The sequence below is a fragment of the Salmo trutta genome, chromosome 2, assembly GCF_901001165.1.
Source record: "Salmo trutta chromosome 2, fSalTru1.1, whole genome shotgun sequence".
NCBI lineage: Eukaryota > Metazoa > Chordata > Actinopteri > Salmoniformes > Salmonidae > Salmo > Salmo trutta.
The window spans coordinates 68,012,512-68,072,140 of NC_042958.1; the positions used below are offsets into that span (position 1 = coordinate 68,012,512).

Consider the following 59,629-nt stretch of genomic DNA (forward strand, 5'->3'; position numbering starts at 1 on the left):
GACCATGGTACTGTACATAGATGGAACATATAGTAACGGCATGCAGGGGCTCATACTGTATATGGCTCTTCCAAAGACATCCCCCGGGTGTGTGTGTGTTGGGGGTTGTATGCTTATTGAGAGCGTGGCATTTGTCCCAACGTGTGTCTATCAAAGAAACCACCTCACTCCTACACTGTCACACCCTCTCTATTTTTTATTCTTGATTTTGGGTTCTTTGATCATGCCACCCAACGAGCCAAACCCCAAACAAGAGGATGCTGCTCCAGCTCCTGCAACAGCCCCTGACTCAATTTCTGCTTCAGCTGCAGACCCAGCTCCAGTTGCAGACCCCACTCCAGCTGCAGACCCCGCTCCAGCTGCAGACCCAGCTCTAGTTGCAGACCCAGCTCTAGTTGCAGACCCCGCTCCAGTTGCAGACCCAGCTCCAGTTGCAGACCCAGCTCTAGTTGCAGACTCAGCTCTAGTTGCAGACCCCGCTCCAGCTGCAGACCCAGCTCTAGTTGCAGACCCCGCTCCAGTTGCAGACCCAGCTCTAGTTGCAGACCCCGCTCCAGTTGCAGACCCCGCTCCAGCTGCAGACCCAGCTCCAGCTGCAGACCCAGCTCTAGTTGCAGACCCCGCTCCAGTTGCAGACCCAGCTCTAGTTGCAGCTCCAGCTCCAGCTGCAGACCCAGCTCTAGTTGCATACCCAGCTCCAGCTGCAGATCCAGCTCTAGTTGCAGACCCCGCTCCAGTTGCAGACCCAGCTCTAGTTGCAGACCCAGCTCCAGTTGCAGACCCAGCTCTAGTTGCAGACCCCGCTCCAGTTGCAGACCCAGCTCTAGTTGCAGACCCCGCTCCAGTTGCAGACCCAGCTCTAGTTGCAGACTCAGCTCTAGTTGCAGACCCAGCTCTAGTTGCAGACCCAGCTCTAGTTGCAGACCCCGCTCCAGTTGCAGACCCAGCTCTAGTTGCAGACTCAGCTCTAGTTGCAGACCCAGCTCTAGTTGCAGACTCAGCTCTAGTTGCAGACCCAGCTCTAGTTGCAGACCCCGCTCCAGTTGCAGACCCAGCTCTAGTTGCAGACTCAGCTCTAGTTGCAGACCCCGCTCCAGTTGCAGACCCAGCTCTAGTTGCAGACCCCTCTCCAGTTGCAGACCCAGCTCTAGTTGCAGACCCGGCTCTAGTTGCAGACCCCGCTCCAGTTGCAGACCCAGCTCTAGTTGCAGACCCAGCTCTAGTTGCAGACCCCGCTCCAGCTGCAGACCCAGCTCTAGTTGCAGACCCAGCTCCAGTTGCAGACCCCGCTCCAGTTGCAGACCCCGCTCCAGTTGCAGACCCAGCTCTAGTTGCAGACCCAGCTCTAGTTGCAGACCCAGCTCTAGTTGCAGACCCAGCTCTAGTTGCAGACCCCGCTCCAGCTGCAGACCCAGCTCTAGTTGCAGACCCAGCTCCAGTTTCAGACCCCGCTCCAGTTGCAGACCCCGCTCCAGTTGCAGACCCAGCTCTAGTTGCAGACCCAGCTCCAGTTGCAGACCCAGCTCTAGTTGCAGACCCAGCTCTAGTTGCAGACCCCGCTCCAGCTGCAGACCCAGCTCTAGTTGCAGACCCAGCTCCAGTTGCAGACCCCGCTCCAGTTGCAGACCCCGCTCCAGTTGCAGACCCAGCTCCAGTTGCAGACCCCGCTCCAGTTGCAGACCCAGCTCTAGTTGCAGACCCAGCTCTAGTTGCAGACCCAGCTCCAGTTGCAGACCCTGCTCCAGTTGCAGACCCAGCTCTAGTTGCAGACCCCGCTCCAGTTGCAGACCCAGCTCTAGTTGCAGACCCAGCTCTAGTTTCAGACCCAGCTCCAGTTGCAGACCCAGCTCTAGTTGCAGACCCAGCTCCAGCTGCAGACCCAGCTCTAGTTGCAGACCCAGCTCTAGCTGCAGACCCAGCTCTAGTTGCAGACCCCGCTCCAGTTGCAGACCCAGCTCTAGTTGCAGACTCAGCTCTAGTTGCAGACCCAGCTATAGTTGCAGACCCAGCTCTAGTTGCAGACCCCGCTCCAGTTGCAGACCCAGCTCTAGTTGCAGACTCAGCTCTAGTTGCAGACCCAGCTCTAGTTGCAGACTCAGCTCTAGTTGCAGACCCAGCTCTAGTTGCAGACCCAGCTCTAGTTGCAGACCCCGCTCCAGTTGCAGACCCAGCTCTAGTTGCAGACTCAGCTCTAGTTGCAGACCCCGCTCCAGTTGCAGACCCAGCTCTAGTTGCAGACCCCTCTCCAGTTGCAGACCCAGCTCTAGTTGCAGACCCAGCTCTAGTTGCAGACCCCGCTCCAGCTGCAGACCCAGCTCTAGTTGCAGACCCAGCTCCAGTTGCAGACCCAGCTCTAGTTGCAGACCCCGCTCCAGTTGCAGACCCCGCTCCAGTTGCAGGCCCAGCTCTAGTTGCAGACCCCGCTCCAGTTGCAGACCCCGCTCCAGTTGCAGACCCAGCTCTAGTTGCAGACCCCGCTCCAGTTGCAGACCCAGCTCCAACCCCTGCTCCAAGTCCAGCCCTAGCCTGTGCTGCCGCTACAGCCCCTGTCCCACCTAAAGTCCCAGCCTCTACTAAAGGACTAGCAGCCTCTACTAAAGCCAAAGCCCCACCTAAAGCCCCAGACTCTACTAAAGGCCCAGCAGCCCCTACTAAAGCCAAAGGCCCAACTAAAGTCCCAGCCTTTACTAAAGGCCCAGCAGCCCCTACTAAAGCACCAGGTCCTACTAAAGCCCCTGCAAAAGCCCCAGCCCCTGCTACAGATCCAGCTCCTGCTCCAGCACCTGCTACTGATCCAGCCCTTGCCCCAGAGCCCAAGCCAACAACAGAGCCTAAAGTTGAGGGTCATTGTACAGGTATGTACTGTAATTCATTTGCGTTTAGATGATTATAAAAAAAATGACCCCCTTTTTCTCCCCAATTTCGTGATTTACGATCTTGTCTAATCGCTGAAACTCCCCAATAGGCTCGGGAGAGGCGAATGTCGAGTCATGCGTCCTCCCAAAAAACATGACCCGACAAACCGCACTTCTTAACACCCGCCCACTTAACCCGGAAGCCAGCCGCACCAATGTGCCGGAGGAAACACCGTTCAACTGACGACCGAAGTCAGCCTGCAGGCGTCTGGCCCGCCACAAGGAGTCGCTAGAGCGCGATGAGCCAAGTAAAGTCCCCCCTGACAAACCCTCCCCTAACCCGGACGACGCTGGGCCAATTGTGCCCCGCCCTATTGGACTCCCGGTCACAACCGGTTGTGACACAGCATGGGAACGAACCCAGGTCTGTAGTGACGCCTCAAGCAAATCAAATCAAATGTATTTATATAGCCCTTCTTACATCAGCTGATATCTCAAAGTGCTGTACAGAAACCCAGCCTAAAACCCCAAACAGCAAGCAATGCAGGTGTAGAAGCACGGTGGCTAGGAAAAACTCCCTAGAAAGGCTGGAACCTAGGAAGAAATCTAGAGAGGAACCAGGCTATGAGGGGTGGCCAGTCCTCTTCTGGCTGTGCCGGGTGGAGATTATAACAGAACATGGCCAAGATGTTGAAATGTTCATAAATGACCAGCATGGTCAAATAATAATAATCACAGTAAATCAAATCAAATGTATTTATATAGCCCTTCTTACATCAGCTGATATGTCAAAGTGCTGTACAGAAACCCAGCCTAAAACCCCAAACAGCAAGCAATGCAGGTGTAGAAGCACGGTGGCTAGGAAAAACTCCCTAGAAAGGCCAAAACCTAGGAAGAAACCTAGAGTGGAACCAGGCTATGAGGGGTGGCCAGTCCTTTTCTGGCTGTGCCGGGTGGAGATTATAACAGCACATGGCCAAGATGTTCAAATGTTCATAAATGACCAGCATGGTCAAATAATAATAATCATAGTAGTTGTCGAGGGTGCAACAAGTCAGTAACACAAGAGTAAGTGTCAGTTGGCTTTTTCATAGCCGATCTTTGAGAGTATCTCTACCGCTCCTGCTGTCTCTAGAGAGTTGAAAACAGCAGGTCTGGGACAGGTAGCACGTCCGGTGAATAGGTCAGGGTTCCAGCAGGTCTGGGACAGCAGGTCTGGGACAGGTAGCACGTCCGGTGAACAGGTCAGGGTTCCATAGCTGCAGGCAGAACAGTTGGAACTGGAGCAGCAGCACGGCCAGGTGAACTGGGGACAGCAAGGAGTCATCAAGCCAGGTAGTCCTGAGGAATGGTCCTAGGGCTCAGGTCCTCCGTGAGAGAGAAAGAAAGAAAGAAAGAAAGAGAAAGAGAGAATTAGAGAGAGCATATTTAAATTCACACAGGACACCTGGAAAAGACAAGAGAAATACTCCAGATGTGACCCTAGCCCCCCGACACATAAACTACTGCAGCATAAATACTGGAGCCTGAGACAGGAGGGGTCTTTACATGGACCATGCCTGGGCCAGAACCCAACAAATGCCGAGGTCATTAAAGTGCTGAGCAAGTCAAAACCAGAAGGTCAATTCTCAATGGCCTGGGCCCGTATTTAAAAAGCGTCTCAGAGTAGGATTGCTTATCCAAGATCAGTTTTACCTTTTTAGATCATAATGAATAAGATTGCATGGACAGGGGGACCTGATCCTAGATCAGTACTCCCACTCTTAGAGGCTTTGTGAATACGGGCCTGGTATCTAACCAGCAAATACAAATAAGCTATTTAGACACCTACTAATGTAGATACTAATTTAAAGTGCCATGCTTGATGAAGACTCTATCCAGACTGGTGTATTAAATTCCTGTGCCACTTCAAGCACTTTTGAATGTCACAATATCATGAGGGAATCAGGACACTGCTCATCAAGGCTTCATCAATTATTTCGAGCAAGGAGGATTAAAGAGGAATGTTCTGAATAGAGCGACATTGTAATATACTGTAAATTATGCACAATACTGTGAAATGGACTAATACGTGAACATGATTTGATATAATATCAATAAAGCACATACAACATGTCAGAATCATTGTACCTAATCATTTTTTTCAAGAATTTTCAGGATTAAAAATACATTAACATTAGATGTTTGGTTTGCCCTAATTTCCATGTCCAGACATGCTGCACTGTGTATTTCTTAACTGTAACAGTGCCACATAACCTTATGGAATGTAACTGGCACACCTCACAGTCCAAAGGGGCAGACAATGAAGCCATTACTAACCATATTGTCTCCATCCCCATAGACGACCAGCATTAACCAGTGTTGAATACAGTTTACAGCCTTTTCCATAAATTGGAAGAATCATTACAACAGGTCCCAATCAAATATCAAATCCAGTACCCAAAGATGTCTAGCTAAAGGTGAACCTCAACGGAAGACTAGTTAAAGACAGAAAGTCAATATGTTAAAAAGAGGCTATATATTTGTGTTGGCCTCTCAACAAGGCACAGTTTAATTGTCGAGCTAGAAAGTGGTAACAAATGGTTGAGCCAACTTCTGGCCACAATGGCAGGCTTTCTAAACAAAGCTTGACAGATGTATTGCACTGGACTACCTTGTAGTAGACATGACAAACAATACAGAACACAAATACATACGTCAGTATAAAAAACTAAAATAGCATGTCTTGCTAATGCTAATGACAGTGCATGTCAGAGCAAAAACCAAGCCATGAGGTCAAAAGAATTGTGCGTAGAGCTCCGAGAGAGGATTGTTTCGAGGCATATATCTGGGGAAGGATACCAAAACATTTCTGCAGCATTGAAGGTCCCCAAGAACACAGTGGCCTCCGTCATTCTTAAATGGAAAAAGATTGGAACCACCAAGACTCTTCCTAGAGCTGGCCGCCTGGCCAAACTGAGCAATCGGGGGAGAAGGGCCTTGGTTAGGGAGGTGACCAATAACTCGATGGTTACTCTGTGGAGATGGGAGAACCTTCCAGAAGGACAACCATCTCTGCAGCACTCCACCAATCAGGCCTGTATGATAGAGTGGCCAGACGGAAGCTACTCCTCGGTAAAAGGCACATGACAGCCAGCTTGGAGTTTGCCAAAAGGCACCTAAAGGACTCTCAGACCATGAGAAACAAGATTCTCTGGCCTGATGAAACCAAGATTGAACTCTTTGGCCTGAATGCCAAGTGTCACGTCTGGAGGAAACCTGGCACCATCCCTATGGTGAAGCATGGTGGTGGCAGCATCATGCTGTGGGGATGTTTGTCAGCGGCAGGGACCAGGAGACTAGTCAGGAATGAGGGAAAGATGAACGGAGTAAAGTACAGAAAGATTCTTGACGAAAACCTGCTCCAGAGCACTCAGGACCTCCGACTGGGGTACTTTTTGGAGCTCTGTTCAGTTGAGGAGCTAGAGCAAGCACATTTGTAGTTGTTTCGTTTGGAACGCAACCCTGCCTCCCCGGCATCACACAATTACTGTTGTTGTTTACGCAATCACAAAAAGCTCCATTATAAATCACAATTTGGGTCAGACGGGCATGATTTCACAGCTTGTTCTATTGTCAACATGACTAGCTAAATGATAAAATACGATCTTACAGTGTTAGGCTTCACAAGGAAATTCAGAGAAACACATGGTAATTCTGGTGCGCATAGAAAGAAGTCATGCGTACAGTCGTGGCCAAAAGTTTTGAGAATGACACAAATATACATTTTCACAAAGTCTGCTGCCTCAGTGTCTTTAGATATTTTTAGCAGATGTTACTATGGAATACTGAAGTATAATTACAAGCATTTCATAAGTGTCAAAGGCTTTTATTGACAATTACATGAAATTGATGCAAAGAGTCAATATTTGCAGTGTTGACCCTTCTGTTTCAAGACCTCTGCAATCCGCCCTGGCATGCTGTCAATTAACCTGTCTGGGCTAGGGGGCAGTATTTTCACGGCCGAATGAAAAACGTACCCAATTTAAACAGGTTACTATTCTGGCCCAGAAACTAGAATATGCATATTATTAGTAGATTTGGATAGAAAACACTCTGAAGTTTCTAAAACTGTTTGAATGGTGTCTATGAGTATAACAGAACTCATATGGCAGGCAAAAACCTGAGAAAAATCCAAGCAGGAAGTGGAAAGTCTGAGAATTGTAGTTCTTCTTATGATTCTCTATCAAAACTACAGTGTCTGTGGGGGACGTTGCACTTCCTAAGGCTTCCATTGGCTGTCAACAGCCTTCGGAAAGTGGTTTGAGCATTCTCCTTTCACTGGGCAGATAATAGGAGCTCAGTTTCTGAATGGACTGCCTGGCAACAAAGGGATTGGATATGCTCAGTCCCGCGAGCGCGCCCCTCCTTCTTTTTCTTCTTGAATGAATATGCTATTGTCCAGTTGGAATATTAGCGCAATTTTACGTTAAAAATACCATACAGATTGATTTTAACAGCGTTTGACATGCTTCTAAGTATGGTAATGGAACATTTTGACTTTTCGTCTCTGGTTCCACACTCGCGCGTTATGCCTTTGGATAAGTGATCTGTACGCACGAACAAAACGGAGGTATTTGTACATAAATATGGAGTATTTCGAACAAAAACAACATTTCTTGTGGAAGTAGCAGTCCTGGGAGTGCATTCTGACGAAGATCAGCAAAGGTAAGAGAATATTTCGAATACTAATTCTGAGTTTAGGTTGCCCCGAATAGCGGGTGTCTGAATAGCTCGCCATGATGGCTGAGCTATGTACTCAGAATATTGAAAAATGTGCTTTCTCCGTAAAGCTATTGTAAAATCTGACACAGCGGTTGCATCCAGGAGTAGTCCATCTATAATTCTTTAAATAATTGTTATATATTTTGTTAACGTTTATGATGAGTATTTTTGTCAATTGATGTGCACATTCACCGGCCGTTTTGGTGGGAATACATTTTCAGAACATCACGCGCCAATATAAAATGCTGTTTTTGGATATAAACATGAACTGTATCGAACAAAACATACATGTATTGTGTAACATAATGTCCTAGGAGTGTCATCTGATGAAGATCGTCAAAGGTTAGTGCTTCATTTAGCTGTGTTTTGGGTTTTATTGACACATGTCCTTGCTTGGAAAATGGCTGTGTGATTATTTTTATCTATGTACTCTCCTAACATAATCGAATGTTTTGCTTTCGCTGTAAAGCCTTTTTGAAATCGGACAATGTGGTTACATCAAGGAGAAGTGTATCTTTAAAATGGTGTAAAATAGTTGTATGTTTGAGAAAGTTGAATTATGACATTTTTGTTGTTTTTGAATTTGCCGCCCTGATATTTCACCAGCTTCCCACGTAGCCCATAGAAGTTAACTTCTGGGCAACATCCTGACTGATGGCAGCCCATTCTTGCATAATCAATGCTTGGAGTTTGTCAGAATTTGTGGGTTTTTGTTTGTCCACCCGCCTCTTGAGGATTGACCACAAGTTTTCAATGGGATTATGGTCTGGAGAGTTTCCTGGCAGTGGACCCAAAATATCGATGTTTTGTTCCCCGAGCCACTTAGTTATCACTTTTGCCTTATGGCAAGGTGCTCCATCATGCTGGAAAAGGCATTGTTCGTTACCAAACTGTTCCTGGATGGTTGGGAGAAGTTGCTCTCGGAGGATGTGTTGGTACCATTCTTTATTCATGGCTGTGTTCTTAGGCAGAATTGTGAGTGAGCCCACTCCCTTGGCTGAGAAGCAACCCCACACATGAATGGTCTCAGGATGCTTTACTGTTGGCATGACACAGGACTGATGGTAGCGCTCACCTTGTACTCTCCGGACAAGCTTTTTTCCGGATGCTCCAAATAATCGGAAAGGGGATACATCAGAGAAAATTACTTTACCCCAGTCCTCAGCAGTCCAATCCCTGTACCTTTTGCAGAATATCAGTCTGTCCCTGATGTTTTTCCTGGAGAGAAGTGGCTTCTTGGCTGCCCTTCTTGACACCAGGCCATCCTCCAAAAGTCTTCGCCTCACTGTGCGTGCAGATCCACTCACACCTGCCTGCAAGCTCTGTACTGGTGGTGCCCCTGAATTTACTTTAGGAGACGGTCCTGGCGCTTGCTTGACTTTCTTAAACTTTGACACAGTACATGTATATGACATGAGTTTTATGATTTGGAAATGTGAAGTACACATTTGGACTCACTGGTTTTTGGCTTGCTTGTATGACATTAAAGTGATATTTATTAAAATCCTCAATGTCTCATCTTTCAAAATACGTCAAGTAATCTTAATTTACAGCATTTCCCTCACTCAAACAACAAAACATGTGCACAAATTGCCCAATTACCAGGAGGGATGGGGGCAACTTCTTGTCGCGTGCGGTGCTGAAGTTCAGAACAGCTGTCAGTCAAAACCCATACAGCGCTGTGAAGCGCAGAGCCAGAGCTCATGTATAGCATGATACTGTACAGCCACTATATTCCAATTTAGGGGCTTATTAGTGCCCAAATCTGCCATTTTCAACCCATATATGAGTCAATTATGTATATAAACCCTGGATTGCTGATGCTATGTATTGAGAGGTATTTAGAGTCTTTGAAGCCACCAGTTGGCCATTTTGGCACTCCCCATTAGGAGCAATCCTGCATAGGAATGAATGGAATTCTACATTATTACAATTAAAGATGTACTATGCAGTTATCGCTCCGCCATTTCCTGGTTGCTAAAATTCTAATCGTTCGCCTAATTTCAGTTGTGACAAAATAATCAAGTATGGTGTAGAGAATCGCTGTGAAATATATTTTCCATAACCAAAAATATTGTATTTTCAACTGTTTGAAGGTGGTGTACTAAACCGAAAGGTACAAAAACTAAACTTAAAAACGGAAAGCATAGAAATAGCTCACATAGAACATATCTACCGCTGCTTTGATTTGCTTTCAATGTGAATTACTCATCTTTGACACACATTTCTATGTGAATTTGGTCGGGTTGCCCAAAAAGTTACATATTGCATTTTCAAATGTTTCAAGGTCAAAATGACATGTGTGTTTGGTCGGTCACAACTTGCAGACTTGTTTACGTGCTGCTGTGCATTTTGTTGCCAACCTTACTTTGCTACCTGACAACTTTACGGGTTTTACTTTTTAATTACCGTTTATATTTTTCGTTTTTCCCTCACTCAACTTTTTTTCATTCAACTTTTTCACTCCGGATGCTTTATCTGGACATGGTTCATCAGGACCTCCACCAGCCGAAGCTAAGTAGTAACATTAACATGATGCCTTCTAATTGCAGTCGCTGTACTCATAATATACAGGAGAACGATCGCCTAACGGCGAGGATAGCTGTGCTGCAAGCCCAGCTTCAGACGCAATCGTTAGGCAAGGGTCATTTCAGTGTAGGAAAGGATGAAACAGCGTCTGTGCCACCAGTAAGTACAGATAGTAGTATAAATCCCCTCGCACGGTCCCTGCAGCCGGACAACTTTCTCATGGCTTCTGGAGGGAAATGCTGTAGGAATGCTCAACCGGTGTCGCTCATTCAGCCGACAGAAACTTTCAACCGGTTCTCACCATTAAGCAGTGAGTCGGAGTCAGAGGCCGAGCCTTCTCTGGTCTCTACTCCTCCCGTTACGGGGTCTGAGACGCCGACGGCTCCCACCATTAGCTCTGACAAATTGAAAACCCTAGTCATTGGCGACTCCATTACCCGCAGTATTAGACTTAAAACGAATCATCCAGCAATCATACACTGTTTACCAGGGGGCAGGGCTACCGACGTTAAGGCTAATCTAAAGACGGTGCTGGCTAAAGCTAAAACTGGCGAGTGTAGAGAGTATAGAGATATTGGTATCCACGTCAGCACCAACGATGTTAGGATGAAACAGTCAGAGGTCACCAAGTGCAACATAGCTTCAGCATGTAAATCAGCTAGAAAGATGTGTCGGCATCGAGTAATTGTCTCTGGCCCCCTCCCAGTTAAGGGGAGTGATGAGCTCTACAGCAGAGTCTCACAACTCAATTGCTGGTTGGAAACTGTTTTCTGCCCCTCCCAAAAGATAGAATTTGTAGATAATTGGCCCTCTTTCTGGGACTCACCCACAAACAGGACCAAGCCTGGCCTGTTGAGGAGTGACGGACTCCATCCTAGCTGGAGGGGTGCTCTCATCTTATCTACGAACATAGATAGGGCTCCAACTCCCCTAGCTCAACAATTAAATAGGGTGCAGGCCAGGCAGCAGGCTGTTAGCCAGCCTGCCAGCTTAGTGGAGTCTGCCACTAGCTCAGTCAGTGTAGTCAGCTCAGCTATCTCCATTGAGACCGTGTCTGTGCCTCGACCTAGGTTGTGCAAAGCTAAACATGGCAATGTTCGCCTTAGCAATCTCACTAGAATAAAGACCACCTCCATTCCTGCCATTATTGAAAGACATCGGGATACAGTGAGGGAAAAAAGTATTTGATCCCCTGCAGATTTTGTATGTTTGCCCACTGACAAAGAAATGATCAGTCCATAATTTTAATGGTAGGTTTATTTGAACAGTGAGAGACTAACAACAAATAACAACAAAAAAATCCAGAAAAACGATTCTCAAAATGTTATAAATTGATTTGCATTTTAATGAGGGAAATAAGTATTTGACCCCTCTGCAAAACATGACTTAGTACTTGGTGGCAAAACCCTTGCTGGCAATCACAGAGGTCAGACGTTTCTTGTAGTGTATATATAGAAGGGCTATATAAATACATTTGATTTTAAAGTATTTTTGGGTTGTAGTCGGGACAGTAACATTAGTCATCTAAAACAATGATACTGTAAGGAAAATGTATTTATATATTTGTTCATGTTTTATTTTAATGTTCTGCTCAAATAATATCATTTCAAAGTATGCATTAAGGTGTCTGTAATAAAATAAATGTGGCTTCACCAAAATAAATTACACTGGTGGGGGAGTGCCAAGATGGAGGCACAGTGGCTTCAAGACAGCACCACCATCAGTCTCTAGTGTATATATAAATCATTGATACTTTATTTTTCCTGGTAAGCCATTGAGAACAATTGTCGCTTACAATAATAACCTAATTCCATGGGCCATAATGTTCCATTCTTCTCTAGTTGAAGTTGAACACCAAGCACATCAATGACATAATGCTCAGATTTTTTTATTTTACAGTGCTGCCCTGAAACAGGGCATTGTCAGCGCAGGCAATGTTTTTGATCTAGCCCAACACTAACAGTAGGATTCAACTAATCAAGGACTTGGATATGTGTTAATTAGTTGAAACCATGGGTTGAAACAGGTGTGTTGGTGCTGGGCTTGAACACAAAAGGGCACCCCTTGAGGATCACAGAAGAATGCATTGAAAACAATTATATACCTGATGCAGTATACCTGATGTAACACAGAAAATCTTATGTAGGTGAGATGACGGAGGGTGAAGTGGAAATGTTGCTTGCAGGGCAGGAGGATACCAATGGCTGCATCAACTATGAAGGTGGGAAGAGAAACAAAGCTGCAATGTCTCCACCTAGTGCTTCAGCGTACACACACACACACACACACACACACACACACACACACACACACACACACACACACACACACACACACACACACACACACACACACACACACACACACACACACAGGGTTCAGTTACATTTATTCCATTCCAGCAATTACAATGAGCCCGTCCTCGTATAGCTCATCCCACCAGCCTCATGTGATATACATTTATTTTTCAGCTTTTGTCAAACATATCACGTCTGGTGATCAGTCAGGTAAGTTGCACAAGGGCCATTGTCATTTAATTGTATTAAATAAACAAAATAGAAATTTCAAAAGTAATCAATTGACATGGTCTTTGTTCTCTTTCAGCGATTTGGGTTGTCCGAGACGTCTACCGTGAATCACCACACAAACAGGTCTACCAGAAGAACAACCACGAGGGAAACATGTCTATCCTGACCATTCCCTCTCATTCTATATCATGTCAAAGACACTATTCCCTCAAAAGTGTTTTAAATATCAATGTATTTACTGTAAACGCTCCTTTAATGTGTCATTATACGTTTCAAATCCTACTCTCAACTCAGTGCTACTGCTGTTCATCACTCCAAATGATGAACATATCCATCATTAGAGAAACTGTGATCTACTGAAAGTGCTCTCTTTAGCCGCGGAACAGTAAAAGTATTATTTTCTCAAGGGGAATGCCAAGACAGCTGCTGAAGGAGAGCTCCAGCACTGAATCTGCATCCACTGGGAATGTTATGAACTCTCACAGGACATCCATGCTGAATCCCTTTCCGCTGCTTTATGCTGGAATGCGTTGCAAAGTACTACAACAGCGAAAGTGTATAGTCAGTCTACTTAACACTATAGCTTCATATATATTTTTTGTTGCGTCTTATGTTTCTTGGTGAAAAGGCCTAATATAACTGAATATGTCAGTAACAATTTTAGGTCTGCTTATAACCCTTTAGTTTGTTAACCATTAGTTACATCATCATACAATTTGTGTTGAACAATTTCAAAGCAGCCACCGCGCCACTGTTTTAGAGGGACGGGGTTGAAGAAATGTAACTACTGGGTCGTTCTATATGAATTCGATCTCATTTTAGAACAAAACTTCCCATACATGTTTGCACATGGTAGAAATGATCAGAAAGTGACTTTTTGGATCTGAATGGCAAAACATTCAGGAGAGAGGTCCTCAAAGTTGTCCCATTTTGCATACCCCACCCTACCATGAGACATCCATGTCTTCATCACTGAAAAAGTTAAACGCTTGAGTTTGACATCAGTTGAAAGCTTACAAACAGGTATGTCAAACTATTTTAGAACTTCTTGGAAAAAAAGTTTCAGTAAAATGTCATTTTTTTCCCTTTAATGTCAATGATCCAAAAACGCATAGAGATTTTTTTTTCATATTCACATACAGTATGTTGTAACTTAGACCCTATTTTACATCATCTGTGGTGTTTGTGCTGTGCCTGCCAACAGTTGAGACGCATCTTACTCTTGAGTTTAAGCGTTTTTAGATAATTGACATCAAATATTTAAAAATGACAGTTTTTATTAAAAAAAAATATATATTGTAGACATTATACAACTGCTTGAAAATCTTGTTTGTAAGCATTCAAATATATCAAAATCAACCTTTTATCTTAATCAATGACCAAGATATGGATGTTTCATGGTTGCGCGGGGGTTCCTTTGTCTCCTGAACGGATGGTCATTCAGGTCCGATATGCAAATTTCTACCATGGGCAAACATGCTTCAACCAGAGCCAGTTTTCCATATGTACACACTGTATTTATGAAGGGTCCACTCAGTTATAGAATTATCATAGCTTCATGCATAGGCTGTTCAACATACATTTGAGGTATGTGAAACAGACTGTAAAGCATGAATGCCATGCCACCTATTGGTACACTACAATGTTACACCATTGAATCTGGATAGTCTCCAAGACAAGGACAATTAACTAAGTACACACACATAAACCAATTTATCACCAAACTTGTTGTGATGGTGTCTATAAACACGGTTTAGTCCGAAATAAGGCAAATGGTGTGAAAAAAATGTTTTGGGGGGGGGCACAAAAATAAGCTGAAGATTGAAAAGTAATCAGCATGTCTACATTAGTAAAAAAATATTTTGGAGAAAAGAAGATTTACAAAACAACTTATTAACTAATAATGAACTGTCTATAAACTACCAAAAAAAATAATATATATATATATATATATAAATCAAACACACCTTCCAAGTACCCTATTGTAAAGTGTTCATAGGAATGGGCAATTGCAGGAAGATATAGCCCGTATTATAGCCATATATTGTTGTCATGTGTGTTGTTCCTTTTGATGTCTTATTGCAAGGGCCCACTCTACTGTTGTCATGGCAGTGTTTCCTGAAGGCAGAGTGCCAGAGTGCTGACCCAGGATTAAGAGAATGGTCTGAGGTTCTTAGGGTTAGCCTGATGAGGACTTACAGAAGCACCTTGGCTGAGACAGTGAAGTCCCGCCCAGGACAAATCCAAATCATCTTTAGCTAGAAAACTAGTGGCAGATGTTGTTCTGGGCAGAATTCCAGAGAGATAGAAGAGAGAGGTTGGGAGAGAGGGGAATAGGAGGAGCGAGACAGAGAGAGTGTGAGAGGGGTTTGGGCAGAGGAAGAGAGGGAGAGCTGAGAAGGAGAAAAGAGGGAGGGGTGAAAGGGGGAGAGAGAGGGAGAGAGAGAAAGAGAGAGAAAGAGAGAGTGAGCGAGGCAGAGACACAGAGAGGGAAAAAGGTTTAGCATATTTCCAGAGAGAGGAGAAAGGATAAGGAGAGTGGGAAAGTGGGAGGAGAGAGAAGGAAAGATGGGTGTGGGGGAGAGGGGGACATTTTTTGTTGGCAAGCCAAGATATGGTTCAACATTTATATAGAGTTTCTGACTGTCTGTGAATAAATCCCCTGCTACTTTTTTAAAGTGCTGACTGGTTTGTCAAGTCAGTGTAAAAGTTGGCACTGGGTGTGGCAATAAATGCCATAGAGAGGGCAGAGAGGGCGATAGAACAGTACCACTCCGATTTTTGTAAACAGTCCCCTCTGTGTCTATTATGTACTTTCAGTAAATTGCCTGTCAAATCATTTAATGCCAAGTGTAATTGGGGTTATTATAGACCATAGACTATAATTGATAAATATGACTTTATGGTACGGAATAATTTGGCTGGTATACATACGACTGTTAATTCAATGGTCTGACAAAGACAGAGCCAGGCAGACAGACACTTCCGAGACACCATCACAAATCTGCTGCTCTCTGGCGACTGCCTCCCGTTATGGCATCTTGGTGAACTGCGTCTGACGACTGTGCCGTGAACAACTGTGCAGCTGTAGAAACAACCACACTGTCTGCACACAGGTAAGGAAACCTAGATAATTATATGATTCACTTGACCCAAATCCACTGTAATTACACCGTGTTTTTTCTTATTGCAATGCGGACTCGATTGCAATGCGCGTCAAATGAAACGTTTAAACAATCGCGTCGTAATTCTCAATCGGAATTGGTCTTGTCATTTATATTTTTCCTTGAGGTGGGAGAGGTTGGGCCAGAGTAGCACGTATACATATTCATATTAAAATGTAATATTGTAACAGTGTAGCCTAATATTGTGCCAAAAATCCAGTTTGCATAGACTTGTAGCCTATGCAAATGTATTGAATACAAATGCGCATTATTGTTACTGGTTTTAGTGTGTTCATCATGCAACAATACACAAACATGCTTTTGTATCTGCCATTATTTATCGTTGCACGCAATGTAAGACATGTCCTCACGATAGGCTATTCTTAAATCACAATTTCTCAGTGTCATCGGTTGCACGAAAGAACAAGAATTTGTTGTCGCCATATGATTAAAAAACATTTTAACAACGATAATCCATAAAATATTTATAATGTCATTATTATAAGGATAAAAGTGATTCGACATCATTTGATGCCATTTACACTCTTCAGGACAGCAAATTATTATTATTTTTCTGGTCTGCTTTTTGTAGTGACTATTTCTATACCACGGAACCGTCGGCTACCTATTTGTAGGTAAACAGTGCGTTTTTTCTGGATCTTTTGCATGTTCCTTACATCCGAGGCCCTACCAAAACATGGCATCGTTGTGAGTCAACAACGACAACCTTGCCCGGTTATTGTGCCTCAAATATCATGTTTTCTTTTCATCATTATATATTTGCATAATTAGGGTTTATCAAATTGTAAAATGTTTTTTTCATGAGCGACTGAACAAAAGTGGTGTGAATTTTCCATAGCCTGCACTCAACAGAAGAGCCATACCCATTTCTAGTTGATTAATATTGTACCAATGGTATGCAATTCCGCCCTTTCCTCCGTGTGCAGAGCAGTCAACCCTTTGAGAAGACATGCAGCCATTGCAGCAGTGTTGCTGGTCATCTGATTTTACACATATGGGTGATGAGTTTGTTTAGCGCAATAATCCGCTTGTGTTGGTCGAGGGGTCTAATCTATTGAAATGAGGCGTGCACAAAATCCATGAGCGCATTATATTCGCCTTGAGTAGAATCTAGACAATGACAAGCCTATTGTATGCCAGCCTCCCTCTTGGACGGAAAATACTTGAGGCAATCGATGACACGTGTCATCAATTGCTGCGGGTTTAATCAGCGGCTTGGTATGAAATGGTTAGAATGGATGTCAGTAGCAGCCAAATCTCCATTTCATTCCACGGACACGCCTTTCCTCTCTCCTCCTGTCTCGGGGAGCGGCGGCGATGCAATGATGGAACAGCCTGATCGGGGGAAACCAACCGTTTGCGCCAGTGCACATTGCCTATATGCAATATGACAATAATGAGAATGAAATGTCAATTTATAAAATCGAGAAAGCATTAAGAAAACATTTATAAAATGGATTGCATTCTGTAAAATGGATTGCATGGTCGGTAAATGAAATGAAATGCAACATCGACATGTAAACTCATAGGCAATAGTAGCCTATAGGCACGCTTGCAAAAATATGAAACATAGTGGACGAATTTACATGTTTTTGGTCATGTGTGGAGGTGTTGATACACCCAGCTGCAAGTTTCCACAGCAGTATTGATGCACTGGCACTAACGGAATGTAGCCTATTGGCAGTTCTGGTATTTGCGTTTATATTTGCAGTGGAACCTGTGTTCCAATCCTCCACAAAGCTGACAGACAAATCCTTGATAAATGTAATTGATGTGAACTTGAATACTTTAAGCTAATTACAGCAACCAATTAGAACGATTTATCGAAACAACTCTCACACCCAAATTGGGAGAGAGGCCAACCCAACAAATAACTCCCTGTTGAAGCAACCATCCAAAAGTTCTCCAAAGGTTTATAGGCTAAAGCAGAAAATCAGCCAATTCAGGATATGAATTTAAATACAATTCATTAATAAAATAAATTGTCACAGTTTCCGCCAGTCACCTTATGAATTTCAAATTAAACCATTTTCAGTATTGGATTACTCTTTATCCTATCCCAGGTATTCCTTAAAGAGGTGGGGTTTCAGGTGTCTCCGGAACCAAGACACTCCATTTAGTACGATATGTTACGTTTCGTATGGTATGTATTCGTTAGTGGATGTCCATCACCCATTTTGTATGATATGTTATGAATTACAATTTGTATTATATGTTAAGAATTAGCAAAAAAAAAGTAAGTAGTTTAAAATGAGCTAATTAGATAAAATCCTAAAGTTGTCCGTGATGTGATTCAAACTCGCAACCTTTCGGTATCTAGACGTTTGCGTTGTACGTCAACGCATCCACCCCGACCAACCACCCTACTTTCTTTTTAGCCTTATGTGCCATCTGTCTTATGTAAGCATACCAAATGTAACAGCATACTAATTTTATCATCAAGGATTTACATATATTATGTTACGTCTATTCTATGAGACCAGGTTGAAACCCAAATGGTGTAGGGGTGATCAGGATCAATTCAAGAGTTTCAGGTGGCGACAGACTGTCTAGAATAGCCTACAGTAGGCCTACTAATTAAAAATATTCCTTTCAACTCAGAGAGCATGGGCTCCTGAGTTCTGCAAAAATATAGAATTAGAGTTGGATAAATCTAGAAAAGACGGACAGAGACTCGCTAGCAACGTTAGCTAGCTTGCAGGGATTCTCTACAAGAAATCTGCCTCCCGAAAAAAGCTTCTCCCAAGTGGGTGTGACACCTACTCCCGTTGCCTGCTGCACTGCTGCTTGGATTCCACCTGGCGATCTGTTCACCGTCTACCCTGGCCTGTCTCCCTCTGTCTGGTATAGGTACCCCCCTCTCTCCCCAGCTTTCGCTCGTCCCCAGCACACATGCACTGTTGAGGCGAGTGACTCTGAACTTACAATGGCTAGCCCCAAGTTGTTATGTTTATCGCTTATGCTTTATGCTATTTGCCTCGTGACTCCTGCGTGCTTTGTTGACTATGAACTTGCTTGTTGACCCAACAGTGTGACAGTCTATGTTTGTTCCCACACTCGGGACTCTGACTCTCTATTGGTTACACGGACTCTTGTCCTCCCGTCCTATTCTAATCACCTCTCGCCGGCTTTGTATTCATGCCACCTGATGAAATTGCTGTACAAAATGATCTTGTTGCCATCTAATGTACATTCAAAGGTTATAAGTCAACACTGCAGAGCTCTACCTGTCCTCTGCCGTGCCTTGATTGTATTACTGCTGATTATATCTGGAAATGTGCATGTACACCCGGGCCCATCTACTGTTGCTAGCCCCAATTCTGATTTGTGCTCTGATATCTGCTTCACTGATATCTGCTCTCGTAAAACCCTGTTTTTTCTGCATGTTAACACTAGAAGCTTATTACCTAAAATGGATCAATTGAAAGTGTGGGTTCACAGCCCCAATCCAGATGTGTTGGTCGTTACTGAGACATGGTTATGAAAGAGTGTTTTGAACACTGATGTTGACCTTTCTGGTTATAACCTTTTTCGGCAAGACAGATCTTCCAAAGGTGGTGGAGTGGCAATCTTTACCAAGGAACACCTTCAGTGCTCGGTTGTCTCCACCGAGTCTGTCCCCAAAGAATTTGATTTGCTGGTTTTAAGCATTAAACTTTCAAATAGCTCTTTGTTGACTGTTGCTGGGTGCTATCGTCCTACATCAGCACCGGCCTGTACCCTACCTACCCTAAGCGCTCTCCTGGCCTCTTACACTAAGTCTGAATTTGTCCTCCTAGGTGACCTAATCTGGGACATGCTTAAACCACCTGACCAAGTCCTAAAGCAGTGGGACTCCCTAAATCTTTGTCCGATTATTACCAATCCCACAAGGTATTACTCCAAACACCCAGAAAAGGCTACTCTCCTTGATGTTATCCTTACAAATAATCCTGATAGCTATCAGTCTGGTGTTTTCTGTAATGACCTTAGTGATCACTGTTTCACAGCCTGTGTTCGTAATGGCTGCTAGCGACTTGAACGTGCTGCAAAAAGCACTCAAACTGGACCGTTTTATCTCCATCTCTTGGAGATAAAACTCAGTCATGGACACTCTTACTGACAGTTGTGGCTGTTTTGCGTGATGTATTGTTGTCTCTATCTTCTTGCCCTTGGTGCTGTTGGTTGTGCCCAATAATGTTTGTGCCATTTTTTGTGCTGCTACCATGTTGTGCTGCTGCCATGTTGTGTTGCAACCATGTTGTTGTCATGTTGTGTTGCTACCATGCTGTGTTTTCATGTGTTACTGCCATGCTATGTTGTTGTCTTGGGTCTCTCTTTATGTAGTGTTGTGGTGTCTCTCTTATCGTGATGTGTTTCATTTTAAATCCCAGCCCCCATCCCTGCAGGATGCCTTTTGCCTTCTGGTAGGCAGTCATTGTAAGAATTTGTTCTTAACTGACTTGCCTAGTTAAATAAAGGTTTGATATAAAAATAAATAAATCAATGAAGCAGTTGTTCCTCATCAAATGGATTTATTCCAGCAGATATTCCAGTTGAGGCACTGTCTCGCATTTGGGGGGGGGGGGCACTATTTAAAAGGCACTATTAAAAATGACTTTGTCCTAGACGACTATGTCCTCAGACAATTATAGAGTCTAGCATAAGAAATCCAAATGAGGTCTTTCTTGAAAAGGATTGTATTGGATTGTTAAAGGGAGGATTAAAGTCATACTGGGCTTTTAACTGCGTTCTTGTACACGGTTAATTGGCACCATGGTGATGGAAGCACCACTTGTCTTCATTAAAGTGGCAGAAAGGGGGGTGTGTGTGGCAGCTCGTACTGTAACTGCTGACACTGTGTACATATTGGAACATGTAGCAGCTGCAGCGTCTGAGGCCATCACAGTTCATGTTCTATCACGACAGTATCAGAATTCCAGATATCCTGAATTCAAGCGCCGAAGGAAAATGGTAAGCTTCAATCAAATTCCAGACAAAAAAAACAAGTGACACTTCCTATGACTGTAAATGAATGAATACTAATTATTAGCACCTGTGTTCTGCATTTTATGAATGCCTTATACATTGTTCATAAGACCTTATATATGCTGCTTATAATGCAATGTGTTTATAGGAAGCATTACCAAATTTTTGGTAAAAAAAGAAGACATTCCCCAATCATGAATTAAACGCAGAGGAGGGATCTTAGCCTTGAGTCATGAAGCCAAAGACATGAAAAAAATGTCCCACCACTGTGAAAAGTATGCCCGCAGTTTCTAAGCCAACGTGTGTTTGTGGACGATGACGTGCTGCTATCCGATGCTGAGTGAGCCATACTCATTAAGCAGGCTGTGCTGCAAGCTGTTTTACCAGCTTCCAGCAGTATGATGCGAAAAATTAGGCTCACTTTAACGGTTATCCTTAGCCACTTGGTAGGTGTAGGCCTGTTTTAAAGGTAGAGTTCAGTGTTGTTTCTATGGTACTACTTCCTGCCTGAGGATGGAGACTAGGAGTATACAGAGGGAGTCATGGTGAAAGTAGGTCAGAGATACAGAAGCAGTCAAGCATGAGGGCAGCTAGCTAGCACACGCAGCAATAGTGAGCATGCCATCAGATACAAAAACAAATGGTTTGCCGATGCAGTGAGTGTATCGCAATCCATTGAACTGGCTAAAAAAATCAATTTCCCGTTTGTATTACAGACTGTATGTGGTTTGATTGTTTTTGCATTTTATTATTGATTCTCTGTCATCTTTGGTGTTGAAGGAAACCTTTTTTCACGATTCTACTGAGTCATTAAAACTGCTGCTTTGATGAACCGAGTAATTTTGCTTGGCACAAACCCTTTAGGGGTTTTAATACAAATTTGTATATTTTCTTTGTAGTAAATCCTTAGTTTGACAAAAAGAACTGCAGCAAATACTCCCATTTATTTTAATCTCAACCTTGGCCTTGGCATTTAGAGTCTTCCTCAGAAAATAAGTGGTTCTATAGGTCAAGAAGAGCTCTGTTGGTTCACAGTAGCAATGTCAGTAATTTCTTTGGGTATGTCTTGGTTCTCCCAGAGCTATGTCAATATCTTTGTTGATCATGCTCTTTCTGTCGCCGTCTATGCTGGGTTTGCTTTAGAACCAGGGCCTATTTGCCAAGTTCCCATTTTCACACGCTCCACGTGGGATCGGTTGCAAGTCACAGCCAACCTTTCTGTGCCTTCATGAAATTCCAACACGGAATAAAGTCCTCGTTTTATTTAGCAGTTGAAATTGAAGCCAGCGAAGATTGAATTCTGTTGCAAGAGACTGGTCCTAAATAACATTTATTTTAGTGCTAACAGCAATTCGTTAGAACCCACTGGGCACACACTGGTTGAATCAACGTTGTTTCCACGCCATTTCAATTAAATTACGTTGAACCAACGTGGAATAGACCTTAAATTGACGTCTGTGCCCAGTGGGAATGTCTCTGTTGAATTCACCTCCTTCTACTGCAAAAGACAACCTGGTGAAGTGTCTTTGTTTTTTGTTTCTCAAATGTTTTTTTGTTGTTGAGAGGGGTGGATTCTCAAAGCAGGATCAGATTAAATTTACACTGTGTTTTCTACATAGGCACGATCCCTGACAAAATAATAACATGGGGAAAATTAGCTGTTGCCAACCTGGGGACTGAAGTATAGAAGCATAGCATAAAATAGATATGCTGGTTATCAGATAAGGGATCTAGTTCTTTTTTCGACCTTGAGTTTGCTTCTGTTAGTTCTCCTAATCCTCAAAGCTCCCGGACATGGAGCGTCAACTTTTCTCTGAGGGATTGTTTTCTTTGGCATGGACGCAGCAGCTCGCTTGTTGTTTGACTTCTTTTTTTGTGTAAATCCACAATGGGAGTGTTGTGAGGGAGTTGTGTCAAGTATTGAGAGTAACTGCATAAGTGAATGTTTATTCCCTTGTGGTAGAATATACAGGTAACTGCCAAAATAATGGAAACAATTGAGTAAATGACGGATACAAAGTATATTGAAAGCAGGTGCTTCCACAAAAGTATGGTTCCTGAGTTAATTAAGCTATTAGCATCCCATCATATGTAAGGTCTTGTATAAAAATGCTTGGCAGGACATTATTTTGGCCACCATGGCTATGCCCCGCATAAGATGACAATGCCCCCATCCACAGGGCACGAATGGTCACTGAATGGTTTAATGAGCATGAGAACGATGCAAACCATATGCAATGTCCATCTCAGTCACCAGATGTCAACCCAATTGAACACGTATGGTAGATTCTGGAGCGACGCCTGAGACAGCAGCGGTGTTTGAATACTCATACTAACCATACTATTTGTGACATATATTGAGTATGTTTTATGCTTATAGTGGTCATAGGGGTGGCAGCGTAGCCTAGTGGTTAGAGCGTTGGACTAGTAACCTGAAAGGTTGCAAGATCAAATCCCCGAGCTGGTAAGGTACAAATCTGTTGTTCTACCCCTGAACAAGGCAGTTAACCCACTGTTCCTAGGCCGTCATTGAAAATAAGAATTTGTTCTTAACTGACTTGCCTAGTTAAATAAAGGTATAAATAGTGTGGATATAGTTAGTATGCAAAAAGTTCCCGGATGTCATACTACATTCGCCAAAATATGAAGTATACAAAAGCAGTGGACACTATTTCTGTGATTTTAGGGGCCAAAATGCAATTCTTCAGAAAATGGGCTTCACCCCATTTTCAGATTTGAAGAAAATGGCGGAAAATATGCAGCCGAAGTACGACGAGAGCGAATACAAATACATTGCTTTAGCTAATTATGACATATGTTAAGAACGTATTTAGCAATATAATAAGGTAATGACTTTTCAAATAAGTTACGTTACATGTTATGTTGGCGGACAATTTGTTAGCTACGCTAGCCTTACAAACCACATAGCATATCATTACAGCAGTTACTTGTATTTACCGGTTAGTTAGCTAGCTATCTAACATTAGTTGGCTACTAATACATGGAACTTGCCAGTATATTAACTATATGCTCTCTAACTAACTACATTTATTGACTTGATTATTCACGTCATTCTTAGCTTAGCTAAGTGGTATAGTCGTTGTGCGTTCTCAATGGACTTTGTTAATGAGATAAGATGTCAAGCTAGTAATTAGTTATGCTAACAAGCTAGTAACAGCATCAACTTCCGGGAGACATTCGAAGCGCTAGTACACTCACCTGAAAGGATACTGTTCGTTTACAGTATACTAAAATGAACTAATATTATATAGTATGTAGTATATACTTATTAAGTATGCAGTATACAGTATGTTAATATGGGTATTCGAACATAGCTAGCATTTTCCACCACCATCAACAAAACACCAAATGATGGAATTTCTTGTGGAAGATTGGTGTCGGATTCCTCCAATAGAGTTCCAGACACTTGTAGAATCTATACCAAGGTGCACTGAAGCTGTTCTGTTTCATGTGGCCCAACGCCCTATTAAGACACTTTCTGTTGGTGGTTACCTGTATGAGGCGATGCAGCAAAAAATAATATCATAAATGACAATTTAACAATTTAAACATTATATTTATTACTTTTTAGTTAGACTTTTTAGTGCCTCACACCCATCACTTTACTTATACATGTACATGTACATTTTTTCAATACATATTTCATGAATAATTCAGTTGCACATTGCCACACATACTAACGAGATCACTGTCCAGCAGGGACTTTTGCACCCCAGTTAAGGTTTCCTAATCTGGGGTGCTCTGAGGGCTTCATTCCCAGGTCTGGTGACTTCTCATTTGTGCTATATATGAGGACCAGGATTGTGTTTGTTTAAACAGTCAAGGACAGAAGATATGCTGGTGCACCCAGTGAAGGTCAGGTTTTCAGGCCAAGCAGCCCACACCAACCCAGTATCACATATTATTGTGAAACAGACACAAATTGCTTATCGGAAATTAGTGACAGGCACACAAAAAAGTATATTTTTTTAGTGTGCAGGATATGATTTTTTAGACAGTGCATTTCAATCACAGATAAAGACAGTAGGTTACTTAAGACAGAAACAATAGAGGAGGGAGGTTGGGCATGTAACGCGAATAACGCAAATGTCTAGCAACCCAAAGGTTGTGTATTCAAATCTCATCACGGACAACTTTAAAATGTTTGCTAATTAGCTACATTGCAACTACTTAGCATGTTAGCTAACCCTTTTACCTAACTCCCAAACTTAACCCTTTATCTACTTAGCTAGCATTTTAGCTAACTATAACCCCTAAACCTTAACCCCCAACCCTAACCTTAACCCGTAGCCTAGCTAACGTGAGCCACCTAGCTAGCCTAGCTAACATTAGACACAACAAATTGGAATTTGTGTAATGTACACGTTACGATAAAACCATCTAATACACATCATGAATTTCAAAGATGTAATTTGTGTCTATTTCACAATAGGCTGTGATAGTGTGTTGGCCCACACACAGTAGGTTATATTGGGAAGAAGGGTAGTCCATCTAGGCCTTCGCTCTGGTGAATATGCTCTCACTGCCATTATTGCTCAAACTAAAGATTTTAAGATTTCAGCAGATAATGTCCATGCATGTTGTTTGTTGTGTCCTCGTGCATATTACTCCAGAAATCAATGTATACAAAAGGAACAATTAGAATTCGGTTTACAGGCAACAGTGGTTTTAAAAAATGGGGTCTAATTAAGTGATAATGCCCGAGAAGCCGGTGTTTGGAGGATATATTGGCATGGGTGTTGTCTCGGGCCGGCAAACCGTGCCAATATATCCTTCAAACACCGGCTTTGAGGGCATTATCACTTTTATGCAGTGGGTTACCAACATATTCAAATAATGATTGAAATAGTTCCATTAAAACATTTATTTAGATTAATTTATTTGTACTGTTTCATCCTTCCACGAGATAGTCCTGACACAAATCTAGGGTTGCTACCCAAGCCGGCTGGCCACAGACGCAACCCAGTCGTTAAGTATTTTTGTTCTGTATGGATGCGACGCAATTGTTCTGGCTAGTAATGTTCTTATCTCTTGCTTGCTAGATAGCCAACAACAGCTAACTTACACTCAGGTCAAACAGTGCAGCCAGAATAACAGCAATGTAGCTGCATTTGCATTCGTTTAAGCTGTTTTCTAGTAAAATGTATTTGGATACGTTCATAAGAATGAGCTACTGATGTGCAATTTCACCTGGCATAGAAAATGTGCGCTCTTGTCCGGACACTGTTGTTCAGAGGAGCTAGCCAACAACACAGCCAACAACACAGCTCACAGCTCACTTCAAACTTTCACGCCTGCTCCCGCTCCCCCTCTCTCAGCGCCAGGCTGCCCATCATTACACACACCTGTCACCATCATTACGCACATCAGCCCTCATTGGACTCACCTGGACTCCTTCATGTTTTGATTGCCTTCCCTATATCAGTCTGGTCCTTTGTTTCATCCCCGTGTCAGCATTATTGTCATTTTGTTTTCCCCTGTCCAGACGCTGTCCGTGTTCTGTTTCATGTCCGTTGTTCCATTAAATGTTCACTCCCTGTACTTGCTTCTTGTCTCCCAGCGTCGTCCGTACACAAACTGAAGCTGGAAACACTGCATACCTGCTGCATTTCGTTTTTCGTTTTGCCTGTTTTCTATTTTCTTTGTATATGTCCATAAAAATTGTGCTGATTCATGATTTTGAACTGTCTGAGAAGAGCTGCCTGCCTGTGTGTGTCGTCCCGACTCCCGAACCCTACATGTTCATCACCCCTCTTTAAAGGGGGAGACACTCTAGACCCAAACTGCTACAGACCTATATCTATCCTACCCTGTCTTTCTAAGGTCTTCGAAAGCCAAGTTAACAAACAGATTACCGACCATTTCGAATCCCACCGTACCTTCTCCACTATGCAATCTGGTTTCAGAGCTGGTCATGGGTGCACCTCAGCCACGCTCAAGGTCCTAAACGACATCATAACCGCCATCGATAAGAGACGTTACTGTGCAGCCGTATTCATCGACCTGGCCAAGGCTTTGGACTCTGTCAATCACCACATTCTTATTGGCAGACTCGACAGCCTTGGTTTCTCAAATGATTGCCTCACCTGGTTTACCAACTACTTCTCTGATAGAGTTCAGTGTGTCAAATCGGAGGGCCTGTTGTCCGGACCTCTGGCAGTCTCTATGGGGGTGCCACAGGGTTCAATTCTCGGGCCGACTCTCTTCTCTGTATACATCAATGATGTCGCTCTTGCTGCTGGTGATTCTCTGATCCACCTCTACGCAGACGACACCATTCTGTATACTTCTGCCCCCTCTTTGGACACTGTGTTAACTAACCTCCAGACGAGCTTCAATGCCATACAACCCTCCTTCCGTGGCCTCCAACTGCTCTTAAACGCAAGTAAAACTAAATGCATGCTGTTCAATCGGTCACTGCCCGCACCTGCTCACCTGTCCAGCATCACTACTCTGGACGGCTCTGACTTAGAATACGTGGACAACTACAAATACCTACCTGTCTGGTTAGACTGTAAACTCTCCCTCCAGACTCACATTAAGCATCTCCAATCCAAAATTAAATCTAGAATTGGCTTCCTATATCGCAACAAAGCATCCTTCACTCATGCTGCCAAACATACCCTCGTAAAACTGACCATCCTACCGATCCTCGACTTCAGTGATGTCATCTATAAAATAGCCTCCAACACTCTACTCAACAAATTGGATGCAGTCTATCACAGTGCCATCCCTTTTGTCACCAAAGCCCCATACACTACCCACCACTGCGACCTGTACGCTCTCGTTGGTTGGCCCTCGCTTCATACTCGTCACCAAACCCACTGGCTACAGGTTATCTACAAGTCTCTGCTAGGTAAAGCCCCGTCTTATCTCAGCCCACTGGTCACCATAGCAGCACCCACTCATAGCACGCGCTCCAGCAGGTATATCTCACTGGTCACCCCCAAAGCCAATTCCTCCTTTGGTCGTCTTTCCTTCCAGTTCTCTGCTGCCAATGACTGGAACGATCTGCAAAAATCTCTGAAGCTGGAGACTCATATCTCCCTCACTAACTTTAAGCACCAGCTGTCAGAGCAGCTCACAGATCACTGCACCTGTACATAGCCCATCTATAAACAGTCCATCTATCTACCTACCTCATCCCCATACTGTATTTATTTATTTATCTTGCTCCTTTGCACCCCAGTATCTCTACTTGCACATTCATCTTCTGCACATCTACCATTCCAGTGTTTAATTGCTATATTGTAATTACTTCGCCACCATGGCAGATTTTTTGCCTTAACTCCCTTATCTTACCTCATTTGCACTCACTGTATATATACTTTTTGTTTTCTTTTGTTCTACTGTATTATTGACTGTATGTGTTGTTTATTCCATGTGTAACTCTGTGTTGTTGTATGTGTCGAATTGCTATGCTTTATCTTGGCCAGGTCGCAGTTGCAAATGAGAACTTGTTCTCAACTAGCCTACCTGGTTAAATAAAGGTGAAATAAAATTTGAAAAAAATAAATAAATAACAATAGGACCGCTGGGGATCGAATTTCAATATTGAAACAATGTTGCAAATGTCAGAGAGAGAGACCACAAGTTTTATACAAATCTCTGCTATTGAGTACCAATTGCTAGTATAAAATAAATGGGAGATAATGTCTAGATGCTTTTTACAGTGGAGATCAAGTTTATATATTGTCTGACTGGGCTCATGTGACAACCAGTGGATTGCGCATTGAGACGGAACAGAGTAAATAGGCATTTGAAGTCATAGCTTTAGCCGGTGGTAAATTGTGGAATAGACACCAGCTGGAATGCGGTTTTAACCAATCAGTGTCCAGGATTAGACCCACCCGTTGTATAATTACATTCGCAATCGTGTTTAGTAATGACTTGACGCCGGAATTCAGATGTAAAAAAAAAAAAAAGTTTTACAAGACAATAAATACGCTTTTATGATCACTTACGTTTCATATTATGTGGTACTTCTGTGTGTGTGCACGTGCACGTGAGCTAGTATGTGTGCGTGCTTGTGGTCAGGGAATCAAAAGGCTATGTGTGTGGTGTGTGAGAGAGAGGGAAAGATGAAAAAAGCCGATAGAAATAGACTAAACGCTGACGTAACCCTAGGCTTTGATTTAATCTGATACAGTATGTAATCCTCATTTTATGAGATTTGAAGCCGTTCACAGCTATCTGGCGGAGCGAGCATGTCCTCACGCACACTGGCCTCTAACTCATTGATGGTTGATACACATCTTAATGACATATTTCTAAAGATGTTACTGGAAAACAATAATAAAGAAATAAACTGGCTAAAACCTCAAGCTTGACAGTTGAGTGGCTTTTCACTTCTGTTAGGTCACTGATAAGTATAAGCGCAGTGTCCGTCTGATTGAGTTGAAGTGAATCTTAAGGAAGAAAACACAGAGGTAGTCTCTGGTTGTTTAGGAAGTGCGAGTTATCACAGTTAGGACACAACGCACATGGGGCACAGGGGGACTATTTTCGTCTTGTAACTCTACACCAAGTACCCATGTTAAGAATATAAATAACCTGATTTTCTTAGGCGCAGTGTCTGTTTACGTTGAGCCGCTGCTGGCTGACTGGCTTATGTCAGGCGGAAGAGACTCTTCAACTTTCAAAGGTTGTTCATTGAATTGCTTGGCAAATTCTCAGGACCAGGTACTGGCGAGTTCCTTTGCATCCTTGATAATCTCTATTGGATTCCGATAGTCACCTGTATCTCTCAGAAGAATAGGCTCTCCAATGCAACCCAATTTGACTTGGTGACTTGGTGAGCTCAATAGCGGAGGTTCTTAAAAGGTGGATAGCGCGAAAACAATGACGTCATATCTGAATTCCGATATTTTTATGTGCCTTTGCCAATGCTGCGTTTCATTTTTTTGGGTAACATATATTTGGCACTTTCTTCTGCTCCTCTTTTGTATAGCCTGAACCTGATTTGCTATGGATCAACACCAGGACTATATGAACAACGCCCCTAACACCTACAGCTACAACTCCGGGGACACCATGAGCGCTTCCTTAGCCGGCATGACCATCAACGACCTGCATCACCAGGAGAACGGGGTCCAGCTGGGGCACAGGAGCCCAGGGGATGGCCCCATGAAAGGTCAGCTATTATATCTATCTATCAGCCTGTAAAATAGGCTGCTAAACTAGCACAGACCGTCAAAGCACACGCTTGCTCAATTAACCTCCAGATAGAAACAGAGGGATGTTTTATTGAGGGTATAGCTACTGCGGGGCCCAAAATAGCCTTAGAGGATGGGTGTGTAAAGGAGCTTGAAGGGTAAACGAAAAAAGAACGTCTTCATTAAAACTGCACGAGCCAGAAAAGTGTGATCAGGGGTTACTTATTGTAGTCAGGAAGAACACAACAAATGACTTCATTTACACAGCTTATTTTTATAGCTTCATCTAAGCAAATGGATTGGATCTGTGTGGGCGTAGTGGGCAGAGGGTAGCTTTGTAGTCAACAAGCATTATGCGAGCCACAAAAAAAACGTGTCCAAGACTGCCAAATCTAGATGAATGTCTTGAATGATGGCCTTTTTTTTTCGATCTCTAAAGTCACATGCCATTTCTTAGTCAAAATTCTCTGCAATGAACGGGCCAAGAGGCTGAGGCTTTCTGATTGTTCTATTTTTTAATCCCTTTACATAAAGCAAACAAGGCATGCTTGACTGGGCCTTCAGTCCCCAGATTGCAGCTGCACTCTCCCGCTCTTCTACTCTGCAATACAGGGATCTGGGTCAGGGCCTCAGAATGCTCCCTGCCCCTCCGTCCACCACCACTGTTACCAATTCATCCCCGTAAACAATCAAGCTTTCAGGACAGTACATAGATCCTTAACCTTTTGTAAAGGCGCATTATTAATCAAATAGGCAGTCAATGGAAGGCTAAGACTAGGGACGGAATAAGGAAATACAGTACAGTAGGGAAAGCCTTGGGTACAGGGAGGTTTGCCCCATGGCGTTGATGGCATATTGCAGTGCCTTCAGAAAGTAATCTAACAAAGTGGGATTAATATGAATTTATTTGTAATTATTTTGTCTACGATCTACACAAAATACTCTAATGTCAAAGTCGAAGACAAATTGTAATATTGGTAAAAAAAAGAAAAGAAAAACAGTAATATACTGTATCTTGATTAGATACGTATTCAACCCCCTGGGTCAATACATGTTAGAATCACTTTTGTCAGCGATTACAGCTGTGAGTCTTTCTGGGTAAGTCTCTAAGAGCTTTGCACACAAGTATAGTACAATATTTGCACATTATTCTTTGAAAAATTCTTCAAGCTCTGTTGGTTGTTGATCATTTGTAGACAGCCATTTTCTAGTTTTGTTATAGATTCTCAAGCCGATTGAAGTCAAAACTGTAACTAGGCTACTCAGGAACATTCAATGTTGTCTTGGAAAGCAACTCCAGTGTATATTTGGCCTTGAGATTTAGGTTAATGCCCTGCTTGTTTTGGAATATTTTTTATTCTGTACAGGCTTCCTTTTTTTTCATACACAGGCTTCCTTTTTTAACCAATCTACCAATAGGTGCCCTTCTTTGCGAGGCACTGGAAAAACCTCCCTGATCTTTGTGGTTGAATCTGTTTGAAATTCACTGCTCGACTGAGGGACCTTCCAGATAATTGTATGTGTGGGGTACAGAGAGTCAATCAAAACCATGTTAAACACTATTATTGCACACAGAGTAAATCCATGCAACTTATTATGTGACTTGTTAAGCTCATTTTTACTCCTAAACTTATTTAGGCTGGCCATAACAAAGGGGTTGAATACTTATTTACTCAAAACATTTCAGCTTTTTATTTTTATTTAATTTATAAAAATGTTGAAAAACATAATTACACTTTGTCTTTATGGGGTATTGTGTTTAGGCCAGTGACAAAAAAAAATCTATATTTAATCCATTTTAAATTCAGGCTGTAACACAACAAAATGTGGAAAAAGGTCAATTAGTGTGAATACTTTCTGAAGGCATTTTATCTAGAAAGGAGAGAAGAGCACAGTAGCCGTACTGGCAGACTACAGTCAGAGTCGCCAACCTTTCACAATGGGGCTGCTGTTGTGTTGCAACGAGTGCAACAACAATGATGATAACCTTCTCTTTTTATTCCTGCTGTGCCCCCAAATGGCTGCTCTGCCCAAGTAGTACGTAGTCTAGCTTTCCCCAGTTTACAGCCCTCACTAGTGCACTCGTTCTCCCCCTTCGCCCTTCCCCTTACCACTCGGACGAGCAGGAAGCTACACCGGTCTGAGTCAGGTTCCTACACAGAGCTTAACAGTACTTGCACCGACTGTACGGCACATAGTGAGTACACTCTACTAACTAGTAGTTACTGGAGACCACTGTGATTTGTTAGTAGTCATCTAGTGTAGATACTAAATATTTATGTTTTGTGTAGTTTAGTGGTAGATGAGAACATGTCATTGGCAATTAGTGATAATTCTTAATGGTTAAAGAGATGGTTTTCACCCTTTCAGCAATTTCCATTCCATTGCCAGACTGACTACTGCTAACTTAAATAATTGTCACTTGTTTTTTGCGCTGAAATATGTTGGCAATTGATTGTTTGATGATGTAACAAGCTTGTTCATCATACGATAAGAGCTAAAGGAACAGGCGCCATTCTCTGAAAGGGGAATTATAGAGCTGGTCAACGGGTGCAACATTAAGCCTGGATTTAGGGACTAAACATTACAATAATACCCAATGGCTGGGTTTAAATGTTGAAATAAAGGTATTTTGGATTTCATTTCACAGCGTTTGTTGACATTCACTACTTCCATAACCAGTGTTTGATGTGTGGAAAATGTGGATGAGGTTTTTTAGTACTACACACCATATGCACTTGGGGCCAGGGCCATAGATAGATGACTGCTTGGCTTGGGGCCATCTACTAATGACGTGTCTATGCAGTTGTGTTCATTAGGTACCAAACGGACTGAAACAGCACGGACTACATGCACATGTCCAATATGAAACAGTAATTGAACATTTTCCCTTTCATAACCTTTTCCCACGGTGTGTCCTTCTGAACACGGTCCAGGTTTCTAACCTAAAGCTTGCCTTTCTCTCCCAGTGGAGCCTGAGGAAGCCACACTAGAGGACAGAGTGGCTGAACCACAGTCTGAGCTCTCTGAACTGGAGAGCAACACCTGTGACGAGGAGGTGCAACTTAGCGCCTCTTGTGAGGAGGAGGTGCAACCTGGTATGCACCCACCACCATCACTGCACTTTGCATTCAGCTTTAATACCAATGTTTTTTTTCTATCCGTTTAAAAAAAAAAAAAATCCTTCACTATGTACAGTACGTGTTTCTATGCAGGATACCATTTTAATATTGCTAAACTATTCATTTGTATCATTTTAATATTGCTAAACTATTCATTTGTTTCAGAGCCATAACCCCCAAAAAGCTTGTTTTGGTTTGCAGACTTTATTTTACTTTAATTTATGACAACTTATATGACTAACCTTTGCTTTCTTCTCAGTTTGATTGATTGTGTCTGGCTCTGTGTTTTAGATTTTCGCTTCTGATCAACTGTCATAATAAGCGGAATGTTATTTATTTATAATCCATGACATGCCCAACCAGGTTTCTGACCTAAAGTGTGCATTTCTCTCCCAGTGGAGCCTGAGGAAGCCAGACCAAAAGACAGGGTGACTGAACCACAGTCTGAGCTTTCTGAACTGGAGAGCATCCCCTGTGACGAGGAGGTGCACCTTTGCACCTCTGGGGCGGAGGTGCAACTTGGTATGCACCCACCACCAGAACCACCACTGTCTTTTGCATTCAACTTTTCCAATGTTGTTATTTTATATTCATCGCTGGTTCTGCCCCTCTTTTGTACGTAACATAATTATATTATGTACTGTATCAGCTTAATATTGTTTTAACTATTTGTTGGTTTCAGAGCCATAACCTGAAGAGAGTTAGTGTTTTGGTTGGCTTTTGTTAATGCTTACTTTAATGTTATTTCTGGGTTAACCTTTTTTTCCCTTTTTGTCTTTTATGAATCACTCTTAATTATCTTAATACTTACTTCTCTCATTAATTTTCCCCAGTGCATTTGGTTTTGTGTGTGTGTGGTCAAGTTTGTAGCAGACTAATAACAAAGCATAACTTTTTCCCTGGTCCATACACAATACCATTGCTACAGTATCTCAACTAGAATTACTGTCAGCAGTGGGATCAAAACACACGCCTCCATTCTGAAACCAGATAGAAACCGGATATGTTACACATAGCATTATGGGTATTGTAGTACACTGCACGCCATGTTACATAGTCCAAGAGAAAAAGCAGGTTGAAAGGACCCTGTGATACGTTAAACAGATCAGGAGCCTTCAGATATGGAGGATGCCACAATAATGGAGAACACAGTTGCTGTGCTGCCAGAAGGAAAGCCAGGTTAGGTGTCATGTTGGACCATGATTTTTCAATGAAAACAGTGTGTCATGCTCAGCATCTCCCACATCTAGCAATACCTATAACCACCCACACACACACAGCTGGATTTAGATATGGATTGTTTAATGAAATGACTTTGTTTTGATGTATGGGGAAAAAAGACAGAGGTAAAGATGAGTTGCTGTGGCGTTTGTGCATTAACCAAAAACTGTATGCATGGTGTAAAGTAATCTAGGCTGCTTTGCTTTCTTTGCAGTGGCGTGGTTCTTTTGGATGTTATGCACTGTAGCATGTGATGTGTTTGACAAGACCTAAACTAGTTGGATCCTCTTTTTTGTTTCTCTGCACTGCCTCGCCGTGTTTGAACAGCATCTGGAGGAACAGCCTCAACAGGTATTTTAGTCGATCACACTGTGGACAATGTTTGCTAACACTTTGGGTATATCTTAGATAAAGTCCAGATCACTGTTTTATGATATTAGCCATAGCTGCTACAATACTATTGGTGCCAAAGTACTAAATATAATACAGTAATATAAACTGCTATGATACATGTTGTAAAAGAATATGATGGTTGTTTAAAAGTTCTCGGCATAATTAAGACTTATTTGTTTAAAGGCATATTTTGGAATGAAATATGCACCATTCAGTGTGTATGACAGCACATCATCCCAGCACATCTCACAGTTATGTTTACATTTGTCTCATCGTCATCTGTTGTCAATGTCTTCCATTGATCCAGTTGTGAAGCATTTTGTCCATCTTTACGTCATTAATGTTAATGTAAGTTGTTATGTGCATTTTATAAAGCCATTCTATCCATTCCGCACTTTTCATAGCTGCTGGACAGACGCAGAGGGCGTCCTGTGACTTCTTTCACGACACCATTATAAACACAAAAACATCATTAAAAAACAACAACTTTTCTGTGGTGTTTTCCAAATCATGACTATGTAGTTCACTGTCAAATTAATTTTTCTTTTCTTCTCAAATTAAATTTGAACGGGGAGACGGAAACGAGTGGAGTAAATTCACAATTAAATCTGCCTTTCAAAAAAACTAGAGGAACCTGGTGTGGGAATCCTCAGTGGATTTGTGTTGGCGCCGCCTAGTGGATCGGAAGCTGCTGAAGACACAGAGATTGGGGCAGGACTTGGCTTCAAGACCTTGGGAGCTTTCTGTTCTCTGGACTCTGAAGCTGCAGACTCAGAGGGGGCACAGGGGGGAGGGGACTTTGGGAAGAAGTTGAGTAACTCTTTATGGACCTCTGGAGACCATACCCAGGGGTCAGAGGGGAGAGGGGACCTCCCATCCGCCAGGGGGGTCAGTCCAGATTCTCAGAGAGCGGTCAGTCTTGATACACCTGAGTGCTCCTCTGGGCAGAGCGATCCACTGGGCACCTCTTTAGTCCGCAGCACAGCCTTTGAGGACCTCACCTCCGTTGAAGAGAATAGATTGTGGGTAGATGAAGACCAGGGTCTAAGGATTTCAAAAGAAGCCAAAAAACACGGACTGGCTTTCGGTTATGCTGAGTCTCTCCAACAGGCTGCTGCTGCTTCTAATACTGGATCTAAGCAGTTTGTGCCAGGAAGCCCTGATTCCTTTCCGGTTCACAGTCCATCCTCTTCCCACTTTTTTCTGGAAAACTCTGTACCAGTGGACAGCAGCCCCAGACATTATTCAGAACATCTCCAGGAGGTACATGACGCTGTCTCATCAGCTTTAAAGGACACTGCCCATTTTGATGTGGACAACCAGCTGGAGCGACAAGTAGAGCCACAGGTCAATGGAAACATGGGGTCTTCTGATAGTGACAAACATTTGACAACAGTACTATCTGACATAGGTGTAATTAACCCTGTTGCAGAGTTAGAAAGAGCAAGCTATATGTCCATACCTGATTTCGTTGAGGATCCCAAGACGAGAGATGTTGTACAGTCCACGAAGACCACAAGCGAACTCCAGAAAACTCCCCAAAGTTCTCCCGCAAGAAAGTCATTGGTCCCGGTTGCTATATACAAAGGTCTGTTTGCAGTTCTATTCACCAAATCCCAAACTAAATCTTCAGTTAATTTCATCCTCTTTATTTTACAAAACAGCTACCGTATGCTCTGCAGCATTCGCTCCCCTGAAAATGCGCTATGGAACTTCACGTTTGGCTGAGGATAAGCTTGTTGTCCTCCCTTCCCTTTGTTTTTTTCCCTCCTGTTTGTCTTGCTCTTTCTGCTGGCCTTGCGGACCCAAAATCCACTACGGTTTACGGATCTCACAAATGCTTTGAGTGTTTCCAGTCAACAAGTCCTGTGTGTTACAGTCACTATGCATGTTTTTGAGAGTTACACATCTTTGTGATTGTCTTTCATTTGGTCTCCACTTCCCTCTGCACACATATATACATACAAAGAAACATGTCGATGGCCTCTCGAAGTTTGTTCACTCGGTGAGCTAAAAAAAAGGGCAATAGATATTTTTGTCTGAAGAGTCCAATATGTTAAATGTCTGTTTCCCCTTTTTCTTCCACAGCTCAAGCAAAGATTGAAAACGACAATGCTGATAAGAAGGTAGGCAACTTATCCCATAGCAGTACACACGGACAATGCTACAAATGTCTTCTTAATTTGTCATTGAAAACCTTTTTTGAAATCATATCTCCTAATCAGTATGAACCTTGAACTCATACTGTTCATTTGTGAATCCATGCCTGTTTCATGACATTTCTTCATTTACTTTCAAGGTATTCAAACATTTTTTTTACACTCATTGCTTCCAATCATTCAAAGACAACCAAAACTGCCACCAAAGCTAGACCCACATCTGCCCTTAAAAGACCCTCCCCAGTCAACAGAACCAGAAATGGGCCCACCTCAGTACCCACTAGAGCCAGCAGTGTAGGGGTCAGGCAGCCCCGTGTAAGTATGGCACAAGCCTGCACACGGCTGAGAGTGGTACAACCCATGCACCCCTGCATACGGCTGATAGTGGTGCAGGCTAGACCTTAACACGCCTAACAAACAGCATTGTTTTCCTGTGCAATAACTGAAGCCAACACTCACTAACTCCCAGTCTTGCCTTTTTTCTATTGTAACCCCTTATGATTGTAAGGGTGTGTTTGAAGGTTTTCAAAATATACATTAGATGAAATGGGGCCCACACTCTGGATTGCTCAATACTTAATAGGTGCAATTGTATTTCTATTTGCTAAACATAAATACATCATTCATAGTTAAAGGTTGAAGAAAAAACATGTTTTTCCATGATATCATTGTTAGTTACAGTTGAAGTTGGGAAGTTTACATACACCTTAGCCAAATACATTTAAACTCAGTTTTTCACAATTCCTGACATTTAATCCTAGTAAAAATTCCTTGTCTTAGGTCAGTTATGATCACCACTTTATTTTAAGAATGCGAAATGTCAGAATAATAGTAGAGAAAATGATTTATTTCAGCTTTTATTTCTTTCATCACATTCCCAGTGGGTCAGAAGTTTTCATACACTCAATTAGTATTTGTTAGCATTGCCTTTAAATTGTTTAACTTTGGTCAAACGTTTCCGGTAGCCTTCCACAAGCTTCCCACAATAAGTTGGGTGAATTTTAGGCCATTCCTCCTGACAGAGCTGTTGTAACTGGGTCAGGTTTGTAGGCCTCCTTGCTCGTACACGCTTTTTCAGTTCTGCCCAATATGTTGTATAGGATTGAGGTCACGGCTTTGTGATGGCCACTCCAATACCTCGACTTTGTTGTCCTTAAGCCATTTTGCCACAACTTTGGAAGTATGCTTGGAGTCATTGTCCATTTGGAAGACCCATTTTTGACCAAGCTTTAACTTCCTGACTGATGTCTTGAGATGTTGATTCAATATATGCACATAATTTTCCTCCCTCATGATGCCATCTATTTTGTGAAATGCATCAGTCCCTCCTGCAGCAAAGCACCCCCACAACATGATGCTCCCACCTCCGTGATTCACGGTTGGGATGTTGTTCTTTGGCTTGCAAGTCTTCCCCTTTTTCCACCAAACATAACGATGGTCATTATGGCCAAACAGTTCTATTTTTGTTTCATCAGACCAGAGGACATTTCTCCAAAAAGTACGATCTTTGTCCCCATGTGCAGTTGCAAACCGTAGTCTGGCTTTTTTATGGCAGTTTTGGAGCAGTGGCTGAGCAGCCTTTCAGGTTCTGTCGATATAGGACTCGTTTTACTGTGGATATAGATACTTTTGTACCTGTTTCCTCCAGCATCTTCACAAGGTCCTTTGCTGTTGTTCTGGGATTGATTTGCACTTTACGCACCAAAGTACGTTCATCTCTAGGAGACAGAACACGTCCCCTTCCTGAGCGGTATGACGGCTGTGTGGTCCCATGGTGTTTATACTTGCGTACTATTGTTTGTACAGATGAACGTGGTACCTTCAGGCGTTTGGAAATTGCTCCCAAGGTTGAACCAGACTTGTGGAGGTCTACAATTGTTTTTCTGAGGTCTTGGCTGATTTCATTTGATTTTCCCATGATGTCAAGCAAAGAGGCACTGAGTTTTAAGGTAGGCCTTGAAATACATCCACATGTACACCTCCAATTGACTCAAATGATGTCAATTAGCCTATCAGAAGCTTCTAAAGCCATGACATTTTCTGGAATTTTCAAGCTGTTTAAAGGCACAGTTAACTTAGTGTATGTAAACTTCCCACTGGAATTGTGAAACAGTGAAGTATTAGTGAAATAATCTGTCAGTAAACAATTGTTGGAAAAATATCTTGTGTCATGCACAAAGTATGTCCTAACCGACTTGCCCAAGCTTCCGGCAGGGCAGGCGGAGGGGCAGTTTTTGGGTCGAGAGCCAGACTCGGTCCCCCGGTGCGAACACCGGGGCCTCACTGCGGTGGCGATCTGCGCAGGTTTTCTGGCGCCTCACGGCCCACTGAAGGTGCACATGAGCGGCGTCCCATGTCTCCTCAGCGCACCTAAACCAGTCATCCACCGCAGGAGCCTCGATCTGGCTCTGATGCCAAGGCGCCAGAACCGGCTGGTACCCCAGTACGCACTGGAAGGGGGAGAGGTTAGTGGAGGAGTGGCGGAGTGGCGGAGCGAGTTCTGGGCCATCTCTGCCCAGGGCACAAACGCCGCCCACTCCCCCGGCCGGTCCTGGCAATAGGACCGCAGAAAGCTACCCACATCCTGGTTCACTATCTCCACCTGCCCGTTACTCTCGGGGTGAAAACCCGAGGTAAGGCTGACCGAGACCCCCAGATGTTCCATGAACGCCCTCCAGACCCTTGACGTGAACTGGGGACCTCGATCAGATACTATGTCCTCAGGCACCCCGTAGTGCCGGAAGATGTGTGTAAACAGGGCCTCCGCAGTCTGTAGGGCCATATGGAGACCGAGCAAAGGGAGGAGATGACAAGATTTAGAAAAACGATCCACAACGACCAGGATCGTGGTGTTACCCTGTGATGGAGGAAGATCCGTTAGGAAATCCCCCGAAAGGTGCGACCACGGCCGTTGTGGAACGGGTAAGGGTTGTAGGACAGGGTGAAAGGACAGGGTGAAAACAAAACGGGTTAAAAACATGGCCCACCTTGCCTGGCGAGGATTCAGTCTCCTCGCCTCCCGGATGTACTCCAGATTGCGGTGGTCAGTCCAGATGAGAAAAGGGTGTTTGGCCCCCTCAAGCCAATGTCTCCACGCCTTCAAAGCCTTGACGACAGCCAACAACTCCCGGTCCCCCACATCATAGTTTCGCAACGCCGGGCTGAGCTTCTTTGAAAAGAAGGCACAGGGGCGGAGCTTTGGTGGCGTACCCGAGCGCTGAGAGAACACGGCTCCTATCCCAGCCTCGGACGCGTCCACCTCTACTATGAACGCCAAAGAGGGATCTGGATGAGCCAGCATGGGAGCCGAGGTAAACAGAGCCCTCAGCTGACCAAAAGCCCTGTCCGCCTCAGCTGACCACCGCAAACGCACCGGTCCCCCCTTCAGCAGTGAAGTAATGGGAGCCGTTACCTGACCAAAGCCCCGGATAAGCCTCCGGTAGTAGTTGGCAAACCCTAGAAACTGCTGCACTTCCTTTACCGTGGTGGGAGTCGGCCAATTACGCACGGCTGTAATGCGGTCACTCTCCATCTCCACTCCTGACGTGGAAATGCGGTACCCTAGGAAGGAGACGGACTGTTGGAAAAACAGGCATTTCTCAGCCTTGACGTACAGGTCATGCTCCAACAGTCGACCAAGCACCCTGCGCACCAGGGACACATGCTCGGCACGTGTAGCGGAGTATATCAGAATGATCTGTCTATAAAGTTCCCAGCTGCGCCTGAATCTACGAGCGCCTTATGCTGGGAATGCGGGGAAAACTCAGGAATATTAATATACACAAACATGTGTGCAACAGAGGGCTCTGGGTAAGCCTGGTATCGACTCACCTGGGGTGACACAAGACTGGATGGCCTATCTGGACACCCAGAATCACAACAACTCACAGACTTTTGCCCCGTTGAAGCATGCGCATAGGTTTTTGTGACGTTGTCAGCTAACCCATCTATACCTTTTATACTTCCAGTATGAGTCTAATCCTCCCTGTATGTCACATTTTAGAGGGACAGTCTGTTGAATATCTGTGGCCAGTTATGATGCAGTGTGACAACAGCCTTGAGTGTGTCCAGAGTAGATGTGTATGCTCACTAAGACTAGCAGAGTGAAGTGTGTTCCATCTTGCCATGCCAGTGAGTAACTCGTTAGCCCACTTTAACGACTTCCTGTCTACTGACACTCTGATCCGTGCCTCAATCAATCACAACACAGCCATTTCCGAGAAACAAACCCTTGCACAGTTTCACTGTCACACCTTCAGTACTATGAATTATGTATACAAGGCTGCAGTGAACAGGAACTAAGGTAGAAGAGCTCTTTCAGTTTCACACAAACAAAAATAAGTTTGCCAAAGATTTACAGATGCTGTAGCCTAGATGTTTTCTGGTGTATAGCCAACTCCTATGGGGGTTGTCATGTGCTACAGATACTGTACATTGTGGATGGTAGTTGGCTGAAGCAAGCTTAGTGTCGCGCTATGAATGTCTGAGGCTGATGCTCTTTGGCCATATTGAAAGCCACTTGAATGATACTGCACTTATACATTGAGGCTATATAATCTTATCATGCATTTTTCCATGTTTAAAGGACTGCAAATGACCCCTAAAATAAAGCTTGTTTTATGGCTCTGAATGCACGTTCAGCATGCAGTCAAGGCTAATGGCCACATTTGGAGTAGCTAGTGCTCTTAAATCGTATCCAGAATGACAGTAGGGTGAGGGTTATATTCATAATAACTTATCTATCTAAATACACTTGGAGTAGCATTAGCTACAGGCACCCGAGTGCAGCAGCGGTCTAAGGCACTGCTTCTCAGTGCCAGAGGCATCGCTACAGACCCTGGTTAGATTCCAGGCTGAATCACAACCGGACGTAATTAGGAGTCCCATAGGGCGGCGCACAATTGGCTCGGCGTCGTCCAGGTAAGGGTTTGGCCGGTGTAGGCCGTCATTGTAAGTAAGAATTTGTTCTTAACTGATTTGCCTAGTTAAATAAAGGTAAAATAAAAAAATAGCTACATTGTCAATAGGCAATGCAATCTAGGTAGGTAACTAGCTAGAAACAAAAGTATAATTTTAAATTTGAAAAATACAATATCAAGAGTGCTGATGGATCAGCCAGTCAATCAAGAGCATGTTGGTTGATAATTTGTCACTAATGTCATTTTCAACCCTTTGTTACTTTTTCTGGGGTTGTAAAGACTCTGGGTGGTGCCAGGCCTCAGGCCCCCGGAACCAAGATTCCCGCCAAAACCCCAGCTCCAGGTATGTAGCTAGCTAGCCTGCAATGTGCAGCACAATAAGTATTATTGACAAACCTCTGATTATGCCTAATTTATGCTGTTTATTTTTGTGATACAGCAAGCGGCAAGAACAAAGGTAAATCGAAAAATGTATTAATTTTATTGAACCCATTAGTTCGATCAGGACTAGCCTTCAGTTGTTTCTTTGTACGATCTTTCACTGGCCTTGCAATAACTGTACATTTACGGTCTTCAAAAAGGCTCACTGTACCCTTTCAATACTCCCTAAAGACAACACTAGTGGACAGAGCAGCCCTGGTACTCCCAAGTCCCCCTCCAGCAAGACTCTTCCCGGGAAGCCCTTGGCTGTGGCCACAAACCAGGTGAAAAAGGTTGCGGTGGTGCGCACCCCACCCAAGTCCCCTGGCTCTCTCAAGAGCCGCGCCCCTGCACCCCTCACCGCAGCAGCCCCCTTGCCGGACCTGAAGAACGTCAGGTCCAAGATCGGCTCCACGGACAACATCAAGCACCAGCCTGGAGGAGGAAGGGTAAGTTCAGACTCTATTTGGTGTTACTACATGGCAATGTGCCTCACACAACCTTGATATTCCATTCCTCTCATTCACTGTCTCTTCATCTGCTTTAGTGTTTTACACAGGGATGGAAGCTCTCACTCCGATGACGAACTGTTGCGTGGCTAGTCGTTTTTGTTTTGAGAGATTTTTTTATCCGTCTCAGACAGCTCACTTGAATTAGTGTAGAGTCCTCTGCTTTGAATCCCTTGAAGGATAACAGTCTCTTCCCCTACCTCTGCACTTTTCCAGGTACAAATAATTGAAAAGAAGATCGACTTAAGCAATGTGCAGTCTAAGTGTGGCTCCAAAGACAATATCAAACATACACCCGGAGGTGGCAATGTGAGTAACTAAGGGATGAACTCAACACCTGAGTCTTGAGTCTCTCTACAGTTATGATCATCGAAGCAACCTTTTTCGAAATTGGAAATGTCCTACCCCATCTTTGCTGGCTCTCGTCACAAGCTTAATTATCATAGGTGCACAAACTCTACAATGTACTCCTTTAAAGGATTAAGTGAGTCAAAATATGTCTGCCCTATGCTTTCATCCCTACAAGAAGTCAGATTCTCCCTTTCTTTTGGCATGGTCCTCATCTGTAGCCTCGCTGCATTTGACTACTCAAGGCTAATACTCCTTTTCCTTTACTTCTACTTTCAGGTCCAAATCCTCGAGAAGAAGTTGGACGTAAGCAATGTCCAGGCTCGTTGTGGATCCAAAGCCAACCTGAATCACACGCCTGGAGGAGGCAGGGTGAGTAACTAGTTTTGAGACAAAACCTTATTCACAAACCTGATCATTTCTGTTCCATCACTGCCCCGTCTTTTTGACCCTGTGGGAATCATGCACTCTATGATAAAAGATAGGAGAATAGTGCAACAATCAAATAAGCGAAAATCTCCCAATAACAAGCAATACGCTGTAGTATCATGAGCAGGCAGCAGCTATTTAGGGGTCTGTAAATATTTTATAACTCGTTAAAGGGCATCATAGAAGCTTCTGTGGATACTTTTTATTGACTATTAAAAGTGTTAATGAAGGACAAAATTTTTTAACAATTTTATTTGTTGACAGGTGCCATTATCTAGCGTGCACAATTCGGCACATAATGTTTTGATGATTTAATTTTCTGGTTGAAAAGACATCATAATAACCAGATTGCATCCAACTGGTCTCTGTTATAACCAGGTACAGTAAAGGTGTCTTCTTCATGATGAGATAAATACCTCATGGGAAAGACATCTTGTTTGGTTGTTATCTGGTCAGATTACAATCAGATAAAGACATATTTTTCTGGTTGCTAAAAATATGTTGAAAAACGTACTTATACAACCAGTATACAACCTAAAGACATAATGAAATGTAAATTCAACCAGTTGTGCCCACTGGGTAGGTCATTAATGAGAACAGATTTCACTGTCTCAGTCTTCCACTCCTGCAGCCTTGCTGCTTTGGATTATTCCAACATAATGGTCTCTTTCCTATACCTCTATAACTATATCTTTCAATGTAAGCCTACTAGAAAGTGTGTGCTCCCCAGGCTTAGAGGGAAGGAAAAGTAATCCCGCTACCTAAGAATAGTAAAGCCCCCTTTACTGGCTCAAATACCCGACCAATCAGCCTGTTACCAACCCTTAGTACATTTTTGGGAAAAATTGTGTTTGGCCAGATACAATGCTATTTTACAGTAAACAAATTGACAACAAACGTTCAGCATGCTTATAGTGAAGGACATTTATTAACATGCACAGCACTTACACAAAACGTATGTGTTATGGCTTTTCATCCCCTGCTACATTGTGGATAAAGAGTTACCTGTCTAACAGAACACAGAGGGTGTTCTTTAAAGGAAGCCTCTCCAACATAATCCAGGTAGAATCAGGAATTCCCCAGGGCAGCTGTCTAAGCCCATTACTTTTTTCAATCTTTACTAATGACATGCCACTGGCTTTGAGTAAGTGTCACTGGTGCCACTGGTGTCTATGTATACAGATGACACAACACTATACATGTCAGCTACTACAGTGACTGAAATTACTGCAACACTTAACAAAGAGTTGCAGTTAGTCCTCAATATTTCTAAAACTAAAAGCATTGTATTTGGGACAAATCATTCCCTAAACCTCAACTAAAACTTGTAATAAATAATGTGGAAATTGAGCAAGTTGAGGTGACTAAACTGCTTGGAGTAACCCTGGATTGTAAACTGTCATGGTTAAAATATATTGTTACAACAGTTACTAAGATGGGGAGAAGTATGTCCATAATAATGTGCTCCTCTACCTTCTTAACAGCACTATCAACAAGGCAGGTCCTACAGGCCCTAGTTTTGTCGCACCTGGACTACTGTTCCGTCGTGTGGTCAGGTGCCACAAAAAGGGACTTAGGAAAATTGCAATTGGTTCAGAACAGGGCAGCACGGCTGGCCTTTGGATGTACACAGAGAGCTAATATTAATAATATATTGTTTTAATCTTTATTTAACTAGGAACAGTGGGTTAACTGCCTTGTTCATTTGCAGAACAACAGATCTTTACCTTGAGGGATTTGATCTTGCAACCTTTCGGTTACTAGTCCAACACTCTAACCACTAGGCTACCTGCCGCCCAATATGCATGTCAATCTCTCCTGGCTCAAAGTGGAGGAGAGATTGACTTCATCACTACTTGTATTTATGAGAGGTATTGACATGTTGAACTAATGGCGCACAGCTCGGACACCCGTGCATCCCCCATAAGACATACCACAAGAGGTCTCTTCACAGTCCCCAAGTCCAGAACAGACTATGGGAGGCGCAAATTACTACATAGAGCCATGATTACATGGAACTCTATTCCACATCAAGTAACTGATGCAAGCAGTAAAATTAGATTTAAAAAACAGATAAAAATACACCTTATGGAACAGCGGGAACTGTAAAGCAACACAAACATAGGCAGAGACACATGCATATATACACACACAATAACATACACACTATACACGTACGCATGGATTTTGTACTGTAGATATGTGGTAGTGGTGGAGTAGGGGCCTGAAGGCACACAGTGTTTTGTGAAATCTGTGAATGTATTGTAATGTTTTTAAAATTGTATAAACTGCCTTCATTTTGCTGGACCTCTGGAAGAGTAGCTGCTGCCTTGGCATAATAAATGCAAATAAAAATACCTCTGTACTTTCCAGGTAAATATACTTGATCAGAAGATCGACTTTAGTAATGTCCAGTCTAAGTGCTACTCCAAAGACAATATCAAACATATACCTGGAGGTGGCAATGTGAGTAACTAAGGGATAAACTCAACACCTGCATCTTGAGTCTCTCTACAGTTATGATCATCGACGCAAACGTTGGTAAAAAAGTTCCTGAAAAGTTCCTTTCCTTCTCTACTGGTCCCTTGTCATTACCTACAACCAGTCTAATGTATTTTTTTTATACGGAGTTCTGGTTTCGCCTCCTTTACCATGGTCCTCATACGCAGCCGTGCTGCTTTCTGATTGCTCAAGGATAACAGTCTCTTCCCCTACATCTGCATTTTTCCAGGTACAAATACTAGAAAAGAAGGTGGACGTAAGCAATGTCCAGTCTCGCTGTGGCTCCAAAGATAATATCAAACATACACCCGGAGGAGGCAATGTGAGTAGGCCTTACTAAAGGGTTGAACCCACGGCTCCCTGCAGAAACCGCTTTTGCCAAAGCCCTTCCCTTTTCCAATGGGATAATTTGCATCTGCACTAAGGAACTAGTCGAACACCTTTGCACGGAAATCCCTGTCTCGATTGTGTTAATCTGTCCCAATCTGTGTGACTATAACTCTCCCACTGCTCCAACTGTGAGATATTAATATGTTGCGTTAACAAGTGGTCATAAAGCCTCTATCAACTGTCATGAGCGTGTCATATGCTGTACATAATTAGAACAATAGATGTTGGCGAAATGGTCCAACACTTTTATGTTGCATGCAGTGGTACGCAACAGGGTTAGGTGTCTATTCCATTTCAACTCAACCAATTCTGGAAGCAAACGGAAATGTCAATATTCATCATTTAATTTGAATATCAATTCACTCCCTGAATTTACCCCAACCTTAGCTAGCTAGTTAGTTGGTTGGTGAGCTAGCTGACATAAATTGCTGGTTGTGTCAGGACCCTGTTATATCATATGACATCGGCTGCAACTACCAAGGAAATCTTATGCAACGCTCATGACAACCTCAAGTAGGCTTAATGATGTTTCTCCCCACCCCCTAGAGAATATGTGTACCTGTCTGTTTTTCTGTGTTTGCTGATTAAATCATGTGTATAAACTTTACCTTTAAACAAAATGCAAAATGAGTACCTGGACGGGTACTTAATAAGTGACACCAAACTGATCAGCTGAGTTTTGTAGTATGCTTTTTTTTATGAAAAAAATACTTGCAAATGTCAAGCACACAAGCATCAAATGGGACAGAAGCCACCCTTAATGCCCATTAACAAAAGTGTGTCTGTCCTATGCTTCTGCTTGGAGTTGCCAGCCTATTGTAGTGAACAGCAAATAAGTGACCTCATTCAAGAGAGACAAAGAGCTTTGTGTCGAGAGACACCAGCCGGGCCCTTCACTCCGGGAGCCTGGCTGCATGTGATGAGGTCATCAGATCCAGAGCTTGGATTGTGAAATTTGGCGATGGAATCTAAAAGCATGGCAATGTACTGCATAACACAATAAATGTATGTAGCAATTTGAAATAACAGCAATGTCTCATTTTGAGACATCGCTACAGTTTGCATTCTAAATGAATGACGCCATAGAATGTGAGAATACTTAATAAACTGAAAACACTCTATTTAAAATATTCATTGAGTTTCAAATGATATAGTTAAATCAGCACGGGGATCTTGACTTTGAGTCAATCGGTATTGTCCAGTAATAGTGTGTGTTTATGTGTATCTTGTTAACAGTGTTTTACTCTCCCCAACGACCATCTGTCTTATGCTAACAGGCCAATGCAGAGGGCAAGGTCCTATGTGGTTGCATGCATCGCAAGTCAACATCATCAATACACATTTCTCCTCTACTTGGAGGAAACATTTCATAAAATGATATGTATCGATTTTTCTGTTTTTGTTTTATATCCCTGCACAGGTTCAAATAGTCCACAAAAAGATTGACCTGAGCAATGTTAAATCAAAATGTGGTTCTACAGCCAACATCCACCACAAGCCAGGTAAGTCTTAAACTTAAAGGGACATTACACTACAAAATTAAAGTTTGTCATACGTTTTTAGACTTCAAAAGTAGTCTTTCCCTCCCCAGTGACGGGTCCAGAACATTTTGAATGGGATGGCCAAGGTGGGGAACAGACCCAGTTTAGGTGGTCCATAAAATGTTGAACCTTAATTGATGCAAGGTGGATTTTTTTCAATACAGTTATGATGGTTCAATACATTAATGCTTAGGTTTGGTGTCTTCTAAACTTCCATCGGTAGTTTAATGAAAATTTTGTTTGCTCAGTGAAAGATCTCTTTTGAAGATCTCTTTTTGATCCTGAAAGGTGAGTGTCATTTAGAGCGGCGCTTGATTTCTGATTTCCCAAGTGCAACACTTTGGGATGGACACCCAATAAGAGAAGAAAAAGATACTCTAAGATGGCGGTATATACAGTACCAGTCAAAAGTTTGGACACACCTACACATTCAGTTTTTCTTTATTTGTACTATTTTCTACATTGTAGAATAATAGTGAATACATCAACACTATGAAATAACACTTATGGAATCATGTAGTAACCAAAAAAGTGTTAAACAAATAAAATATATTTTAGACTCTTAAAAGTAGCCACCATTGCCTTAATGACAGCTTTGCACACTCTTGGCATTCTCTCATCCAGCTTCACCTAGAAGGCTTTTCCAACAGTCTTGAAGGAGTTCCCACAAATGCTGAGCACTTGTTGGCTGCTTTTCCTTCACTCTGCGGTCCAACTCATCCCAAACCATCTCAATTGGGTTGAGGTCAGGTGATTGGGGAGACCAAGTCATGTGATGCAGCACTCCATCACTCTCCTTCTTGGTCAAATAGCCCTTACACAGCCTGGAGGTGTGTTAGGTCATTGTCCTGTTGAAAACAAATGATAGTCCCACTAAGCGCAAACCACATGGGATGGCGTATCGCTACAGAATGCTGTGGTAGCCATGCTGGTTAAGTGTGCCTTGAATTCTAAATAAATCACTGACAGTGTCACCAGCAAAGCACTCCAACACCATCACACGATCTCCTCCATGCTTCACGGTGGGAACCACACATGCAAAGATTATCCGTTCACCTACTCGGTGTCTCACAAAGACAGAGCTTAGAACCAAAAATCTCACATTTGGACTCATCAGACCAAAGGCCAGATTTCCACCGGTCTAATGTCCATTGCTCGTGTTTCTTAGCCCAAGCAAGTATTTATTTTTATTGGTGTCCTTTAGTAGTGGTTTCTTTGCAGCAATTCGACCATGAAGGCCTGATCCATGCAGTCTCCTCTGAACAGTTGATGTTGAGATGTGTCTATTACTTGAACTCTGTGAAGCATTTATTGGGCTGCAATCTGAGGTGCAGTTAACTCTAATGAACTTATCCTCTGCAGCAGAGTTAACTCTGGGTCTTCCTTTCCGTGGCGGTCCTCATGAGAGCCAGTTTCATCATAGCATCGTAGTTTTTGCGACTACACTTGAAGAAACTTTCAAAGTTCTTGAAAAGTTCCGGATTGACTGACCTTAATGTCTTAAAGTAGTGATGGACTGTCGTTTCTCTTTGCTTATTTGAGCTGTTCTTTCCATAATGTGGACTTGGTCTTTTACCAAATTGGGCTATCTTCTGTATATCACCCCCACCTTATCACAAAACAACTGATGGGCTCAAACGCATTAAGAAGGAATGAAATTCCACTAATTAATGTTCAACAAGGCACACCTGTTAATTGAAATGCATTCCAGGTGACTACCTCATTTAGCTGGTTAAGAGAATGCCAAGAGTGTGCAAACTGTTATCAAGGCAAAGAACAATCTATTTTGATTTGTTTAACACGTTTTTGGTTACTACATGATCCCGCGTGATTTCATTGTTTTGATGTCTTCATTATTATTATACAATGTAGAAAATAGTAAAAAATTAAGTAAAACCATGGAATGGTGTGTGGTGTATCCAAACTTTTGACTGATGCTGTACATTGTTGGATTACTTCATTGAGTAAAAATGTATTTAATTTAATAACAGAGCATTTTCTAACATCCAAAGTTCCATATGCAACTACCAATGGGAGTTAAAAGTTGAAAGTTCTGGAAGTACCGCCATACAAAGGGTCGCTGAAAAGTTGCTGGCGGTGCTTTTCACCCCCACCGCTGTAACGGTGCATTGCATATTACGTTACAATTCTGTAGCTCTAGCTAGTTCTTTTCTGTAGCTCACATCCAGCGGGCGGGGCACCAGTGAGCTGACTGGAGGACACAGAGGAACAACAATTGGTTTACAGATAGGTCAATCATGATAGCTGTAAATGTCTTTTTAACAATTGTATCATTTTGTCATTTCTGTAATAAGGTGGTGGGAATGTTGAGATCAAATCTGAGAAATTGGATTTCAAGGTCCAATCAAAGATCGGCTCCATGGACAACATTGGGCACGTGGCCGGAGGTGGACAGAGGAGGGTAAGACGACAAAACATTATTCTGGAACATCCTTATACACTGGCCCTTAAGGAAAAGTAGCTATGTCCCTGGATTACACATCTAATATCAGTGATATGTTTTTCATATTTTCCCTCTGTCCTGAAGAACTTCTCTACTGCTTGCTCTGAGCTGTTCTTTTATGGCATAGCCCCCGATTGGAATACCTTGCTTGGCAAATGCTCTGTGAAAATCAGTATTGATCAAGGCAACCGTAACATGGCAACGAATGGAAATGCATCCTTGTTACAAAGTACCGACACAAAATATTTTCATTATGAATCATACATACTAACATAGTACTGTGGGGTCCCATGGCTGAACTGACAGAGATTGCTACTCCTGACATTGTTCTTGCATTAGGCTAAATACATGCACAGTATGTACTTTTAATACTTCAAAGTATCAAAGATTGTATCTTGTTTGCCTGTCCGCGTTTGACCTTTAAGACATACATGAGCGTTAGGAATAGTGAGTGGTCTCATTGAAAATAGGCTAAGGCTGCATTGGACTCCTGGGTGACTGTGGCTGCCTAACCGCCTGCTCTCCTTACCCTTCTCTCACCCGCTCTCCTCCCGTGTGTACTTCATCGCACTGCTATGTGTTAATACCCACGATCTTTGATCCTGGCTTCCTGGGCCCAATCCGAAATCCCTAGACCCAACACCCTATGCACTTATGTAAACCTGATAGGGTTTAATTGGTACAAGTGATATGGTAGCCTATTAGAGGGCAAGATGCAGCTATTACTATATTAGTTGCACCTGTCAAATCCTTTCAGATCTCCACAAGTGCGTAGGGTGTAGGAGTCCATTTGGGATTGAGTGCTGCTTTTCTTGTCTAAACTAACTAGGCTCCCCTCTCTGCCACATTAGTAACATCACAGCTATAGAAAGCTTCTTGCCCTGTTCTCATTCCATGATTTATTTTCATCCAACTAAATATTTTGTCACTTACATCACCTGGCACTTGGTTTTGTTTGTGAGCATTATTATAATTTATCTTCTTTCCCCCCCCCATCACATGTTTTTGTTGTCATCTTCCCCCCATTGCTGGGTGTCCTCTGTAGAAAGAGAAGGGGAAGGAAGCTGGAGACAGCCACAAAGACAGCCCATCAAACAAGGGCACGTACGGCCCTTCCCCTGCTGACACCCCCCCACAGTCACCCCAGCCCCTCCCCTCAGCACCCATCACACCCATCCTGATGAACCCGCTCATAAAGATTGAGGACTCCAGTAAGTACACAACATCCACCGGTGCCAAGCAGGAAGAAGGCGTGGAATGTTGTGTGTACACTGCAGTATATCTTGGATATTGAACGTTTACAACGCATCCCTGTCAGGGTAAATGGACACCATTTTCAATATGTAGACACCAAATTTCAGGAGCAGGCAGCTCACATCTAATGCTTCAATTAACCTCTTTACCACCATACGGTGCCATAATATTATCCGAATATGTCACGGATCCCCCCGGTACTGCTGCTGCTCATTCACCAGTTCCGGAGGTCTACGTCACCGGCTTTCTAGGCTTCACTGAACGGGATTCATTATCATCAACCCCGGACTGTCTTGTCTGATTACACACACCTGGTTCCCATTTCCCCTGATTAGTATGTTATATATGTGCCCTCTGTTCACATGTCCGTTGGTGCAGCTGTTATGCTGCGTGCTATATATATTGTGTATTATGGGTATCGTCCCGTGTCAGTCAACAAGGTTTACCCTCGCTCTTTTGTTTGGGTACAGCTCAGTGTTTTTGTATACGTGTTTGTTTTGGGTGTATTAAAAAACCCTATTGTGTATTCCTGCACCTGTCTCCAAAATCCTTTATACCAGCGTGACAGAATAGTCTGAAAACATATATTTATTACTGAATGTCTTGATCTTTTTGGTTTGAACCTAAGGAAAGTCATTGATTGCATGCATATTTAGTGCAATAAAGGGCAATTTGGCTAGAAAATACATTATTTTGCCCTTGAAAGTTAGAGTACGTGGATGACATCAGCATCATCAAATAAAGGAGTCCGGATGTCCACCCAGAATGCATACCGTTTCCACTGGTATTTACCTAGTATTAATAGGAACATTTGTCGTAACAATGTGTAAGTTCTGTTACTTACTTCAAAGATTTTAACACAATTGGTAATTTATTAGAATACATACCTAATATTTGATGTACTATAAAATAAAGTGCAACCGTTACCTCTGTGTGTACAGTTATGTTGATTGCGGCTGGCGTCCAGTGAGGCAGTCACATTGTTTTGGTCGCTGCTCGTGTGTTTACTGTTTTTGTTTGCTAACTTGTGATCTGCAACAAAATACAGCAACTGTACATTTGTTATTACTGTCCTATCATTCTGTTTATTGTATTTATATTGTATATAGTGCATGTAGATTATGTGTAAAGTCCTTTTTCTATATTCTGTCTGTTTTATCTATTACTAGCAGCACCACTTCACTAAGTCAAATTCCGGGTGTGTGAAAATGTACTTGTAAAAGTGATTCTGATACCTTATATACCTTATGATGTACCCTCTCTTCGATCGGCAGATTGAGAGCCACAAGCTGACGTTCCGTGAGACGGCCAAGGCGCGCACTGACCACGGGGCCGAGATTATCTCCCTGGAAGACGACCCCCTGTCCCACCAGCTCAGTACCTTGTCCTCCTCCGGCTCCATCAACATGGCTGACTCACCGCAGCTCTCCACACTCGCCGACCAGGTATCTGCCTCGCTGGCCAGCCAAGGCTTGTGATTGGCTGGTGGCACGCAATGGCCGACCGGAAGTCTCCTGACCGACCACACTACTTTGACCGCCCACGTCAGAGGAGTCATGACGCCTGTCGCCTTCCTCCTCCTTTTCACGGGACTTTTTTATCTATACCCATCACTGTTTCTCTTCCATCACCGACTGTTCTCCTTCACGATGCGTTATTGTTAGGAAAGAGGTCTTTAAAAAAAAGAGATTCAAGTAGGTCAAGTTAGATGATTTAATTTCTCTCTTGATCTATTTTTGTTGTCATTATTTGTACCGTTTGTATAAATGGCCCTTCTTTAAGAGTTTAAAGAAATCAAACATCCAAACAAACCCAGAGTCCTACAAGTGTTTCTGGACATTATATTTGAACTTTCACCCATATTTAATTCACTTTAACTCGATAAATCATTTTACTGTCACAATGACTGCGATTCGAAGCCCTTATTTTACAAATGTCCATTTTGATGTGCAAATGATCTGTGATGGCTGTCTCCCGAATGGCTTTTTTTGATACATGGAAAACAAGAGGTTTGAGAGAAGTGGACCTCCTTTTACAACATATTGAACATAAGAAAACACATCATCCAGCCGCAAGTGAGGAAAGATGGGCTCATGTAGCAAAAGCTCTCATTCAGACAGTAAAATGCTTTTAGACCTCCCCAACCTGCTGTCTGCTTTGGGTGCCTCTATACACTGCATACCAAGGTAGTATAGTTCAGAGGTAAACATTTTCTTCATGGACAAAAGAAGAGGGATACAGAATGTTTAGCGTAGAAACCTTGGTTTGTGTTGGGCACACACTTTTCTATTTGTATTCTGTGGATATGACATGTATTTGATATGGAAACGTTTGTATCGTGCCTGCTACTGTCAGTGTTAATTTATTTTCAAGATTATTCTGTTATGGCTCTATTGTAAATGCGTTTCAGCTTTTGTCTTATGCGGTGTGGCAGTTTACATTTAACGTATGTAGGCTACTAGTGACAAAATATTTGTTAATGTTTAAAGAAGACATGAATTAGAGGGGAATACTAAATTACTAAATTTACAGGCTTAGCTATGCCAGGCAAATCGTCTAACCAATTATGGGTTGTGTTGTTTAACGTAAGACACGGAATTTCAGTCAGGGACTGAATTTTTCACTTATTTGGCTTCAGATCACAGTAATGCAGTAGTTGGTAAACTCACCCATTTTTTTTATGACCGACGCTTTCTGAGCTTTTAATTTCATGGACATGGCTTTGTAAAATGTACAGGATAACTGCCTCATAGTCAGTTGAGCAGCTAAGTACTCGAACCAAAAGTCAATACAAAATACTGAAAAAACAGGCAGTCAAAGGAAAGTCAAAACACAGAAGAAAAATTGCTGAAGTGACATGAAGAAATCGGTTACATTTATCATAATAAACTCTGCAACACATGTAGTCAAATTAACATAAAAACAAGCAGAAAAGCATAGCTTCTCCCAAGAAATTAAAGGTAGACTCAGCAGTATGACATCATCATTCACAGTGGGGCAACTTCCTGCTTAAACACAATTCTGCCCGACTACATTGCAGACGCCTGCCAGATCTCACAATGCTTGGATAGGTGTTTAACTATCAGCTAAACACATCATATGATTTAGCAATCTGGTGCCCGACTGCACAGTTGATGATGTGGCACGCAACCATTGGTTGATGCAATCCAACGCCTGAGCAGGCAAACGCAACCATAATAGTGCGTTCAAGAAAACTCTAAAATCAGAAAAGAACAGACTGGGAAGAATCTTGACATCAGTGATCTTCAGGTCAGACAAGTCGGAGCTCTAGGATGATGCCCGAGTTTCTGAATTGTAATTCCGAGTTGGATGACCGTCCGTTCAAAAGTATTTTTCCCAGTCAGAGCTGTTTTTTTCCCCAGAGTTCCCAGTTGTCTTGAGTGCACTGAAGTCGGAGGTCGGAGATTTCCTTGTTCCGAGTTGGCTGGAACGCACCATAAGCAACAACTGAATTCCAATCGCCCAAGACTACCCCTATTGGTTATTTCAGGTTTGCACCCTCCCTTGAGGTATGTCCACATTGGGAGGAGCTAATTGGCTGTCTTGGCAGATTAGAATTGTGTTAATAGATTTTTGTAAGCAGGAAGTTGCCTCGCTGTATGTGATGATGTCATATTGCTCACTTTACCTTTAAGTAAAAAAAAAAGTACCCTAAAATGTTTAACCATCTGTCACATGGGGCAACGTAACTTTCGGATATATTTAGATTTAGGCCTACTAATTGCCTGCGCACGAGCATGCTCGTCACACTTTCCTCAACTTGTCTCACGGGTTATAAAGCTTTGGGTCCTTTCCCTGAAACGTATACGACGGAAATGTACGAAACTGTCTCATATGCTCAAATGGATAAGCGTTTTATCCTAATGTAAACCCACTGTGGTTCACCAATCACCACTATATTATTCTCGTCATTGATTGCCTTCCTAACTCCGAGCAAACATACCATCTTAAAAGTCCTTGCATGGCATTTCATTTAAGAGTAAGCGGTCTGCCTCTCCTTTTACACTGTGCTTTCATTGTACATCCTGTAACATCTGCTTTGTCTATATAAGGATACATGTAGGTATTAGTGCGAGGGAATAGAAGCCAAAAGGCAACCCTTTCCTTTATGTGGAGATTAAGGTGCATCGATAACGTTATACGATTTTCCGGTGTGTGTGTTTGACTTGTATTGCCAATATATATTTCATTGAGGACTCGGAACTGGCCAGGGCAATTGAGAAAAGGTGTGCTTGCAACACTACAATCTGCATGCTAAACTGTTGGTTACTTTTCATCATAATGGACATCATTTGTTTGAATGTGTTAAATGGGTATGTGCACTGTGTTCTGTGTGGATTACTGGGACTAATATGTTGGAGGGCAGGTACTGATAAGTTCCAGTACTAACATTATCAGTACTCAAGGGAAAAAGTTGGGGAAAAGTTTTTTTTTTTGGTGGTGGTCCTCTCCGCTAGCCTCTGTTCTGAGGTCAATGGAAAGAGTTTGCAGTAACACATTTCATCGTCACCCTTTTGTTATTTTTGCCGCTGTACAGTTGTGTGGAAAATGTGATTGTTGATATTGTTATTGTGCATTTTATCAATAACTGGTGTATGATGATTCTTGTCGCTGTGAATTTAAAAAATAAACCGTTAAACCATGTTTTGTCCTTCGCTCTGAAATCTCTGGTTCACATTACTGACAGCGAAAACACGACAAACGTTTGCGGTCAGCTATCCCTTTAACTTGCACTGTTTACATTTTGTCGTTAACTAGCCCTAAACCCTCTGCAGTCTAAGCCCCGTCTAAGCTAACATATGGAATTGTTTTATGAAGGTAATACCAAGGATATTTGAGCCGTTTGATTTTGAATGAAGTACCAAACTGTTCGGACGTTACAGATTTAGTCTCATGGTCTGACGCACACTGCTCTAGCTCTGCAACCTTTCACCGCAGATGCAGAAGTACGACATCGTCGGATGCGGTGGATTGAGACGCATCCAATGCAAAAAAAAACGTCTCTAGCTTAAACTGACGGATTTTGATCAGGAGTTTTTAAAACGCTAATTAGATTTCCGCAGGGCCGTGGAAATCAACTCTAGGTTAAGTCTCAATATGTTCTCCAATACTGAAACACCAGTCAAACTGACACATGACTACCAGGCAACCCTTGAAAGGCGTTGTGTAGGACACACTTCTCTCTGAATTATGAAGGGTTTACTATTGATTGGTGTATACTAGGAAGTGTTCTAAAATAGGTATGCTATGGAACTATTGCATGTGTACTGAGTCCTAAATTAAGCATTGCAGTCTGGATGCTGCATGGGGACATGCTTCAGTAAACTCAGATATCGTGCATGGACAGATGTGTCATTAAAATGTAAGAAATCTTATAGGAATAAGAATTCTTACCTATTTTCCTGTGAGATGAAAGGTGTTTTATTATAGAAGATTATGGCATTTTGTCCACTATAAAAGTCTCAGGACAGTCAGGTTCAGATATGGTGGAATCCCTCCAAGTGGAAGGCAGACTAGAGGAGAAGTTTGGCGCAGACAAAGGGAAAACAGTTCTTGCATGGGAGATCATTCCGCCTACCCGCTTTGGTACCGGCACCGCCACCCCAGTTTGGGACAAGTGTTCCATTCCTCTCTCATTACTAGGCTTTTTCGGATTAGAGTTGACAAAGTCCACCTTGGACCTGTCCAGATCAAATCCATGCACCTTCCTTGTGGAGGTCACTCAGCCGATTTTAGTCGGTCCTCTTCGCAGAGTTGCTGATGAACCCGTACTCTTCGGAACTGTGCACTGAGGCCAGGTTCGTTCCGTGGGTCAGGTATTGCAACTCTGCGTCAGCCCAGGTCAATTGTGTGGAGAAGGGCTTAAAGCAGCGGCTGTTGAAGAATTCCCAACCACTTTGGCAAAGGTTCTGGGGGTTAATATGCATCCTGGTCAGGTAAGGGATTTCCCTGCCCGGCATCTGGTCAGGCTAAGGGTACAGACTAAATTAATAAGCATTGACATGATGTTTCTCTCTGTCACAAGGTGGGAAAGAGGATGAAGTATGGTCTTAGGGTCTGCACTGCAGCTCTGGGTCTGTGAGAAGAGCTGGGAGGCAGGCAGAAGGTCCTACCCTTTTAGCAGCCTTAATGAGGGTGGCAGTGGTAGGCATGACGTCATTGGCAGATGGTTGGTGGACATAGCACATTCAACTAAGCTAAGGCAAATTCTGCATCAGTCTTCTTCCCAGTTTCTTCACCAAGGTACATGGTGTACAAAGAAAGTCCAATTGAGTTTTACAAAGAAACATTTGCCTCCTTTATTGCCACAAATCATGTTTAGAACATGGTAATTAATGACTACAATACTGAACAGCGGAGTTTGAAGCACAGCAGAAATTGCTTTATTATATCTGATATTTGTTCAGAAAAACTTTCACCTTCCAAAGATGAGCATTTCTCATTAAACAGTCAACGTGCATTCATGAGCGTTAATGGCCATGGCACTTTAAAGGTAAATCCCTTGCAGCTTCTCGATCAGTTGAAGTCAGAAGTTTACATACACCTTAGCCAAATACATTTAAACTCAGTTTTTCACAATTCCTGACATTTAATCCTAGTAAAAATACCCTGTTTTAGGTCAGTTAGGATCACCACTTTATTTTAAGAATGTGAAATGTCAATAATAGTAGAGAATTATTTATTTCAGCTTTTATTTCTTTCATCACATTCACAGCGGGTCAGAAGTTTACATACACTCAATTAGTATTTGGTAGCATTGCCTTTAAATTGTTTTAACTTGGGTCAAACGTTTTCGGGAGCCTTCCACAAGCTTCCCACAATAAGTTAGGTGAATTTTGGCCCTACAGACAGAGCTGGTGTAACTGAGTCAGGTTTGTAGGCCTCCTTGCTCGCACACGCTTTTTCAGGTCTGCCCACAAATTTTGTATAGGATTGAGGTAAGGGCTTTCTGATGGCCACTCCAATACCTTGACTTTGTTGTCCTTAAGCCATTTTGCCACAACTTTCAAAGTATTCGTAGGGTCATTGTCCATTTGGAAGACCCATTTTCAACCAAGCTTTAACTTCCTGACTGATGTCTTGAGATGTTGCTTCAATATATCCACGTAATTTTCCTTCCTCGTGAAGCCATCTATTTTGTGAAGTGCACCAGTCCTTCCTGCAGCAAAGCACCCCCACAACATGATGCTGCCACCCACGTGCTTCACGGTTGGGATGGTGTTCTTCGGCTTGCAAGCCTCCCCCTTTTCCCTCAAAACATAACGATGGTCATTATGGCCAAACAGTTCTATTTTTGTTTCATCAGACCAGAGGACATTTCTCCAAAAGTACAATCGTTGTCCCCATGTGCAGTTGCAAACCGTAGTCTGGATTTTTTAATGGTGGTTTTGGAGCAGTGGCTTCTTCCTTACTGAGCGGCCTTTCAGGTTATGTCAATGTAGGACTCGTTTAACTGTGGATATAGATACTTTTGTAACGGTTTCCTCCAGCATCTTCACAAGGTCCTTTGCTGTTGTTCTGGGATTGATTTGCACTTTTCGCACCAAAGAATGTTCATCTCTAAGAGACAGAACGCGTCTCCTCCTGAGCAGTATGACGGCTGTGTGGTCCCATTGTGTTTATACTTGCATACAATTTTGTTTGAGGTCTTGGCTAATTTCTTTAGATTTTCCCATAATGTCAAGCAAAGAGGCACTGAGTTGTAAGGTAGGCCTTGAAATACATCCACAGGTACACCTCTAATTGACTCAAATGTCAATTAGCCTATTAGAAGCTTCTAAAGCCATGACATCAATTTCTGGAATTTTCCAAGCTGTTTCAAGGCAGTCAACTTAGTGTATGTAAACTTCTGACCCACTGGAATTGTGATAGTGAATAAGTGAAATAATCTGTCTGTAAACAATTGTTGGAAAAATGACTTGTGTCATGCAC

At 42.8% G+C, this 59,629-nt stretch overlaps 2 protein-coding genes across 18 annotated transcripts; both read left to right on the forward strand.

Annotated features, from left to right (window-relative positions):
- The first annotated feature begins 257 nt into the window (after window positions 1-257).
- On the forward strand, window positions 258-5,210 carry LOC115163442 (keratin-associated protein 10-4-like). Its single transcript, XM_029715311.1, has 4 exons — window positions 258-376; window positions 558-1,942; window positions 2,214-2,855; window positions 5,197-5,210. Exons 1-4 carry the CDS (start codon window positions 258-260, stop codon window positions 5,208-5,210), a joined length of 2,160 nt encoding a protein of 719 aa, XP_029571171.1.
- Window positions 5,211-15,701: 10,491 nt separating this feature from the next.
- mapta (microtubule-associated protein tau a) lies at window positions 15,702-56,341 on the forward strand. Of its 17 annotated transcripts, XM_029712479.1 has the most exons (17): window positions 15,702-15,792; window positions 29,801-29,983; window positions 32,975-33,103; window positions 33,524-33,649; window positions 34,676-34,699; window positions 36,830-36,867; window positions 37,087-37,215; window positions 42,099-42,162; window positions 42,259-42,276; window positions 42,432-42,688; window positions 42,965-43,057; window positions 43,376-43,468; window positions 46,257-46,349; window positions 47,838-47,919; window positions 50,274-50,380; window positions 51,468-51,633; window positions 52,951-53,087. In XM_029712479.1, the coding sequence occupies exons 2-17, from the start codon at window positions 29,818-29,820 to the stop codon at window positions 52,953-52,955; spliced, it is 1,590 nt and encodes a 529-aa protein (XP_029568339.1). In that variant the 5' UTR covers window positions 15,702-15,792; window positions 29,801-29,817; the 3' UTR covers window positions 52,956-53,087. The 17 variants fall into 17 exon arrangements, with proteins under 17 accessions (XP_029568339.1, XP_029568318.1, XP_029568354.1 ...); XM_029712458.1 differs by lacking the exon at window positions 51,468-51,633 and having other exon boundaries at window positions 52,951-56,341; XM_029712474.1 differs by lacking the exons at window positions 15,702-15,792; window positions 51,468-51,633 and adding an exon at window positions 20,645-20,814 and having other exon boundaries at window positions 52,951-56,341.
- Window positions 56,342-59,629: the final 3,288 nt, after the last annotated feature.

Bases quoted from the DNA above. Each gene is read 5' to 3' on its own strand.
- mapta (XM_029712458.1), top strand. From the start codon at position 29,818: ATGGATCAACACCAGGACTATATGAACAACGCCCCTAACACCTACAGC. The intron at 36,868-37,086 runs GTAGGCAACTTA...AATCATTCAAAG, and splicing joins ACGACAATGCTGATAAGAAG to ACAACCAAAACTGCCACCAA. The intron at 42,689-42,964 runs GTAAGTTCAGAC...GCACTTTTCCAG, and splicing joins ACCAGCCTGGAGGAGGAAGG to GTACAAATAATTGAAAAGAA.
- LOC115163442 (XM_029715311.1), top strand. From the start codon at position 258: ATGCTGCTCCAGCTCCTGCAACAGCCCCTGACTCAATTTCTGCTTCAG. The intron at 377-557 runs GTTGCAGACCCA...ACCCCGCTCCAG, and splicing joins CAGCTGCAGACCCAGCTCTA to TTGCAGACCCCGCTCCAGCT. The intron at 1,943-2,213 runs GTTGCAGACCCA...ACCCCGCTCCAG, and splicing joins TAGTTGCAGACCCCGCTCCA to TTGCAGACCCAGCTCTAGTT.